The 72,089-nt window shown below is 47.9% G+C and overlaps 1 protein-coding gene across 1 annotated transcript; it reads right to left on the bottom strand.

Annotated features, from left to right (window-relative positions):
* Positions 1-15,636: 15,636 nt before the first annotated feature.
* On the bottom strand, positions 15,637-50,619 carry LOC115458969 (transformer-2 protein homolog alpha-like; the record flags this gene model as incomplete). The annotated part of the gene is made up of 3 exons (XM_030188828.1): positions 50,397-50,619; positions 28,376-28,509; positions 15,637-15,820 (listed from the first exon to the last, which is right to left on the bottom strand). Coding segments are annotated over exons 1-3 (354 nt in total), but the record flags the coding sequence as incomplete, so codon positions are not given.
* Positions 50,620-72,089: the final 21,470 nt, after the last annotated feature.

Genomic DNA, 72,089 nt, shown 5'->3' with positions numbered 1-72,089 from the left:
AAAGAATTTAAAGAAGTTATTAGGAATAAGTAAAACAAACAAGGCTGCCTATACTCCAAGTCTATTTATACATTATTTCAGTTGTTTCAGTTCCAGAAACGATTTTAGATGTTCCGGTAAAAAATATGTATATTTTGTTTGACCCAGCTTAACTATACATTTACAAGGATACGCCAAGAGTAAAAAAAAAAAAAAAAAAATCTTGAGGTCCCATGATACTGTAGGCTTGATGGAAGGCTTCAATAGAAGCAAGCCTCACATAAAATGAACTAAAGGTTTAGCAAAGATGGGTTTACCTTCCCCTTGGTAATAAAGAGGTGAACCCCTATTTAGCCCAGATAGTAGTGCTGCCAAAGCCAAAACATGATGGACAGCTAGTATCTTCCTACAGACCCATCTCTCTATTGAACTATGAGGTAAAACTGCTTGCTAAAATATTGGCTAAGAGGTTAGGGAAAGTACTACCACGCCTTGTTCATGAAGCACAAGTGGGGTTTGTACAGGGTCATTCTGCAACTAAGAACTTGCGAGGCATTCTGTTGTCTCTGGAACAGCTCAGGGGGTCTTCAGAACAAGCGTTACTGGTCAGCTTTGATGCCGAAAAGGCATTTGGACGGGTGGAGTGGCCCTTTTTATTTTCGGTTTTGGATAATTATGGATTCTCTGGCTGGTTTGTACAAGCAATTAAAGCCTTATATTCCTCACCTCGAGCAAGGGTCCTGGTAAATGGAATGCGGTCTGAAAGTTTTGAGATCTACAGGGGGACCCGACAGGGATGTCCACTCTCACCGTTACTCTTTGCGCTATATCTAGATCCTTTGATTCGAGATATAATCTCAGCTAGATCTATCAGGGGAGTAAAGGTGGGAACGATGGCATTTAAAATCGCTGCGTTTGCTGACAACTTGTTAGTGACTCACTAATCCTAGAACATCACTTGAAGATCTTTTAGAAGTATTCAAGGAGTTCGGAGATTACTCAGGATTTACATTAAATCTAGATAAGTCAGAGGCCCTGGTGATTCCCATTGAATACCAGATCCCTTTGGAGAGATGATTTCCTTCTGAGATGGACAGAGGGTTTGTTTGGTTTTTTTTTTTAGAAATCTGGGGGTCCCTTCTTATATCTCAGACAGAGGACATCTATAGACTAAATGTCAACAGGTTGCTAAGTCAAACAGAACAACAGCTGGAAACGTGGCGGATGTTACCGGTACCACTGGCTGGTCGAGTCTGTCTCATACGAATGGTGATTCTGCCCAGATGGTTATACACGTTACAGGTTTTACCGCTGAGATTACTACAGAAAAACATCAAGCATTTTTATCAATTAGTGGAGCAGTTCTGTTGGGTAAGGAAAAAAGCTAAGCTTAAACTACAGTTTTTGCTGGGGGCCTGGCGGCAGGGCGGACTGGGTTTGCCTAATTTACAATACTATAATCTAGCAAGTTTATTGAGGTTGGTGAGAGATTGGATTTTCTCTACGAACACACGCTCTCCTCTAGAGTTAGAGAAAACTACTACTACTAAACATTTCTAAAGCACTACTAGGGTTACGCAGCGCTGTACAGTTTAACAAAGAAGGACGGTCCCTGCTCAAAGGAGCTTACAATCTAAAGGACAACATGTGCAGTCAGCTTACAATCTAATGGACAACATGTGCAGACAGTCAATTGGGGCAGTCTAGATTTCCTGGATAGAGGTAAAATGATTAGGTGCCGAAGATGACATTGAAGAGATGGGCTTTGAGTAAGGATTTGAAGATGGGCAGGAAGGGGGCTCATACTTCAGTCCTTATAACCTAATTACCTTGCTGCATCTTAATAATACCTCGTTGCCAAAGTCACTTAGAAATAGTATTCTATTGATCCCTCTACAAGAAGCATGGAAAACTCTGGGGAAGAAACTGGGGGGTAAACCAAACACGTCAGAACTGCTGACCATAAGAGGGAATCCGATGTTCACACCAGGAATGGAAAATCCAGTTTTTCAGCAGTGGACAGGAAGGGGTTTCACGTGTTTAAGGACAATGTTAGATACTGAAGGAAAAATTAAACCTTTAAGACAACTCATACCTGTTGAAGAGGGGGATTGGGGGGATATTTTTGGATATGGCCAGGTAAAGAATTATGTTCAATCCTTAGATGGGGAAGCGCTTAAGTTTCAACTGGGGGAAAAAAAAGTCAAGCAATTTTATGATGAAATATCAGATGAGGCCCCCACAATTTCACAACTCCAAAAGAAACTGTGGACCTTGATATCGAGAGTGGAGTTGTCTCCGCTTCGTCAAAGATGGGAGGCAAAAACGGGGGCAGACTTAACTAACTGGGACATAGCAGCCTACATTCGGAGCATCCCCCAATTGATCAGTGGGGCAAATTATAGGGTATGTGCATTTCGGGTGGTGCACAGAGCATACTTCACACAACTTCAACTCTTTAGAATGGGAGGGATCAACACACCAACATGTCTGAAGTGCAAGCTGGTAGAGAACTCGTTTTACCATGCATTTTGGGAATGTACAAGGGTGCAGTCTTTTTGGAAAAAGATAGTGGATTTTTTTTACCTCAATCACATCACGAAAAATAGTGGGCACTCCCCTACAATTGCTATTGGATTGCCCAAGGGCATTCAGAGGCCTTACTGCAAAGGAGACATTGTTATGTCGCAAGCTTTGCCTAGTAGCAAAAAAATGCATTTTACAATCCTGGACATCGGATAACCCCCCTGAATATTGGCACTGGCGTAAGCAGGCATATCTTTTAATGACATGGGAAGCAAGAGAAGCAAAAGGTTTCTGCCGCCGCAAAAAGTGTTTTCTTAAAAAATGGGGGCCTATGTTAGACATTATCTCAGAGAGGCCGGAGTCTAATACTTAACACGCTATGATAAGATTATTAGATGCTGGTACACAACTATGGAAAGCGAATGATACATACCTGTAGCAGGTGTTCTCCGAGGACAGCAGGCTGATTGTTCTCACGACTGGGTTGACGTCCACAGCAGCCCCCACCAACCGGAAGAAAACTTCACGGGCGGTCCCACACGCAGGGCACGCCCACTGCGCGTGCGCGGCCGTCTTCCCGCCCGTGCGCGACCGTTCCCGCTCAGTTGAATGACAAGCAAAGGAATGAGTAAAACGCAACTCCAAAGGGGAGGAGGGAGGGTAGGTGAGAACAATCAGCCTGCTGTCCTCGGAGAACACCTGTTACAGGTATGTATCATTCGCTTTCTCCGAGGACAAGCAGGCTGCTTGTTCTCACGACTGGGGTATCCCTAGCTCTCAGGCTCACTCAAAACAAGAACCCAGGTCAATTTAACCTCGCAACGGCGAGGGCATAACAGAAATTGACCTACGAAGAACAACTGACTGAGAGTGCAGCCTGAACAGAACAAATCGGGTCCTGGAGGGTGGAGTTGGATTCAAACCCCAAACAGATTCTGCAGCACCGACTGCCCGAACCGACTGTCGCGTCGGGTATCCTCCAGGAGGCAGTAATGTGATGTGAATGTGTGGACAGATGACCACGTCGCAGCCTTGCAAATCTCTTCAATAGTGACTGACTTCAAGTGGGCCACTGACGTTGCCATGGCTCTAACACTATGAGCCGTGACATGACCCTCAAGAGCCAGCCCAGCCTGGGCGTAAGTGAAGGAAATGCAATCTGCTAGCCAATTGGAGATGGTGCGTTTCCCGACAGTGACCCCTTTCCTATTGGGGTCAAAAGAAATAAACAATTGGTTGGACTGTCTGTGGGGCTGTGTCCGCTCCAAATAGAAGGCCAACGCTCGCTTGCAGTCCAATGTGTGCAACTGACGTTCAACAGGGCGGGTATGTGGTCTGGGAAAGAATGTTGGCAAGACAATTGACTGGTTAAGATGGAACTCCGACACCACCTTTGGCAGGAACTTAGGGTGAGTGCAGAGTACTACTCCGTTATGATGAAATTTGGTATAAGGAGCATGAGCTACCAGGGCTTGCAGCTCACTGACTCTACGAGCTGAAGTAACTGCCACCAAGAAAATGTCCTTCCAGTAGTAGTAGGTCAAGTACTTCAGATGGCAGAAATTCAGTGGCTCAAAAGGAGGTTTCATCAGCTGGGTGAGGACGACGTTGAGATCCCATGACACTGCAGGAGGCTTGACAGGGGGCCTTGACAAAAGCAAGCCTCTCAAGAATCGAACGACTAAAGGCTCTCCAGAGATGGCTTTACCCTCTACACGATGATGGTAAGCACTAATCGCACTAAGGTGATTCCTTACTGAGTTGGTCTTGAGGCCAGACTCTGATAAGTGCAGAAGGTATTCAAGCAGGTTCTGTGCAGGACAAGAGCGAGGTTCTAGGGCCTTGCTCTCACACCAAACGACAAACCTCCTCCACTTAAAAAAAGTAACTCTTTTTAGTGGAATCCTTTCTAGAGGCAAGGAAGACACGGGAGACACCCTCAGACAGACCCAACGAAGCAAAGTCTACGCCCTCAACATCCAGGCCGTGAGAGCCAGAGACTGAAGGTTGGGGTGCAGAAGCGCTCCGTCGTTCTGCGAAATGAGAGTCGGAAAACACTCCAATCTCCACGGTTCTTCAGAGGACAACTCCAGAAATAGAGGGAACCAGATCTGACGGGGCCAAAAAGGCGCTATCAGAATCATGGTGCCGTGGTCTTGCTTGAGCTTCAGTAAGGTCTTCCCCACCAAAGGTATGGGAGGATAAGCATACAGGAGGCCGGTCCCCCAATGGAGGAGAAAGGCATCCGACGCCAGTCTGCCGTGTGCCTGTAGTCTGGAACAGAACAGAGGCAGCTTGTGGTTGGTCTGAGAGGCGAAAAGGTCCACCGAGGGAGTGCCCCACTCTCGGAAGATCTTGCGTACCACTCTGGAATGGAGCAACCACTCGTGCGGTTGCATGACTCTGCTCAGTCTGTCGGCCAGACTGTTGTTTACGCCTGCCAGGTATGTGGCTTGGAGAAGCATGCCGAATTGGCAAGCCCAACGCCACATCCCGACGGCCTCCTGACACAGGGGGCGAGATCCGGTGCCCCCCTGCTTGTTGATGTAATACATTGCAACCTGATTGTCCGAATTTGGATGATTTGGTAGGACAGCCGATCTCTGAAGGCCTTCAGCGCGTTCCAGACCGCTCGGAGCTCCAGGAGGTTGATCTGAAGATCTTGTTCCTGAAGGGACCACAGACCCTGGGTGTGGAGTCCATCGACATGAGCTCCCCACCCCAGGCGAGATGCATCTGTTGTTAGCACTTTCGTGGGCTGCGGAATTTGGAATGGACGTCCCAGGGTCAAATTGGCCCGAATGGTCCACCAGTGCAGCGAATTGCAGCAACTGATGGACAGACGGATGACATCCTCTAGATTCCCGGTAGCTTGACACCACTGGGAAGCTAGGGTCCATTGAGCAGGTCTCATGTGAAGGCGAGCCATGGGAGTCACATGAACCAGGAATCTCAACATCTGCCGAGCTGTGACCTGCTGAGACGCTTTGGTCTGAGAGGCAAGGGATAGAAGGTTCTGCGCCCTTGCTTCGGGAAGAAAGGCCTGAGTCGTCTGACAATTCAGCAGCGCTCCTATGAATTCCAGAGATTGGACTGGCTGGAGATGGGACTTCGGGTAATTTATCACAAACCCCAGCAGCTCCAGAAGGTGGATAGTACACTGCATGGACCGAAGAGCTCCTGCCTCTGAGGTGCTCTTGACCAGCCAATCGTCGAGATACGGGAACACATGCACTCCCAGCTTGCATAGATACGCCGCAACCACCACGAGACACTTCGTGAACACCCGTGGTGCAGAGGCGAGCCCAAAGGGCAGCACAAAATACTGAAAGTGCCGTGTCCCCAGACGGAATCGGAGATACTGTCTGTGAGCTGGCAGTATCGGGATGTGAGTGTAAGCGTCCTTTAAATCCAGGGAACATAGCCAATCGTCTTTCTGAATCATTGGTAGAAGGGTGCCCAAGGAAAGCATCCTGAACTTCTCTTTGACCAGATATCTGTTAAGGCCTCTCAGGTCTAGGATGGGGCGCATCCCCCCTGTTTTCTTTTCCACAAGGAAGTACCTGGAATAGAATCCCTGCCCTTCCTGCCCGGGTGGCACGGGCTCGACCGCATTGGCGCTGAGAAGGGCGGAGAGTTCCTCTGCAAGTACCTGCTTGTGATGGGAGCTGAAAGATTGGGCTCCCGATGGGCAATTTGGTGGAGTGGAGGCCAAATTCAGGGTGTATCCGCACCGCACTATTTGGAGAACCCACTGGTCGGAGGTTATCAGAGGCCACCTTTGGTGAAAAGCTTTCAACCTCCCTCTGACCGGCAGGTCGTCCGGTACGGACACTTTGATGGCGGCTATGTTCCCATGGATCCAGTCAAAAGCCCGTCCCCGGCTTTTGCTGTGGAGGCGCAGGGGCTGCTTAGGCGCACGCTGTTGACAGGAACGAGCGCGATGGGACTGTCCCTGTGCCTGACGAAGCCTTCGAGCCGGCTGGGTGTACCTACGCTTGCTGTAGGCGTAGGGAGCAGCTTGTTGGGCCCGGGAAAAACGTCCACCTGCAGAGGTGGATGCTGAAGGCGCCCGGTGGGAGAGCTTGTCGAGAGCGGTTTCCCTCTGGTGTAGTTGGTCCACTAACTGCTCGACCTTCTTGCCGAAAATGTTATCCCCCTGGCAAGGGACATCCGCCAGTCACTGCTGGGTGCGGTGGTCCAGGTCAGAGGCATGCAGCCAGGAGAGTCTGCGCATCACTATACCTTGGGCCGCAGCTCGGGATGCCACATCACAGGTGTCATAGATACCCCTGGACAGGAACTTTCTGCACGCCTTCAGCTGCCTGACCACCTCCTGAAAAGGCCTGGACTGCAACGGAGGGAGCTTGTCGACCAGGTCCGCCAGCTGCCTCACATTGTTCCGCGTATGACTGGATGTGGGTCACGAGCATGGAAGATTGGTAGGCCTTCCTCCCAAACGAGTGCAGAGTGCGAGACTCCCGCCCCGGGGGCGCCAAGGTGGTATCCCTCGAACTCCGTGCTCTCTTGAGAGCAGAGTCCATGACCGCCAAGTCATGAGGCAATTGAGGCCGCATCAACTCTGGGTCAGAGGCAAAGGAGAGGCTCTCAGGGGGCGAGAGCTTCCTCTCCGGTGAAGGAGTGGGGTCGGAGGGAAGGCCCACAGACTCCTCTGAGGAAAAATATCTGGGGTCCTCCTCCTCCCCCCCTCGAGGCCTCTTCCTCGGTGTTGGACATGAACTCTTGCAACTCAGACCTCAACTGGGCCCGTCTCGACTGCGAGGAACCACGTCCTCGGTGATGGCGTTGAGCAGTGGACTCCCGCGCCGGCGGGGATGAAGCTCCCTCCATCGACGTCGACTCCACCTGCGTGGCGGTTGACACCGGCGCCGCAAGTGGCGTCGAAGGCCTCGGCATCGGGCTAGAGCACACCGGCGCCTCCATCAATGGCGCCGGGGGTGCAAGCACCCCCGGTGCCGGCAGAGCCTGTCGCATCAGCCCTTCCAGAATCCCCGGAAGGATGGCTCGGAGGCACTCGTCCAGGCCCGCTGTCGGGAAAGGCAGGGGGGCCGGTGTGGGTGTCAGTGCCGGAAACTGCTCGGGTCCAGGAGACGGTACCGAAGAACCCGCGGACTGGCGCAGCGACACCTCTTCAACCGAGGGGGAACGCACCTCTTCAACCGAGGGGGAACGCTCCTCTTGGCACTGCCGCTTCCTCGGCGTCGAGTCCTCCCTCGAGGTGCCGGAACTGGCAGTTCCGTGCACCGTGGGCGACCGATGACTGTGCTTCTTGGCTTTCTTTCGGTGCCCGTCATCGGCGCTCGGTGGCAGAGATGAAGAGGAGGTAGAACCCACCCCCCCCCCCGGCCTCGAGGAATCGGATCCGACAGGGTTCGGTCCCGATGGCCCTGGGTAGAGGGAGTGGCCGGGGCCGACTGCCCGCGCGGCCGCTCACCCCCGCCGTCACCGGCAGGCCAACGGTACCTGTACTCCTGGGGTCGGTGCCAGTCGGCACCGATTTCGTCGACATCGGTACCGGTACCGAAGATCCGGCCGTCGACACCGATGCCGTCGAAGTCGAAGGGCCGGCGCAAGTTCCGAAAAGACGGTCCCGAAGAACTTGCCTCACCACCTGTGTCCGCTTCCTTAAGCCGAGTCACAAGATGCACGTCTTGGTATTATGCTCCGGGCCGAGGCACTGGAGGCACCAAGCGTGAGTATCGGTTTGCGAGATCTGCCAGCCGCACCGACCACACTTCTTGAATCCGCTTGGGACCTTCGAGGACATCGACGGAAAAATCGCGTCGGCGAAGTCAAAGTCGTCAATGGTGGCGGTGAAAAAGCACACCCGAAAAGAAAACGACCGCACGGCCACAAGGCCGCAACGAAGCACCCTCGTGGCTAAGAACGACGAGGACACTGTTTTTTTTTTTTTAAACAATCAAAAAAGAGATACGCGAACTCGTACACGAAGGAGAAAAAGCCGCGGCTAGGCCGCGATCCGGTTTCCGGGGCTGACAGAGAGAGAGAGACGATAACACGTCTCTCTCCAGCGCGGAATAGAAAAAAACTGAGCGGGAACGGTCACGCACGGGCGGGAAGATGGCCGCGCATGCACGGTGGGCGTGCCCTGCGTGCGGGACCGCCCGCAAAGTTTTCTTCCGGTTGGTGGGGGCTGCCGTGGATGTCAACCCAGTCGTGAGAACAAGCAGCCTGCTTGTCCTCGGAGAACAATAACTACATATATGCTTTTACTGGGATATAAGGGGTAAATGGGTGGGGGGAGGTATTGGTAGGGGAAAGAGGGGTGAGGAGTAGAGCTTATAGGGAACGTTAATTTTTTGAGAATATGAACAATGGTCAAAAGGGGAAGATATTAGACATATTTAGAGACTAGGGTAATATAAAATTGATGTAAGGTATAAATGTTCTCTTTGATGCCACTCATAAAAAAATGTTGTCAAACATAATGAAGGGGGGGGGATTAACCGTTAAAAGATTGATGAAAGAATGTAGCAAACTGAGCTTGCTGTACATTTACTAGCATTAGGATCTCTGTACAATTTGATTGTTGACTGTGTCTTTTTGAAATTTCATCAATAAAAAATGTTACTATTAAAAATATTAAAGAGGTGAACCCCGAAAGAGTTCCGTCTTGGGATACAACTCAGATGCAGAAGGTATTCAATCAGTTTTTGTTTAGGACAGGACAGATATAGCGTATTGCCCTGACACAAGACTCCAAACCTCTTCCATTTAGAGCCATAAAACCTCCTAGTGGAAACTCTTATGGAAGCTAACAGAACCTGAGACACACTATCAGGTAAGCTGAAGGAATCCAAGTCTTAAGGACTACGGACTGAAGGTCAGGATGTAGTAATCATCCCTGATCATGAGTTACTAGTACTAGAAAACATTCGTCTTTAAGATCTCTGGGAACAGAGTTCCAGAAGAGAAAGGATCCACATCTACCTTGGCTGGTAGGTGGCAATCAGAACCACAGTTAAGGACTTTTTTTTTTTTTTTACACCAAGATTGTTGAGACACTTAAAATAGCTTCTGAATTATTGTAATTTTCGGTCAGTGATTCATTACCACCCCTTGTTTTGACTAATAGTCTACTGGCAGATTATCTAAAAACGTACTAGAAGCATTACAAGTGGCGCAAAATGCTGTGGCCAGAGTTTTGGTAGGATGCTCTCATTACATGCATATCTCACCTGTGTTGAACCGACTTCACTAGCTTCCTATTGAACAAAGAATAAAGTATAAGATAATCTCTTTGGTATTTTTAAAGTTTTGAATAAAGTTTCTGTGCTCATTACTTTTATACCAACAAGCCAAACACCGCAAGGGCAACAAAAACAGTCTTGTTTGTTCTTCTCAAATTTCTTACTGGTTGGTATAAATGTAGTACACAGCAATATGACAGAAGAACAGGGACCCTCGCAGTCTCACAAACAAGCCAAACACAGTGAGGATGATTAAAAGACTGAACAGCAGACAATGTCCAATATATGGAAGCACATAAGCATTGCCACACTGGGAAAAGACCAAAGGTCCATCAAGCCCAGAACTCTGTCTCCGACAGCGGCCAATCCAGGCCCCAAGAACCTGGCAAAAAAACCAAAATTTAATAACGATCAATGGACTTTTCCTTCAGAAATCTGTCCAGACCCCTTTTAAACTCAGCAAGGCCAGATGCCGTCACTACCTTCTCCGGCAATGAGTTCCAGAGTCTAACTACACGCTGAGTAAAGAAAAACTCTCTCTGATTTGTTTTAAACCTACCACATTCTAATTTCATCTTGTGTCCCCTGGTTCTATTATTGTTAGAAAGCGTAAACAAACCCTTCACATCTGTCTGCTCTATCCCGCTCATTTTGTAAACTTCTATCATATCACCTCTCAGCCGCCTTCTCTCCAGGCTAAAGAGTCCTAGCTGTCTTAACCTCTCCTCATAGGGTAGTCGTCCCATCCCTTTTATCATTTTTCTCTCCCTTCTCTGCACCTTCTCCAATTCCTTTATATCTTTTTTGAGATGAGGCGACCAGAACTGAACACAATACTCCAGGTGCGGTCGCACCATGGAGCGATATAACGGCATTATAACATCCTCATGCTTGGTTTCCATCCCTTTTCTAATAATACTCAACATTCTGTTCGCTTTCTTAGCCGCCGCAGCATATTGAGCTGAAGATTTCAACGTCCTATCCACGATGACTCCCAGATCCCTTTCTCGGTCCGTAACTCCTAACACGGAACCTTGCATAACATAGCTGTAATTCGGGTTCCTCCTTTCCACATGCATCACTTTGCACTTGTCAACGTTGAACTTCATCTGCCATTTGGACGCCCAATCCCCCAGTCTCACGAGGTCTTCTTGTAATTTTTCACACTCCTCCCGCGACGAGACGACACTGGATAATTTTGTGTCATCTGCGAATTTAATTACCTCACTAGTTACTCCCATCTCGAGGTCATTTATAAATATGTTAAAAAGCAGCGGTCCCAGCACAGACCCCTGAGGGACCCCACTAACCACCCTTCTCCATCGAAAATAATGGCCATTTAACCCTACTCTCTGCTTCCTATCCTTTAACCAGCTCTTAATCCATAATAATACACTGCCTCCGATCCCATGACTCTCCAGTTTCCTTTGGAGTCTTTCATGCGGCACTTTGTCAAACGCCTTCTGAAAATCTAGATATACAATATCCACCCCCTTTGTCGACATGTTATTTCACCCCCTCGAAAAAATGCAGTAAATTTGTGAGGCAATACTTCCCTTCACTAAAACCGTACTTTGTCTCAGCAGCCCATGCTTTTGTATGTGCTCTGTAATTTTATTCTTAATAGCAGCCTCCACCATTTTTCCCGGCACGGACGTCAGACTCACCGGTCTATAATTTCCCGGATCGCATCTGGAACCCTTTTTAAAAATCGGCGTTACATTGGCCACCCTCCAATCTTCCGGTACCACACCTGTTTTTAGGGATAAATTGCTTATTACTAACAGTAGCTCCACAAGTTCATTTTTCAGCTCTATTAATACTCTGGGATGAATACCATCCGGTCCCGGTGATTTACTACTTTTCATTTTGCAGAACTGCCCCAGGACTTGACACAAGTCGTGTTTCGGCTAGAAATGGCCTGCCTCAGGAGTCCTCTATTGATGTATGGACTTTCTAACTAGCCTTTTGATAATACATATAATGCTGTATACTCACATGATTAGACTGTAGCGTCATTCAGATTACTGCTGATTCTTCGTGAACAGACGCCAACGCTGGAACACTCCAGAAAACAAGTTATGGCGAGTCCTGGTGTTTTAATAAAGCTTCCATATGTTGGACATCATCTACTGTTCAGTTTTTTTGTCATCCTCGCCGTGTTTGGCTTGTTTGTGAGACTGTGAGGGTCTCTGTTCTTCTGTCATATTGCTTTGTACTACATTTATACCAACCAGTAAAAAATTTGAGAAGAACAAGGCCTTCCAAAAATACTAGGACTAGGGGGGCATGCGATGAAACTACAGTGTAGTAAATTTAAAACAAATATGAGAAAATGTTTCTTCACCCAACGCATAAATTAAACTCTGGAATTCGTTGCCAGAGAACGTGAAGGCGGTTAGCTTGGCAGAGTTTAAAAAGGAGTTAGACGGTTTCCTAAAGGACAAGTCCATAAACCACTACTAAATGGACTTAGGAAAAATCCACAATTCCAGGAATAACATGTATAGAATGTTTGTATGTTTGGGAAGCTTGCCAGGTGCTCTTGGCCTAGATTGGCCGCTGTCGTGGACAGGATGCTGGGCTCAATGGACCCTTGGTCTTTTCCCAGTGTGGTATTACTTATGTACTTATGTACTTAAAAGGGGACAAAAATATTAAGGAAACTACGGGTACCTTTTGTTTTTTAAACAGTAAATTGTTAAAAGAAAAATAAGGCAAAAAAGCCACGAAACAGACGAAGACTTCCCGGGCCTGAGAGGAGTGCAGAAAAAAAAAAAAACTCTACCGCACCTCAACGCAGAGAAAAGAAAACAGACTCTGGCAAAACTTTTTTTTAGATTTTGCTTGCAAAATGCCGTCCGATTCCCGGGCCGATGCAGACATCGACCCACATGTGATAACAAGCAGCCTGCTTGTCCTCTGAGAATGCTTCTTACCCACTGGGAACTTTTTTCTGAGACATATCTGGAAAAACAGCTGCAGTGAAATCAAAACGACTTGATGAAAAAAAAAATACCCAACTGGATACCCTAGGCCGACTCAGTCCAAAATAGATGAAGTAGCTAAAGAGGCCTGCACAATGCTGACAAGATTTAAACAAGTGAAAACTAAAAAGAGAGGCAGAAAATGGTCTCAGAATTTAAAGTGAGCTGAAGGACCACCACATCAGTGCAACCTTTACAACCCGTACGACAGCAGGTGCGAGGGTGCATACATGCATTTATGATGCAATACTCGAAAACATTGTGTGAACAAACTGGACAGAGGTTCCCGCACAAGGGCTCCGTCGGGTGACATCACTCACGTACGAGACTGCACTATCCCGCTTGTCCTCATGGAATAACCCATCCACTAGCACACAGACCCATAAAGGTTTAGCGATTAAGACTATGGGCCCGATATTTAGACCACGGGGAATTAGTCCGGCTAACTCCTGCAGGCGGCGCTGAGCCCGGATAGTCAATGCCTGGCTATTTCCGGTGACTAACACTGAATATCAGGTTTATTTTGGCAGGTTCAATCTTCCTGGGTCAAACTGATATTCAGTACTGTATGGTTAAGTCTGAACCAGCCAAAGATAGGCCTGGCATTTACATGGCTAAATATGGCCACCAAGCTTACGCTAAAAATCAGTGGACAGATGTTATGGAGCATTTAACAGGCCAGGTGCTTTTGAATATCAGTATGTTATACCAGTTTTGGAGACATGCCAAGTGAGTCACATATAGAGTGGATGTTACATGACCCAACAATCAACATGCCTGAAAAACAGACATCTGAACCTGTGGTTATCCTTCCAGTAGAAGGCTCTTACCCAAGTTATGCCTAACAGAGCACCTACGAATTCCATTTGAGTTGAGGGCCTCAAATGGGACTGGATGGTTTGCAATAAGTCCTAGTGACTGCAGCACTTAGATGGTTATGCCCATGGATCTTTAGGCTCCTTCTTCGTACGGGCTCTTGGAGTAGCCTGATCATTTTAGGATAGTATTTAATTCTCTTCTTTGTGACCAGGAAATACATGAGTGAATAAACAAATTCAACTGCACTCAGAGACAGAGAAAACTCCTCGTACACATTTCTTTTATGTGTAGAATGTGACAAGGATACTCTTGGAGGACCAATTTGGAGGGATTTTTGATAGGCAAAGTCTATATCCGTGCCAGATAAATTTTAGAACCCTAACAGTTAGAGGTAATATGGGGCCAATGGCTTGCATAAAACCTTAGACTCCCTCCTACTGGAGGTAATTTGAAACAGATATTGGAACCTTGGTTATGTTCTCCCACAACCAATCAAAACCCTGCCCCAGGTTTTAGCTGAGGAGCATGTTATAGCTTTTGGCTCTGTCTGGGACAAGAATGATATTCCTGCTGTGTTTGATCGAAGAGTAGCAAGTCCTCCTTTGTATACACTCTCCTCCCCCCACACACACATATAACACCTGATGAAAGAGGAGGGCATGTCGGAGAGATCTAAACATTTCAGTGTTACCATAGAAGCAACCTTATAACCAAAGATATTTTTTTCACAAAGAAGCACATCAGCAAACTTTTCTTGCACATTATAGCAACATCTGTGGCTCACAGCCATGAGAGAGTCTGCAAGTATCAATACCTACTGTGGAGAGGGAGAGTTGCATTCAACTGAAAGAAAAAAGGTGATCCAACTATGTTTTCTGCACTCCTCACCTCTGCCCACTAGAGACTGATGAGTTAAGAAAACCTGCCTGAGAGAGGTGGTCTGCAAACTCAATCCTTTGTAGGAAGAGGCCCATGAACAGCTAGTAGGAAGCTACACACAAAATAATTATATTCTGAAATACTTTCTCACAAGAGGATCCAATCTCTCTCCAGGGGTCCAATAAGCACTATGACTTCAACTCTTAGCTCCTGACAACAGATTTGACCACCGAGTGTAAAATTTATCTGGAAGCTTTCTGGACTCTGTACATAGATCATCACCTTTTCCACTGGATGCATGATTTGGGGGGGGGGGGGGGGGGGGGGGAGATCTCCCATGTTCTTATTTGAACATCTTTCAGGATTATATGAATGGACACTGTTACAGCCTTTTGGGGGAGGGAAGAGGGTTTTGAAGAATTGGAGGATGCCCCATTGTTGCACCACCTTCACTTAAAGCCACTGGGGACTCTTTTTGGGACATATCACCAAAAACATAGAGCCACAGTGAAATCAAATGCCTTGATTGAGATTGTGAGTGGCCCAGCTCCGAGAAGATAGAAGCAAAAAGGGTAACTACAGCAATAAAGAAAACTCGAGTCCAAAAAACTTAACTGGGGACACCAAGGTGTCAAAGATATCTAAGCACAAGATGCAGAATAAATACTTCAACTTCAACAGATAAAATCTTGGGTAGAGCGTAACAGTAAATTGTATTGGATCCGTGAAAAAAAAAATGGAGACAAGTAGTGTCCTGTGTGATGATACAGGTATGCATGTCTGTTTGGTTTCTCAGAGGCTTCCAGAACTTTTCAGGCTAGAGACCCCCCCCCCCCCCCCCAATACACACACCAAAGGGCTCCATTGGATGATTTCATCCATTTATCAAGGTTTAGCATCCTGCTTACACATGGGGGGGGAGGGGGGGGGGGTAAAAAGTACTATATCCGTGACCTCTTTTCAAAGGACAGACATATGCCACATTTTACAAATATTTTTCATCCAGAAAGTTGAAAAATAGTAGCACATTAAAAACATGTTTCAACTTACAAAAATAACTCCTAAGCAACCTTCTCCATGTATGTCATCATACATATGAAGCAACCACAGCCTAGCAACTGCTATACATTAACACTGGTTGACTGAACTGTTTCAGGTAAAACCTTTACAGAAAACATAGGACAATATTAGAATCAGATACATTTTCAGCTTACATAATTAATACAACGTACTCTGCTGCCAGTGTGCCGCCTCCGATTTGACATGGGAGAGTGGCTACGACTTCTTCGGCGGCGATATTCAGGTGTGTATGATCTGCTTCGAGATCGTCTCCGATGTGAATGGGAACGGGACCTGGAGCGTGTATAATGTCTATGAGAATGCCTTCTAGATCTTGACCTAAAAAAATAAATAAATAAAACAAATACTGAGTGCAATAAAATGAACTAGTGTGGAGGAGTATGAGCACCTCACAAGCAAAGGACAAGGAAAAGGAATTACACATTTTATGTATGTTATACTCCGCTTAAGTATAAGCGGACTATAAATTAATAAACCACAACCGTAACCAATTTGGTGCATAAATATATAAATGCTGTTTTAACCATTTCTATTTCTCACATATAACAATGCTGTTTTCTGCAGATTAAAGCATAAAAATGACAAACAGTACTATTCATTACATTTTACAAATACAACCAATGCCCAGAATTTATACAGAGCATTCCAATTCTTTGAAAAAAAAAAAATGCCTTGCTCCACCAGGTGTTCTTTTATCTATTGATGACTTCCTGGTCAGTGCAGGACCCACACTGTTCTTAAAAAACCAGCGTTTCTAGGACTCCTGAAACATAAGAATCAACAATTCACACAAACCTATTTCTGAAGCCCTAATGTACTAAAGCATACCAACTTTTGGCATGTATTTTTCTTTTACTCCTGTTTAGCATTCAAAACACCAAGTTTCACACCCATATTAGCAGATGATACCAAACTCTGCAAAAGGGGAAACACCCCTGATGGTGTGGATAACATGAGGAAGGACTTAGGGAAGTTAGAGGAATGGTCTGAAATTTGGCAGCTTAGATTTAATGCTAAAAAAAAATGCAGGGTCATGCGTTTAGGCTACAAAAACTAGAGGGAATGGTACAGTTTAGGGGGTGAAAAACATTTGTGCACAAGAGAGGAGCGGGACTTGGGTGTGATCATCTTAAGGTGGCCAATTAAGTAGAAAAGCTTGAAAGATGGTGAAAGCTAGAAAGATGCTTGGGTGCACAGGGAAAGGCATGGCCAGCAGGAAAAAGGAGGTGATAAAGTGAATGATACATACCTGTAGCAGGTGTTCTCCGAGGACAGCAGGCTGATTGTTCTCACGACTGGGTGACGTCCGCGGCAGCCCCCACCAACCGGAAAAGGCTTCGCGGGACGGTCGGCACGCAGGGCACGCCCACCGCGCATGCGCGGCCGTCTTCCCGCCCGTGCGCGACCGCTCCCGCCAGTTGAATGACAAGCAATAAAATATGAAACACAACTCCAAAGGGGAGGAGGGAGGGTAGGTGAGAACAATCAGCCTGCTGTCCTCGGAGAACACCTGCTACAGGTATGTATCATTCACTTTCTCCGAGGACAAGCAGGCTGCTTGTTCTCACGACTGGGGTATCCCTAGCTCTCAGGCTCACTCAAAACAAGAACCCAGGTCAATTGAACCTCGCAACGGCGAGGGTATAACAGAAATTGACCTACGAAGAACAACTAACTGAGAGTGCAGCCTGACCCGAATAAATTCGGGTCCTGGAGGGTGGAGTTGGATTTACACCCCAAACAGATTCTGCAGCACCGACTGCCCGAACCGACTGTCGCGTCGGGTATCCTGCTGGAGGCAGTAATGAGATGTGAATGTGTGGACAGATGACCACGTCGCAGCTTTGCAAATTTCTTCAATAGTGGCTGACTTCAGGTGGGCCACTGACGCTGCCATGGCTCTAACACTATGAGCCGTGACATGACCCTCAAGAGCCAGCCCAGCCTGGGCGTAAGTGAAGGAAATGCAATCTGCTAGCCAATTGGAGATGGTGCGTTTCCCGACAGCGACCCCTAGCCTGTTAGGGTCGAAAGAAACAAACAATTGGGCGGACTGTCTGTGGGGCTGTGTCCGCTCCAAGTAGAAGGCCAATGCTCTCTTGCAGTCCAATGTGTGCAACTGACGTTCAGCAGGGCGGGTATGCGGCCTGGGGAAGAATGTTGGCAAGACAATTGACTGGTTAAGATGGAACTCCGACACCACCTTCGGCAGGAACTTTTGGTGGGTGAGGAGCACTACTCTGTTGTGATGAAATTTGGTATATGGAGCATGAGCTACTAGGGCTTGAAGCTCACTGACCCTACGAGCTGAAGTAACTGCCACCAAGAAAATGACCTTCCAGGTCAAGTACTTCAGATGGCAGGTATTCAGTGGCTCAAAAGGAGGTTTCATCAGCTGGGTGAGGACGACGTTGAGATCCCATGACACTGTAGGAGGCTTGATAGGGGGCTTTGACAAAAGCAAGCCTCTCATGAATCGAACGACTAAAGGCTCTCCAGAGATGGCTTTACCTTCCACACGATAATGGTAAGCACTAATCGCACTAAGGTGATTCCTTACTGAGTTGGTCTTGAGGCCAGACTCTGATAAGTGTAGAAGGTATTCAAGCAGGTTCTGTGCAGGGCAAGAACGAGGTTCTAGGGCCTTGCTCTCACACCAAACGACAAACCTCCTCCACTTGAAAAAGTAACTCTTTTTAGTGGAATCCTTCCTAGAGGCAAGCAGGACCCGGGAGACACCCTCCGACAGACCCAACGCAGCGAAGTCTACGCCCTCAACATCCAGGCCGTGAGAGCCAGAGACTGAAGGTTGGGGTGCAGTAACGCTCCGTCGTTCTGCGAAATGAGAGTCGGAAAACACTCCAATCTCCACGGTTCTTCTGAGGACAACTCCAGAAGAAGAGGGAACCAGATCTGACGGGGCCAAAAGGGCGCTATCAGAATCATGGTGCCGCGGTCGTGCTTGAGCTTCAGTAAGGTCTTCCCCACCAAAGGTATGGGAGGATAAGCATACAGGAGGCCGGTCCCCCAAAGGAGGAGAAAGGCGTCCGACGCTAGCCTGCCGTGTGTCTGAAGTCTGGAACAGAACAGAGGCAGCTTGTGGTTGGTCTGAGAGGCGAAAAGGTCCACCGAGGGGGTGCCCCACTCTCGGAAGATCTTGCGTACCACTCTGGAATGGAGCGACCACTCGTGCGGTTGCATGACTCTGCTCAGTCTGTCGGCCAGACTGTTGTTTACGCCTGCCAGGTATGTGGCTTGGAGGAGCATGCCAAACTGGCACGCCCAGCGCCACAGCCCGACGGCTTCCTGACACAGGGGGCGAGATCCGGTGCCCCCCTGCTTGTTGACGTAATACATTGCAACCTGATTGTCTGTCCGAATTTGGATAATTTGGCAGGACAGCCGATCTCTGAAAGCCTTCAGCGCGTTCCAGATGGCTCGGAGCTCCAGGAGGTTGATCTGCAGATCCTTTTCCTGGAGGGACCACAGACCCTGGGTGTGAAGCCCATCGACATGCGCTCCCCAACCCAGGCGAGATGCATCCGTCGTCAGCACCTTCGTGGGCTGCGGAATTTGGAATGGACGTCCCAGAGTCAAATTGGTCCGGATGGTCCACCAGAGCAGTGAAGTGCGGCAACTGGTGGAGAGGCGGATGACATCTTCTAGATTCCCGGTGGCTTGGAACCACTGGGAAGCTAGGGTCCATTGAGCAGATCTCATGTGAAGACGAGCCATGGGAGTCACATGAACTGTGGAGGCCATATGACCCAGAAGTCTCAACATCTGCCGAGCTGTGACCTGCTGAGACGCTCTGGCCTGCGAAGAGAGAGACAGGAGGTTGTTGGCCCTCGCTTCGGGAAGGAAGGCCTGAGCCGTCTGGGTATTCAGCAGAGCTCCTATGAATTCCAGAGACTGGGTTGGCTGGAGATGGGACTTTGGGTAATTTATCACAAACCCCAGCAGCTCCAGGAGTTGAATAGTGCACTGCATGGACCGGAGGGCTCCTGCCTCCGAGGTGTTCTTGACCAGCCAATCGTCGAGATATGGGAACACGTGCACTCCCAGCCTGCGTAGGTACGCCGCCACCACCACGAGGCACTTTGTAAACACTCGTGGGGCGGAGGCGAGCCCAAAGGGCAGCACACAATACTGAAAGTGCCGTGCGCCCAGGCGGAATCTGAGATACTGTCTGTGAGCTGGCAGTATCGGGATGTGAGTATATGCATCCTTTAAATCCAGGGAACATAGCCAATCGTTTTTCTGAATCATTGGCAGAAGGGTGCCCAAGGAAAGCATCCTGAACTTTTCTTTGACCAGGAATTTGTTCAGGCCTCTCAGGTCTAGGATGGGACGCATCCCCCCTGTTTTCTTTTCCACAAGGAAGTACCTGGAATAGAATCCCTGCCCTTCCTGCCCGGGTGGTACGGGCTCGACCGCATTGGCGCTGAGAAGGGCGGAGAGTTCCTCTGCAAGTACCTGCTTGTGATGGGAGCTGAAGGATTGAGCTCCCGGAGGACAATTTGGAGGCAGGGAGGCCAAATTCAGGGCGTATCCGCACCGCACTATTTGGAGAACCCACTGGTCGGAGGTTATGAGAGGCCACCTTTGGTGAAAAAATTTTAACCTCCCCCCGACCGGCAGATCGTCCGGTACGGACACTTTGAGGGCGGCTATGTTCCCGTGGATCCAGTCAAAAGCCCGTCCCTGGCTTTTGCTGTGGAGGCGCAGGGGGCTGCTTAGGCGCACGCTGTTGACGGGAACGAGCGCGCTGGGGCTGTCCCTGTGCCTGACGAGGCCTTCGGGCCGGCTGGTTGTACCTACGCTTTGCAAAAGAATAGGGTGCAGCCTGCCGGGCCCGGGAAAAACGTCCACCTGCTGAGGTGGATGCTGAAGGCGCCCGGTGGGAGAGCTTGTCGAGAGCGGTTTCCCGCTGATGCAGTTGGTCCACCATCTGCTCGACCTTCTCACCAAAAATGTTATCCCCCCGGCAAGGGACGTCGGCCAGTCTCTGCTGGGTGCGGTTGTCCAGGTCAGAGGCACGCAGCCATGAGAGCCTGCGCATCACTATACCTTGGGCCGCAGCACGAGATGCCACGTCACAGGTGTCATAGATACCCCTGGACAGGAACTTTCTGCACGCCTTCAGCTGCCTGACCACCTCCTGATAAGGCCTGGACTGCTCCGGCGGGAGCTTATCGACCAGGCCCGCCAGTTGTTGCACATTAGTCCGCATGTGGATGCTCATATAGAGCAGGTATGACTGGATGCGGGTCACGAGCATGGAGGATTGGTAGGCCTTCCTCCCAAACGAGTCCAGAGTGCGAGACTCCCGCCCCGGGGGCGCCGAGGCGGTATCCCTCGAACTCCGTGCCCTCTTGAGAGCAGAATCCACGACCGCCGAGTCATGGGGCAATTGGGGCCGCATTAACTCTGGGTCAGAGTGGATCCTGTACTGGGACTCTGCTTTCTTGGGAATGGTGGGGTTAGTTAACGGTCGCACCCAGTTCCGAAGCAGTGTCTCCTTGAGGACATTGTGCAGCGGTACCGTGGAGGACTCTCTAGGTGGTGATGGATAGCTCTTCCACAGAGACCACGGGAAAGGGAATGCTAATAAACATATCCCGCACAAAGGAGGCAAAGGAGAGACTCTCAGGAGGTGAGAGCTTCCTCTCCGGTGAAGGCGTGGGGTCCGAGGGAAGGCCCGTAGACTCCTCTGAGGAGAAATATCTAGGGTCCTCTTCTTCCCCCCACGAGGCCTCATCCTCGGTATCGGACATAAGCTCGTGGAGCTGAGTCCTGAACCGGGCCCGGCTCGACGTCGAGGCACCGAGGTCTCGGTGTCGTCGAGCGGTGGACTCCCGCGCCGGCGGGGACGGAGCTCCCTCCATCGACGTCGACGGGGACTCCACCTGCGTGGCGGTCGAGACCGGCGCCGCAAGCGGCGGCGGTGTCGACGGCCCCGGCGCCGGGCTAGAGCTCGCCGGCGCCACAGACATCGGCGCCGAGGGCGCAAGCACCCCCGGCGCCGGCACAGCCTGGCGCATCAGCCCTTCCAAGATCCCCGGAAGGATGGCTCTGAGGCACTCGTCCAGGCCCGCTGCCGGGAAAGGCGGTGGGGCCGGTAAGGGTGTCGGTGCCAGAAGCTGATGGGGGCCAGGAGACGGCACCGAGGTGCCGGAACCCTGACGCGTCGGTACCTCCACAACCGACGGGGACCTCTCCTCTCGACGATGACGCTTCGGCGTCGCCTCCTCTCCGATGTCCGGATGCACCGAGGGCGACCGGTGACGACGCTTCTTGTTTTTCTTTCGATGCGCGTCACCGGCGCCGGGAGGTATGGAGGAGGAAGAGGACGATCCCCCTCAGTCCTGAGGAGCCGGGTCAGACAGGGTGCGGTCCCGTGGGCCACGGGCTGAGGGAGTGACCGGGGCCGACTGCCCACGCGGCCGCTCACCTCTACCCTCGCCGGCGGACCGGCGGGCCGACGGGACCTGTTCTCCTGGGGTCGATGCCATCGGTGCCGATGTCTCGGGCATCGATACCGGTACCGAAGGACCGGGCGTCGATACCGATGCCGTCGAGGTCGAGGGGCCGGCGCAAGTTCCAAAAAGACGGTCCCGCAGAACTTGCCTCGCAACCTGAGTCCGTTTCCGGAGACCGAGACACAGGGAACACGACTTGATATTGTGCTCCGGCCCGAGGCACTGGAGGCACCAAGCGTGAGTGTCGGTCTGCGAGATCGGCCGGCCGCAGCGACCACACTTTTTAAATCCACTCGGGACCTTCGAGGACATCGACGGAAAAATCGCGTCGGCGAAGTCAAAGTTGTCAATGGTGGCTGAAATCACACCTCGAAAAAAGAAAACGACCGTGCGGCGTCCCCGCTGGAAACGAGGGAAAAAAGGGAGCGCGTGCTCCACACGCTCAGGTTTTTTTTTTTTTTTTGAAAAAGAAACCGGCGGTAACAAAAATGAAGAGAAAAAGCAACGATCCGCGTAAACGCGATCGAAAATCCGGCGGCTGAAAACAGAGAGAGCGGCAAAGCACAACTCTCTCCAGACGCGGAAAAAAAGGAACTGGCGGGAGCGGTCGCGCACGGGCGGGAAGACTGCCGCGCATGAACGGTGGGCGTGCCCTGCGTGCCGACCGTCCCACGAAGCCTTTTCCGGTTGGTGGGGGCTGCCGCGGATGTCACCCAGTCGTGAGAACAAGCAGCCTGCTTGTCCTCGGAGAACAAAAAGTACACTACTGGAACTTTTTTTTTTTTTAAATGACAATAATAAAATAAAGAAACAAATCACTTTCCTGGGCCTGAGAGGAGCGCAGAAAAAAAAACTACGGCACCTCAACACGCAGAAAAGAAAACCGAGAGAACGCGCTCACACGGGATATCAGTCCGCACATGCCCGCCAGAAGACTCTGGCAAAATTTTAAATATTTTGCTGGCAAAATACAGTCCGATTCCTGGGCCGACGCAGACGTCGACCCACATGTGAGAACAAGCAGCCTGCTTGTCCTTGGAGAATGCTGGATTCATCTGCTGCTACTAAAGGAAAGAAAAATTATCAGGTAAGACATAATTTTACATTTCTTAACATCAGCAGCAGATGAATCCAGAGACTTGTAGGATGTAGCAAAGTAGTCCTGAAATAGGGTGGGTATAAAGTCTTCTGCGGACAGTACAACTACTGTAGAAGAGGTAGCCACCTGAGCAGAAAACCACAAAAAAGAAGCACCTGGAGCACAAAAGAAAGAAGACCAGATCTGCCCTGGAAAAACGGACAGGAGTGTCCTAAAATTTCCCGGATCAAAGATGTCCGGTAACTCCCAATCCACTAGCAACAGGGACGAGACAGACTTTGCTCCCCCGCCAGCCAGCATAGGAGTGGAAGCCCCACGATGCTGTGAAGCCCCGAGACAAGTACCAACAAGTGAACAGACCAATGGAACAGTTGGTTGCCCGTCCCGCTTGCAAGAAGTGGCTGAGGTGAACAGCCCTTGTGCCTCGTAGAGCCAGTATGGACAAGGAAGAACTCTGCAGTTGCGAAACCCCAAGGCAAATCACCCCCTAATGAAGTAACCAATGGAACCGACTGGCTGCCCCTCCAGTGCACAGGAAGAAGCCAAGGTCAACGGAGACGAAGACCAGAAGCCCCCCTAAGCACAGAAAGGCAGCAAGGAGCACTTCTCCATCCGAGCAAAAAAAAAAAAAAACCCCAAAGAACTAAAGAGGACGAAGTCCAGAGGCCAAAGTCCTCTCAGACTGTCTCCCAGAGCGGAGACCAAAGACCAGACTGTTAATCATGAGTTACAGCAACCCAAATCAGAGGTCGAGTAGAAACCAAACAGGAAGGGTGGTCAAACACATTCCCCAGAAGATGCCTAACATGTAGCTCAGTCGGTGGTCACTCCCGATGAGGAAACACTCAGTAAGGAGAAATTAGGCCTTACCTGCTAATTTGCCTTCCTTTAGTCCCTCCGGACCGGCCCAGCAGGTGGAGACTGAGAATTCTGACTCAGGGCAAGATGCACTAAAAACTCGTTAAAGCTCTTCCTTACCAATTCCCTTAGACACGAATTGGGAAACTAGTAAAGAAACTACTCCTGTTACCCAAAGAAAGCACAAAAGGAGAACACACAGACACAAATTTGGACATATTACCATGCTCTATATTTAGAAATGGAACCATATCCTACATGCAGAGACGGAGTAGGTGAATCAGTGCTCAATATGCAGAGATACTGTATAGCTATGCTCAACATGAGAAATAAAACAGCTCTTAACGTTCAGAATAGATCCGATGTTGAGAACCTAGTCCTATGCTACCACAGAATATTTCAAGAGACAGTCTCTAAGAGGAGCAGACAATCAGCAGTTCTCTGCAAACACCAAGACTGATGTACCAATATAGAGCAAAGAGTCACTGCCACTAGAGTTTCAGAGGGAACAGCACAGCGCAATGGTGGCTCAGAGTGCTCAAACGAGATCCGCATACCACGGCCGTCCGGGCCCACTAGAACGACCGGCCCCCGATGCCGCCCTATGCGGCAAAGAACTCTCCCTATCAGAGGCCACGGAGGAAAAACATACAGTAGCGGTTGCTCCGGCCATGGCTGGAGAAGAGCGTCCAATCCTGCGGATCCTGGCTGCCATTTGCGGCTGAAGAACTGGGGAACTTTGGCATTGCAAGCCATGGCGATGAGATCCATTACTGGTCTTCCCCGACGTTGACAGATCAGCCGAAAATCCGAGTCCAACAGCGTCCATTCCACTGCGTCCAAATGAGTCCGGCTGAGAAAATCCGCTTGAACATTGTCTTCACCCGCAATGTGCGCTGCAGACAGACTCTAAACATGCGCTTCCGCCCATACGAGAAGACGAGACGAGACACTTCCACTGCCAAGGGAAGACTGCGAGTGCCCCCCTGCCGATTGATGTAGGCCACCGTCATGGTGTTGTCCAAGAATACATGAACCGCCTGCCCCTGCAGAAGGTCCTGAAAACTCCCCAGCGCATTCACGACTGCTCATAACTCGACCAAGGGAGGTGTCGTTGATAATAAGCGACATCGGTGACCATCTGCTCAAAAGGAAATTCTGAATAGGCCGCATGTGAGCCCTTGCCCATGGAATGACCTCCAAGGTCGCCATCATGGAACCGAGGAGCTGAACATAGTCCCACACTCAGGGAGCGTGACGACTCAATAAGGTACGTACCTGAGAAAGCAATTTGATCCTTCGCCCCTCGGGGAGAAACACCTTCCCTCACTTCATATCGAACTGCACTCCAAATTATTCAAGACTCTGAGTAGGAACCAGATGACTCTTGTCCAGATTGACCACCCAACCTAAGGATTGCAACACCGCAATCACTGTCAGTGACCACTCGACTCTCCTCTGCTGTAGTCGCCCGAATCAGCCAGGCGTCGAGATATGGATGCACCCGAATCCCCTCCTTCCGCAGGAACGCCGCCACCACAACCTTTACTTTGGAAAAAGTACATGGGGCAGTGGCCATCCAGAAAGGAAGGGCCCGAAACCGGAAGTGCTGACCGAGCACTGCAAATCGGAGAAATCGCTGATGGGGCTGCCAAATGGGAATGTATAGGTACGCTTCCCTCAAATCGAGAGCCGTCAAAAACTCACCTGGTTCAACAGCAGCAGCAACTGCCCTCAATGTCTCCATGCAGAAGTGACGAACCCGCAAAAACTGGTTTACCTTTCTGAGATCGAGAATAGGCCGAAAAGCCCCTCCTTTCTTTGGCAGCAGATGGAGTACCAACCTGTGCGCCTCTCAAGAGGAGGAACAGGCACAATAGCACCTATCCTTAGCAGGTCTCACAAACACTACAGAACCGCTGTCCTTTTGGCCCGCGATAAACAGCGGGACTCCATAAAAAAGAATTCTAAATTGTAGCCTTCTCGCACTACATCGAGGACTCACTGGTCCGAAGTAATTCTGGCCCACTCTGGAAGAAAGAGAGAAAGTCGATCTGCTCTCTTCCTGAGTGGACCTGCGCCCCATCATTGGGAGGATCGAGCCGGAGCCCCCTGACGAGAGGGGGGTCCAGCCGGACGCTTCTCGTTGCGAAAGGAAGAACACTGCCCAAAACGAGAATGCTGGAAGGCTGCGTTGGAGCGGCAATACCGTCGCAACTCCCTAAACCATGACCTCAAAGCTCCCTGCCTGGGCGTAGACTTGGTTCTATCCTCTGGGAGACAGCGAGATTTGGAATCCACTAAATCTTTAACAATCTTTTCTAGGTCTTCCCCAAAAAGCAATTTCACTTGGAAAGGCAATTTAATAAGCCACTGCTTAGAGGCCATATCCGTGGCCCAATGACGGAGCCACAGAAGACGTCGAGAGGAAACGGTCAAGGCCATGAGTTTGGCCGAAGCACGGACCAAATCATACAAGGCATCCGCCAAGTACGCCAGCCCAATGTCAATCAGGGGCAATTGAGGAGTGTCCGACATATCTGACTCCGAAAACTAATCCATGACAGAATGTAGGCAACTGAGACAAGCTGTAGCCACATAAGAACTACAAACAGAAGCTTGAAGTGTCAAAGCAGCCACCTCAAAGGCACGTTTCAAAGAGGCCTCCAGCCGTCTGTCTTGCAGATCCTTGAGTGCCACACCACCTTCCACTGGAAGAGTAGTCTTCTTAGTGACCGCCCTCACCACAGCATTCACCCTAGGTAAAGCAAACTTCTCTAAATGATCCGCTGAAACCGGATACAGCCTGGCCATAGCCCCGGCTACTTTCAGTCCCCCATCCAGATCCGCCCACTGAGCCGAAATCAACACTTCAATAGCTTCATGTACCGGAAAGGCCTTAGAAGGTCGTCTGGTACTAGCCATCTTGGGGTTGACCGCCTGAGAAGCCGCAACCTCAGGGTCCTCTATATTCAGGGCTTCCGGCGATAAAGGAGGACAACTCCTCCTTATGGAAAATCCTCACGGCGGAAGAGTCCTCCGGTTGGTCAGTGAGGACACCGTCCTCTACCCGTCTGCTCCGAGAGAGCCACCACAGAGGGAGATGCAGGCGACTGTATGCAGGACCCCTCCTCCGACCCCCCCCCCCCCAAAAAAAAAAACCTAGGCTTTTTAAGGGAGGAGAAACCTTCTGGGGAAAACCCCAAAATCTCTTGGTTACCCCCAGAGAGGATCAAAGGCCAAAGCTTCGCAGCCGCGTGAGGGGGGGGAGGGCAAGAACCTTTTCAACAAAAACGTCTGATGGAGTAGCAAAATAAACTCTGGTGAAAACCCCTCCCCCGCAATGGAGGAGGTCGCAGCCATGGCACCTGCACCAGTGCCCACAGTGCCTGATGCCCCCCCCCCCCCCGACTCCCCTACCAGCAGAGAAGCATCTGTGCCCAAAACCGCAAAAACTGGCTCTGCGACCGATCACAAAATGGCGCGAGAATCGCCAGGCTCCGGGTGGGTAAGCACACTCTCGGGGGGCCGGCGGGGGGCACCGCTCCGTCGAGTCCCGCAAAATCAGCATACCCCACACTGCAAAGGCCTTCCACCGAACGCCATTTCCCGCATCGGGAACAGCGTTTTACCGCCTGCACTGCCATCGCCCGCCCCCGAACAGGAACCCAGCAAGACTTACCCCGGACTGGGAAAGCGCAGGAACTGACAGCTGAGCCGAAGAAAAAAAAAAGAAACTCTCCGACTCCACTTCGAGGCAGGCAGGCAACAGAAAACAGGACTCGGACAGCAGTAACACAAACCTGCTCTCAGCAAAAACAAACTTCCCTGTGCTTCTCTGTTTCTCTTTTAAATAAATTCTATGTTGTTTTTTTTAGTGAGGATGCAGAAACAAACAGGGAAGGAAAGGAACAGCAAAAGCCTGTTCAGAGGGAATTTGAGGTGCAGCAGGGACCCAGCAACTGAGTATGCTGCCAAAGGGGACACCACCAGTCCGCCACCCCCGGCTCAAACTAGCCACCGGCCCAGGAGCATCCTCAGAGGCCTTGGGCACAGGAGCTGGAGAAAAAGCCGTCCACCACCTGCTGAGATAGAGACATACTAACTGAAGAAGGAGCTGACCGTCTGGCATCACTGCCTTTAGTTTATCTCTATCTCCACCTGCTGGTAGGCGGACTTAACCCACTAGTTCCTGGATTCATCTGCTGCAAGTGACAAGGAAAGTAAGTTACCACTGAAAAGCAAGAATACCAGAGTGAAAATGCACACAGTTTTGTACATAGCAGGGCTTTTTCTTTCAGGATTGGAGCAAATTTTAGATAAGTCTTAAATGTTTGCACAAAGGAAATTGAGAAGACAATAAGGGAAGAATTCCCAAACAGATACAAAATAGTAAACAGCCAGCACTCCAGAGCTTGATTTTATTATTCATACCTGGATTTTGATCTTGATCGGGAATGTGATTCAGAACCTTTTGAAGCCCGTGACTGACTGCGAGATCCTGACCTGCTCTCAGATTTTACACGAGCAGGGCTCCCAGATGGGGATTTGGACTGGGAGCGGGATGCCTAACGAAGAAAACAGTATTACAAATAGTACTTGTCATATAAATGCCTAACACCTAATATTTTAAAAAAACTTTCTATTTTACTGATTGCTCCTGAAAAATAAATGGTTAGAAACACATCTTTTTTAATACCCTCCTTAAATGTCTATTAATGGATTTAATTAACACTGTATATGCTCCTCATTAACAACCTACTTGAACCAAATCACCAAGTCTATTATTAACTTAATAATCATGCAAATTCATCTCTAACTTGATCATACAGACACTGGAACATAAACCATACATTTACTTAACCTAGGACCCATTCATTCTTCCAGATTCTTTTAATTCTAGTTCACTCTTGCTTTTTACTTTTCTTCATTCTTCATTGTTTTTCATTTTTCATCGTGAATTCTTCCCCAATTCAAACAATTCATTAAAGCCTTAAAAAAAAATTCAAGTGCTTCTATCTGACCAATCTTCTGTTCAATTTTTCCCCCATTCAATTTAATTTTCTGATCTTTAATACTTTTCATTAGCCTTCTTTTATCTTGATTTATCTTCCACATTCTTGGAAAAAACTCTTCAATTTCTTCATGAACATTAACCTTAATGGAAAAAGAACATTTAGTATATTTAAGCACGTGGGGATAATAATACTCTGCTGGTGTTCAGAATGTCATCTATCAAAATAGGAACAACCAGCAGGTGAAGTGCAAACAACTACTTTAAAACATGTATCAATGTTTACATTTCCACCTACTAAAACAACTTTGCCTATCTGTTAAATATAAAATCGCATAACATACAAAAGCTCTCTCATACTTTCATAACATTCTACTTAAAATAAATGTGCAAAAAGTGGGCTACGCCATATTGCTTAGAAGAAAGCATATGTCCTTTGAACTACTTTACTTACAAAGCTAAAATTACCCCTGCCAAACATTTCATACAGCCAGCCACAAAAGCAAAAACACTTAAAGAAACCCATCTTTAAAAAGACCACATGCATATATGTCAATACACAACATATGCAAGCCCATCCAAAAGTGTTATTAAAATATCCTGAAAGGAAACCAAACCCATTCAGAATTCCCTACTTGACTGTTAGCTCTAAAGGGGCAGAGCTGCCACATAGACTCTGAGGTTCAAATCCAACATAAGTATCCATTCAGTGAAAGAACACTTCAGCTATATGGAAACTATGATAATTAATCCAAAAGGCCAACTGGAGATTTTCAAACAAAACCCTCTGCATGGCCAATATTTAATTTCATTGCTAAGTCAAGGCTATTGATAAAAATTCTAAACACAAAAGTTAACTTGCGAAAATACCTTTCCAACTTACTATTACCAGTGAAATTATGTTTTTGATATTCTTTTTAGAAATTGCATCTGGTAACACAAATCTCAGTGACATTCCTTGTGACCTTGGGCAGGTCACTTTACCCTCTGCTGTCTCGGGTACAAAACTAACTTGTATTAACATGTGTTGATGCAATTTAACATGTTTAGTGGCAGCCCCATTATCTCAGTGGGGACTATTCAGGAAGTACATAATGCATTAAGTAAATCAAGCTCATAGATTTGAAGTCCTCTAGGGACAGAAAAATTGCTATTCTACGTGCACTTACAGTAGCTCACCTTGTGTTACTAATGAAAGGCACGAGTTAAACACAAATTAAATTTCTAAGACTCATAAATTAAGAAGCTTTTAAGTTATATCATCTTCAAGCATTACACTTATCAAAAATGAGTGGGGGGGGGGGGGGGAGCACACCAGCATGGCTTTTTATACTGTCAAAAATAGTACTCCTGTGGGAATATTGCACAGGCATCAGCACCTCTTCAGGACTGGGAAGGAAATTATCACATAGCAAGAGGCAATGGTACACAATGGGGCTACATCCTCCTCTTCTGTCACTGGGCAAGTCACTTAACCCTCCATTGCCCCAGGTACAAATAAGTACTACTACTACTACTTAACTCTACTAGGGTAACCTGTATATAATACGTAAGCCGCATTGAACCTGCTATGGAGTGGGAAAGCGCAAGGTACAAATATAGGAAAAATAAAATTAAAAAAATATATAGCCCAGCTACTCATTTGAAACGTGTGGGCTACCACAGAGTGGTTTAGATAAGCAGTCTGGTCTAGGCCAGCAGGATGACAATGTGGCAAGATCGTTCCCTCTTGCTGTGCAATCAATGCACGGAGGAAAAGTGCTTTGGAGAGGGGGAAGAGTATAGTGATAGTATGTAGAAGGAGAGTTGGGGTTTATACATCATGGGTCGGAAGAGGCACAGTGGGAGTTATGTGTATAGGGGGGGAGGAGACCTTAGAAACAGATAAATTTAGAAGTCTTACTAAAAGTTAGAGGGGTGGTAGTGAAGAGACCTTGATTGACCATCGTTGGGAACAGGAAACTGGGCCATTGGCGACAGAAAGATTCTTGAGGTTAGATTGAGAACAGAAAATGGCATGACAAACAGTTGAAGCCAATTAATTTAGTATCCCTTTCCCTCTTCTGCACAGCTGTCACCATTCACCCAAAACAAAGTTAGCAAACCTATGAGCTGCTCTATCTAGCTTTTTGTTCTTTGTTAGTAGCACTTTTATCTCACTATTATTTTCAAACATGCCCGCTAGTGCATGATATGGATGTACACAGAGGAAGTACTTGTATTATCTGTTAGAGTAGCAACAATGGAAGCGACCCCGCTGCTGTCCTCCCGAGGTCCGAATTTCCTCGCCCCGAAGGAGAGTCTCCCTATCCCGACAACGCTCGAGGACATGCATCGCAGGCTCCAGAAGCTGCTCTCCGGTTCCCACACTAGGAGCAGCGTTTAACCGATTCAGAAGGAGCTGCCAAATGCCCTGTCTGAACAACTCACGGAGCACTCCTCCCCCCCCCCCACTAGCTCCTTAGACCAAATCCCTGGTACTGTGAGAGCCTTTTGAGAACACCAAACTTGTTCTTCCTTCTTCTCCCTTTTTTAATTAGGATAATACCACTCATATGCTCCTGACATGGAAGGAAACAGCGGGAGGGGGGAGAAAGGGAGGAACCTAGGAGAACGAGGTATGCCTGCTCAGCACCTTAGCAATCTCTCAACCCCATGGGGAACCTCATCTCATCCCGAGGGAACGGGCGAGGAGTCCCAAATCCAGAGCTGCACAGCTATGACCATCTGCCTGCTAGACAGAGAGAATACTGAGTTTTGGATGTCTGCACATGAGAGCCTCAGAAGTTCTCTCTATCTCCGCCTGCTGGCAGAGGGACATAACCCACCAGTCTCTGGATTGATCTGTGGGACGCTATGGAACATCTTTTTTTCCTGTGCCTACATCAAAAGAAAAAAAAAGATGGCATGTGGGAACTTGCTCCTTTTGTTTTGTGGAATGCAGTGGTATATTATAAAAATGTACTTGACTTCTTTTATTACTACGATTTCACACAGAGGTATTGAATAATGAGGGAAGGGCTTCCTTCATGTATAAGTTCTGTCCAGAAGCAGTCTAAAGGGAAAATTAGGTTATTTCCTTGGTAATTTTCTTTCCTTTAGTCATAGCAGATGAATCCATTACGAGTGGGTTGTGTCCCAACCAGCAGGAAGAGATAGAGAGCACTGAAAAAACATAGTGCCTCATGGCCAGCTAGCTCCATCTGCCTCTTCAGTATTTGAAGCTTCCAAAGCAGTGTTACACCACAAAGCATAATAACATGAACTTTCCTCACAGCAGATGAACGCCCCAAAACTGGAGCTATAAGTCAAAGGAGGGAATGGACTCATCCTCCTGGAGAGAATGAACTCATCCTCCTGTAACTGAACAGAAATCCTGAAGACTGTTTTCCAACTTCTCCCAATGAGGGAACATATCTACAGGAAAAACTGAACAAAAAGTAACATAAATCGCATAATGAACCACTGAGGGAGGGCTCATGGATTCATCTGCTATGACTAAAGGAAAGAAGGCTACAGAATAGAATTAAATGCCCTAATAAGAGACGTGTTTGTGGAGTCCCGATGCTGTTCTGCCGCCAAACGGGCGGCGGTAGAGGAGACCTTGCAAGGCTTGATTCACATTGGGGTGGTTTCCCCCGTGGCTCCGGCCGTTACTCCATTTACTTCGTGGTGCCGTGAAAAGGAGGGTCTTTTCGGCCTATCCTGGACTTAAAACAAGTCAACAAGTCTCTGAATGTGCAGCATTTTCTCATGCAAACCCTGCACTCCGTCATAGCGGCGGTACAGCCAGGAGAGTTTCTCACGTCTCTGGACCTGAAAGAAGCTTACTTTCACATACCAATTTGGCCCCCGCACCAGAGGTTTCTGCGTTTTGCGATGATGGGAAAACATTTCCAGTTTCGGGCCTTGCCTTTTGGCCTCGCCACAGCTCCCCGAACCTTTTCCAAGGTAATGGTGGTAGTAGCTGCTTTTCTCAGGCGAGAGGGTATCCGGGTTCACCTGTACCTTGATGACTGGCTCATCAAAGCAGACTCTGCAGAAGAGAGTCATCAGGTTACAGCCAGAGTGGTCTCAGTACTGCAATATCTGGGCTGGGTCGTCAATATAGCCAAAAGTCACCTGACCCCCTCTCAATCTCTAGAGTATTTGGGGGTCCGGTTCGACACAGCCTCGGGGATGGTCTTCCTTCCCGAGCAAAGGCGGCGCAAGCTTCAGAACCAGGTCCGTCTGCTCCTCAGGATGCCTCGCCCGCGAGCTTGGGACATAGTCCAGCTGTTGGGGTCGATGACGGTCACTTTGGGAGTGGTGCCTTGGGCGAGAGCGCATCCGAGACCTCTGCAGTGCTCCCTGCTTCAAAGGTGGTCTCCAATGCAGACTCACGTGGCTCCATGCGGCCCGGCTTAGTATGGAGTGGTGGCTCTCAGACAGCATGCTGTGGCGAGGAATGCCGCTAGCGCTCCCTGATTGGTGCCTGGTGGTCACAGATGCCAGCCTGAAGGGCTGGGGTGCACATTGTCGGGGAAGGCATGCCCAGGGTCTTTGGACACCCGAGGAGTCGGAGTGGTCCATCAATCGCTTGGAGTTGAAAGTGATTTTCCAGGCGCTTCTGGCCTTTCAATTGACCCTGGAAGGATTGGCTGTCAGAGTTCTGTCGGACATGACAGCAGTGGCCTACATAAATCGCCAAGGAGGCACTCAGTGCGTAGCACTAGCAGTGCCGGCTGCGCAGATTTGCCACTGGGCCTGTGAGATGCCAAACCCCAGTGCTTACCCGAGGATAGGCGCGGCCTTCCAAGGGTCAGGCGGTTCCCTCCTCTTACAGACCTCGCTTCTGTGAAGCTAGAAGGTACCGCCCGGTGCGTTCTGCTGGGTTCACTTCGCATGCCCGTTTTCAGCAGAGGAACGCCTTTCGCTCGGACAGGCGTTCCGCAGCAGCAGGCTCAAGACCTGGAGTTCAAGGGCGACCCTCTCAATGATGGTGCGCCGGCACCCTCCTCGATTCCTGTGATAGGACGACTTTCCCTCTTTTTCGAGGAGTGGGCCAAGATTACCTCAGATCAGTGGGTCTTGGACCTGATCGGAGAAGGCCCCTCGGGGTCAGCCCATTGAGCCGTGATAAGCTCTTGGATGGAGTCATGCAAAGGAAAGGCTTGAGGCTTCTTAGTACTTGCCATCCTCGGATTACCGGAGGAGCTCTCAGTACTCCCAGGGTCTTCTATAGAGAGGACCTGCAAGGCATCAGTAATAAGCGCTGGCAGCTCATCGCGGTGGAAATCCTCACCGCGGAAGGACCATCTGGATCCGGTGGCAATCCTGCACCTTTTTCTGGCTCTCCAGACCACAAAGGCCTGCCAGACCCCTCAGAGTTCTCACATCCCGACCACAGCGGGGGGGGGGGGGGGGGGGGGGGGGGGGGGGGGGGGGAGAAAAAAGGGGGTGTGCCTATCTCTGAAGGAGAATCCACCCTTCTGCGCTTGTCTTGCAGCCATCTGTCAGGGGAAAACGCGCCTGACGATAATCCAAGGCCAGACTCTACTGAAGGGGATACAGAAAGCGGGGCCACAGAGGACCCCTGCGAAAGAGCTCTTTTTAACATGTATGCATTATGCAGCAATAAAACAAAATCAGGGGAAAATGGCTCACCCTGGCCTCCCGGTTCCAGTCCGGGGGAAACAGCTCTTTTATTTGCCTCTACACGAGGCACCCTCCAGGCTCAAACCCTCCGCCTCAGCGGGGGTCGTTCCACGCTGTTACAAAATGGCGCCCGCTGCCAGCTCCACGGAGCGGGAAGGAACATCGCTCGCCATGCTCAGGCCGGCTCTACCGCCTGAAAAGCATGCCTTACAGAGCCCCGCTGCAGATTTGCGCTTTGCCACAAATGTAACAGCGCTTTACGTTCTCAGCAGCCATCGCCGGAAACAGCGGGAAATTCAAAATGGCGGATTCGCGCCAAAATCGTCCCAAACACGGGCCCTCCCCAGAGGAGCTACAAAATGCTCTTACCTCACCAGACCGAGTCTCCGCGCTCCGGTCACGCTGCACAATCAGAAGAAAACTTCTTTTCTGGGATCGCAGCACCAAAGCGCGACACGACTTTTTTTTTTTTATGCTGTGAGGAAAGTTTGAGGCAACAGCGAAAAAGGCAAATTTCCAACTCCGGAGGATCAGTAGCGTGGGGAAGGCAGGGAAAGGGCGAATCTATGTGCCTGCATCCACAGCATGGGCAAAGACAGGGATAGGGCTTGCCTATTTGTCTACTTCCACATCGGGGGCCGGGTTAAGGCAGGAAAGGGCTAACCTATTTGCCTTTAAAGTGGGTACCACCAGCCACAACAACCCTGCTACAACTGGCAAAAGCACAGGAGCCACCCCAGGCAGATTTTCTGAAGGAGCTTGAACAAGCTGCAACCACCCTGCTGGGGAGATAGGGAATACTGAAGAGGCAGATGGAGCTAGCTGGCCATGAGGCACTATGCTTTTTCAGTGCTCTCTATCTCCCCCTGCTGGTTGATGGCCACAACCCACTCGTTAATTATGTTCAGTGGAAAATAAATCTATTGGCTCAGGCTGCTTCCTATGTGAATATTTCATCATTGTTTCATTATTTCTACCAAGTATTACATATTAAAGGCATATGCTTTAAACTTTGTTTTAAAATTTGTTTATCCAGTCCTTACATGCACATGGTTTTCCTTTTTGGATCCAATGGGTGGTTGAACAATTAATATAAAAACTGTATTGTTTGACTGCTTTGGGTCCTACTAATCTGTACATCTGCTGTCTAGGATTTTGTAAGATGAAAATGAGAAAAAACGTTTTTGAAAGTTGTTTACTTTTGCAATGTGTGTATGGATGCCTGTTCTGGTATGTGCATGTGATAATATTTGAACGTTTATACATATAGCTATGATTTCTGAACATGTGGCGTCATTAAAAGACTTAAATGTCCAGTTGGGTATATATGCTAATCTCAACTTTTTAAAATGTTTTAGACATATCCATCTAATTGCTCCCATGATATAACTGAATTCTATTATGTCTCACCGAATTTAATTGGAATAATGTGGGATATAAGCTCCCAATGCAGTCCATTGATTTTTTTTATATTTCATTCTTGTGACGACTGTGCCAAAACTGAAAAAACTCTTCTCTACTATCTGGTCAATAATAAAAAGGAACTCACTGAGAACACTATCCACCCTAAAAGGTTGTTTTGTGGCTGAACATGAGGTACTGTAATATGGTGTATATGTGTGTATTTATCGTTCCTAGTCATGCATCCAAAGGTATATAATACTTTCAAGAAAGCTATGTTAATCTTTTAACTTATTAGTGGAAATAACCACAAAGGCATGGCTATGGTCACATTTTCAATATGGTGATACTAGAGCCCAGCCAAGGAATAGATTCTGAGTTAGACTTCACTAGACCAAACTCACAGCATCATCATCCAGTTGGATATGCAGCACCTTAAAAGTTGGGATAAAGGATTTTAAAAAATTGATATTTAGTTTGTTTAAAACAAAATATTTTTTATTTTGGCTTATAAAATACTTGCATGTTCACAACAGAATCTATTTGTGTATCTAAAATGTCAAATTTCTACAAAACAGATGAAGTGAAGTTATGATTCCTTGTGCCCCAATGAAAGAAGACTTTAATTTTACTTCCATTTCATTTCAATAAATTCAATTTTCATAATACCAGGCTTCCCAGGGCAGATTAAAACAGTTAACATGAACCCATCAGGAAACAGGTATACCCTCACTGAAATTTGGTCATCTGTATTGTATAGAACAGTTGAAGAAAATTAGAACAAAATACAGAATTTATAACTGCTGTTTTCTACCAGCTACAATAATTTAAGCTGTTTACTGAAATCATTTTATTTCATGATATTTATATCTACATACAGGAAGCTTTCAAATTAAAAAGCTATCAAGTTAAAATCTTTTTGCCCCCCCGCATTTAAAGCCACTGCCTACCCAACTGGAACAGCTTTTGACTTTTTTACAGATGGGCATGCATACATAGTCTTATTTCTAATAATCTTTGCTATCATTTTGGGTGAGCAAAAATAGTGGCAAACTCCGCCTACTGGCTTCAGTCCATATAATGGACTAGAGAGGCTCATGCAGTCTCATGTTCTCAATCTAACCTCCCCTGACTAATGTTATGTTCTCATGAGAGAGAGATGGATGAGGGGAAGAGGAGGATTTCAGACCTTGAAAGGAGGTCTAGTCTCAAGATGGGGGAATTTCTGTGCAATTAGTGACACAGCACTTTGCAGTATTTTACTTAGATAACATAACATTTTGCTCAGAATTTTACATTTTTTGCACAGAATTCTCCTAGAAATAAACAGCCCTGGAAACAGCTCAGACACAATCTGCTGAAAAGAGATAGTCATTGAAAATTTCTTACTGTACTAGTTTCGTTTGCCTACTGTAAAGCTTGCGATTTGGTATCTTGTCTCTCAACTCAATTTAAGACGTTTTCCTTCAAACTCAAGTCAAGGCATAAAATGCACTCATCTAACCAACTGTAAAGTCAAAACTGAGAAAAGAGCATAGGTACTCAGGCAAAAGAAAGGGGTCAGATGTAGAGGAGATCAGCAGTGCCTTTTATGACTAAGCCGTTTCTTCTGTACTTTTAGGTACCCAGCTCAACTGCAATCTGTCCCCTTGTTGCTATAAGCCACAAGCTTTACTCACAACTGTGTGTCAATTTGTCCCATTTTATTGACCAACGACCCCAGGTTCTCTCTCCAGAACATGAAGACATGCACTTCAAGTGCCAGTACGCAACATTATAAATTAGGGATGGCTAAAAGCTCTACCCTGCAGCATTCCTAGACACAGGGTTTTTGAAAATCCACTTGCAGCAAGATAGCCTATGAAACTTAAGTTTACCCATATTTGCTTTTGTTTTTAAATATTTCGTTTTTTAGGGGTTTTTTTCACCTCCCACTATAAGTCTCACCATTTATTTCTCAGCTTCCAGGATTTTTGCAAACATGATATTTACATTAGCTGCCTTTAAGATATGGATTGGAGACATTTATTCATATCTGTTACATTTCTTTTCCTGGAATCTTACTATACCAGTCGAATCAATGTGTTGTGTCCCTTCCTGACCAGCAAAGGATGTGTTGTGTCCCTTCCTGACCAGCAAAGGAAGAGATGTAGACTTTTCCACCAATGCCAAAGCAGGATATGAACTAGGAATATTTTTGTATGTTTAACCTTAGTAAATCATAGTATAGCCATACCAAGAGTTAGGTTTTTTTTTTTTTCATTTTAACCCTTAACATGAATCCTCAGAAACTTAGCAGAGATTGGGTGGCAGCACCAGTGGTTGGGAGGCGGGACTAATACTGGGCATACTTCTACGGTCTGTGCCCTGAAAATAGTAGATACAAATCAAGGTCAGGTATACATATAAAGTAGCGCATATGAGTTTATCTTGTTGGGCAGACTGGATGGACCATACAAGTCTTTTTCTGCCTTCACCTACTATGTTACTATGTAACATCTGCAGAGAATCTATAACATTTATGCAAAAACCTAGTTTCCACTGTAACCTCCAGGGGGACAGTCCAAAAGCCACTAACAGTTAACAGATATACCAGTCTTTACAGTGAGGGAGGGAAACATGGTCCCCTGCATAACCACAGCCTAGACAGGCTATCCAGTTTGTAATATTTCACAAAGGGACAACCATGTTGCTGCCCTACAGATGTCTCCTGGGGTTACTGCCTGGGCCTCTGCCCAAATAAGTTTCCTGAGAATGCATGGAATGAGCTCATACGTCCTTAGGAATTGCCTTGTACCACATAATATAAGACACCTCAATGGCTGACCTCATCCGCTGCTCTGAAATTTAGAGGCTATCTCCCCTTACAAAGTTCCTGAAAGGACAAAATCTATAGTTTTGCAAAAACAGAACAGAAGGGCCCTCCTAACATACAACCTCTGTACCTTCATCTACATCTCTGAAAGGGCTGGGAGGACCCCCGATTGATTGGTCATTCCATTTCAAGTGGTCTGATTTCAGAGAAGTGCCCTGCTCGACCATCACGGATTTCAATGAAATTTTCTGGGAACATTCATACATGTCCCCATTGAACATTGGTAAAGTTTTACGTTCACCGATGCAATACTTGCTGAGATATAGTAATCTGTTTGACCCCATACTGCAGCCTTCTATGGTATGACTCCAAGATTTCGGCAACTTTGAGACAATGTATCCCCGGCAATATTTTGCTGAAACAAAATTTGGCCATCTTGTACAACTTGTTGCGCTCTATTAAACAAACTAATAAAAAAAAATCTTCATAAGCGATTTCCATGAAGAAAACTTGGAGCAAACTTGGTCTGAAAAATTTGCAGCATGAAAAAATTGTAAGTTTGGCTTTTTTATATCTCTGGAATTAAAGGTGTGATAAACGTGAAACTTTGCACACAACTTATCAACACAAGGTTTTCGAATATAAAATTTCATTTTCCTAATATTTTCCATTAGTTCGCAAATTGAGTGTAAAGTTGATGATTTTTGCAAAAACGCCAAAAATAGGGTATTTTTAGCCCACTTTTACAAAAGATCTTCTGGAAACTCTTTTTAATCCTTTTCATTAGAAAGAGCATGTTTCAAATCCCTTAAAAAAGTAGGGTTGGTTTTTCATCGCTGGCATATAAGGCCCTAGAAATAGGGACAAAGTTGAGGATGTTGCTATCGCAACGTCATATACTTCAACATGCATTTTTCTATATTGTGTCATTTTCTTTCCATTTCTGCTGAAGTTTAAAGTGTATAATTCATTTTTTGTATGCTATATGAATCTGTTAGTCTACTAGCGGTGCTTCTACACTAATGACATTGGTTAAATATTCTTTAAGTACCTTATTGATGCAGCGCATTAGCATGTTTCGGCTATAGGATTCTGTACTGTGCAGGTGTAGTTTCTGTCATAACAATCTTTATAACTTCTCTTTTTCAGATTCACATTAATTTATATTTAAACGGTTTTTATTGATGATCAGGCATTTTTAAACAAAATTATAGAAAGCAAACAGAATAAAGTCATAACAATACATCATATGTATTTATACACAGCTTAATTGTTCCATCAGTGACCATCAATTTTTATATAACAATAACTCCCCTTCAACCATCTCCCTCCCCTCCCCCCTCTCCCCCCCCCCCCATAGCCTCCACTCTGGGCTCCTTGCTTCGTGGTATCATCTTTCAAAATCCAACGTCAATCTGTACCTAATTACACAAGGAGTATATTTCGACCAAGTTCTTCTCAAATTAGGGTTTGTCTAAATTATTGAGTACTGCGCTTCTTGCTTTATGAGAGATATTTTGTAAGTATGGATTCCATATAGTTATAAAATGCTTCCTTCTCTTTGGGCTGTTAAAGGCTGATCTGGCCTCCCAAAGCATTAGCTCATGTAATCTATTCCTCCAGAGCCATACTGAGGGTGGCTCCGCCTGTGTCCAGTACCTGAGTATACATTTCTTCCCCACTGCGTATGCTTTACTAAAAAGTAACTCCAAATTTTTATTTGAAATTCCATATGCATTATTTTTATTCAAAAGTACCCCTCTCCAAGAGGGGAACATCCTTTGCCCCGATATTTTTTCAAGATAGTTTTGTATTGCTTTCCAATATGATTTAATTTTATTACATCTCCAAAATGTGTGCATAAAAGTGTTCCTCTCTTTACTGCATTTAGGACATTGGGCATCAGATATCCATCCGGCCCTTGCTGCTTGTGTTATGTAACCTCGGTGTATAATCCTATATTGACTCTCCTGCAGCTCCGCCCCACTTACTTGTTTGGGTATGTCTTTGATCAGTTTATCAAAATTTATACCTTTCAGCTCATATCCCAAATCTTTACTCCATGAGTCTTTAAGCTTGTCATATACTCGAGGTGGATTGAGCATCATTAAAGCTCTGTGCAAACTTGATATTGACACCTGTCCATTTGCATCTCCCCTCATAAAATCACGCAGCCTTTGACCCACCCTCATATCCAAGGCTGCTGGGTCCAAACTAAACCAATAATGATGTAATTGTCTATATGTATAGTAATCTTTATTAGTAAGTGAAAACCTCTGCTGCATGTCCTGAAATCCATACAATCCCCCTTCTTCATTCCTCAAATGTTCAAGCAAAGTGATTCCTGATGTCAACCATCTTTCAAATATCCCTTTCTCTAATCCCGGGGGGAAATCCCTGTTCCCTTTTAACGGAAGTTGATCACTTATATTGGGGTCTTGTCTCCAGGATCGCATGAGATGTTGCCAAATACGTCGCAATGGTTGCAGTAATACACTTTTCCTGCATTCAGGTGGCAGATTCACATTAATACATTTACTTCATATTAATTATTGCGATTTTGCTTAATATGCGAAAAATGAATGTCAAACTGTCAACTGACAATCCCACTTTGCCCATTTGCGTTGCTGGAAAAAAACTGTCATCAACTTGCCACCATGGTTCATTTTATTCTAAAGAAATTGGGCTGCACTATGTGCATAGCTGGTCCGCCAATGAAGAAATGCTCATTACTCGGCGATCAGAGGTTGAGTTCACAGACGACGACCAAATCTGCCTGCATCACAAAGCGATGTATTTTGAAAAAGTACGAAATTAAGCAAAAGTCGTGCTGCAACCCATTCGACAAACAAAATCACAGAGTTAAACATGGACTGTTCAAAGTCGATCTAGCCATGTCCGATGATTTGAAAAAATTGAAAACAAATGTGAAAACGGGCAAAAAATGTGTTCCAAGTGTAAAGCCAAATATGTTTCCATGGTCGAAAGCAAGGCAGAGTCATCGTCATCAGAAAATTACGATATGGACATTTCAGACACTCTTGATCAAAGTTTGACTGATTTGGGGACTTCTCCATTAAAAATTCAGAGGGATAAAACTGGATATGTGAAACGAAAAATTGAACGCGTGCAGAAAGTGGTAGCAGAAAAAATAATGGTAGCCGCTGCAGTATCAGCCGAAGATATTGGACAAACTAGCAAGTCGGCTGCTAAGGAATGCCTGTCATGCCAAGATTACACTAACCTAATCGAAGATGTGAAAACAAAAATTAAATATCCAATAGATCCATGAAAATTCAATTATTGACTTTGGCCCCAAAGAGTTGGTCAATACCAGTGACAGCAAAAACATTAGCGTTTCAGAATGTATGGTTAGAACAGCGTGAAAATTAAACAGAGGCATTTGTGCACTACCGGATGCATAAGTTGGCAAACTGCTACCAAAGTTCAAGATTTCTACGAGCATGATGAATTTAGCAGGACGTGCCCTGGTAAAAATGATTTTGGTTTTGTTTGGCTTGATGTCATCAAGGTTCAAAAACAAAAGTGGTTGCTACTGTGCAATCTGAAAGAACTGTAAGTAGCATATCGAAACAAATATGGTGCTGAAACTGGTTTTTCCAAATTCTGTGAGCTCAGACCAAAGTGGTGTGTTACTGTCGGTGCCTCAGGCACACATTCCGTCTGTGTCTGCACCATCCATCAGAATGTTAAGCTTATGTTATAAGGTGCCAACATTAAAGAAAACTACAAGATGCTCATGGGAAAAGCAGTTTGCGATCTGGACGCCAAAGATTGTACGTTGCAGGGATGCCAAAACTGTCAAGGTAAAGAGGCACTGATAGCATATTTGGAAGAAATATTTGAGGACTGGGACTCAGAAGAATCAATAGAATTCAAATAATGGGTTCATACTGACCATGAAACGCTCGAAACATGTTCTCACTGTTGACAACTTTATTGAAAAACTCGCTAGCAAAATTTGGAAACTGACTGGCCACCACTTCATTTCAAAACATCAAAGCAAATATTTGAAGTCATTAAAAGCTGGCCTAAAAGAAACCGAACTTATCGTACTGATGGATTTTGCGCAGAATGACTCATTTGTTGTCCAAGACGCTGCTCAAGGCTTTCACTGGGAGAATTCACAATGCATCCATTCATCACTTATCAATAAAGATGGCGTGCTGCAAACTGTCAACTGCTGCATAATTTCTGATCAACATGAAACGGTTTCCGTGCACATGTTCATTTGGAAGTTGATTGAGTTTTTGACGAATAAAATGAAGATTACAAGAATATACTACTTTAGTGACGGTTCAGCAGCACAATACAAAAATTACAAAAATTTTGTCATCTGTGCAATCACAAGAATGATTTTGAAATTGAGGCCGAATGGAACTTTTTTTGGCACGAGTCATGGCAAGTCACCACCATGTGATGGAGTTGGTGGCACAACTAAACGTTTGGCTGCTCGAGCAAGCCTCCAGCGACCATTAACCGACACAAATACTGACGCCAATAGATCTGTTTAACTTTTGTGACAAAACATTCATGGAATTAAATATATCTATGTTCTGACTGAAGAAATCCAAGAAAACAGGATGCTGCAAGAAGAAAGATGGAAAGCTAGCTGCACAATAGCTGGCACAAAAGATCATCACCAGTTTGTGCCAGTTGATTCGAATTCAATTTCTGTCAGCAAAGTTTCAAATGACACGATTAACTTTGTGGCCAAAATTTCCGATATCGTCGATTCTAATTTACAACTGGCCAAACTATGCCTGGTTGTTATGTTGCTTGCATTTATGACAATAAGTGGAGGGTAGGCAACGTTGTAGAAATTTCCATCGAACAAAATGATGCACTGGTAACATTTATGCATTCATTTTATTGGCCTGAAAGAAAAGATGTTTGTTGGGTTCTAGTACAACATCTTACTTGTGTGCTTCCAGCGCCATCAGTTACGTTGTCAGGCCGCTAGTATCAATTCCCAGAAGTGACACTAAAGAAAGTGGCTCGTAAATTCAATAATAAATAAGCAATCGTTTGAGTTGGCAGTTCATACAAACATTACGGACCTTCAGCTTGGGAACCATTTAAGATACCCCACTTTAGGCTTAGAACCCTAGGATAAGCCGCCCAATCGTCGGCTTGGGAACTGGACAGATACCCACACAAGGCTTTGGAACCTGATAAGAAACCAAAACTAGAGGGCTTGGGATGCTCATACAAGAAAACCCACCCTTGGTTGGTATTGCACAGCTATCGGGCGTGACCGCTATGGCGATGGGGTTACTGGTTCAAGTTCCTGAACTGGTAGTGACAATGTCACCATGGACCAATGCAATTTAGGTACTAACAATGTCTGTATAGAACAAAAATAATAGAATGCATGTGATGCTGCGATAGCAACATCCTCAACTTTGTTCCTATTTCTAGGGCCTTATATGCCAGCGATGAAAAACCAACCCTACTTTTTAAGGGGTTTGAAACATGCTCTAATGAAAATGATTAAAAAGAGTTTCCAGAAGGTCTTTTTGTGTAAAAGTGCGCTAAAAATACCCTATTTTTGGCATTTTTGCAAAAATCATCAACTTTACACTATTTGTGAACTAATGGAAAATATTAGATGAAATTTTATATTCGAAACCTTGTGTTGATAAGTTGTTGTGTGCAAAGCTTCATGTGTATCACACCTTTAATTCCAGAGATATATAAAGCCAAACGTTACAATTTTTTCGGACCAAGTTTGCTTCATGGAAATCGCTCAAGAAGATTTTTTTATTATTTTGTTTACCCCCTCCGAAGGGACACCACCTTGTAGTGGTGGAGGAGCTTCTGTGTTTCAATGACTCAGAGGGCTATGCTGAAAGGTTACCCTATCAGACAGGCCTCTGAGGAGAACCAGACAAAGTGTCCCAAACTGGGAGAGTGGTAAGATGGCGACCTGAAGTTCGTATGCCCAATGGCCCAGCTGCCCTCTGAAGTTTCATCTTCTTTACGTAAATTTCCTCTCTGCAATTGCAGTTACCTTAATTGAGAGGAAGGGGACAACTGGCGGTCAGCTGTCGATGGCCAGCGTTTTGTCCCCTGAGCAGCAAGAGCGGGACCGCTGCACGACGAACTGCCCACAGATGAAAGGGTTGGCGAGTCCTTTGATTAATGCCAGTGAAGGAGCGTCAACGCTCTTGGACCTGGAAAAAACAACTCCATCGCTCCCGAATTATTCAACCACCATGTCCAAAGGAGTGGAGGAGTGAGTTAGAGGCATATGCTGAACGGAGGATGTTTACAGCAGAACCCGAATCGGCGGAACCACTCCTAAACACCTAAGAGAAATCAACTTGGAGTTTTTGGCTCCCGTGGAGGTTACATTGAATACCATCTGGAAGGCACTTCGGGACCTAACAGTTGCCAGTAAATAATTTTGTTTCAGATTATATTTTATCAGAGTTACATGAACAATTTAACTGAACCCTTTGAGAGTGAAAACTTGATATAACAAATGATTCTACACGAGCAAGAAGTGGTTATGATCTTGAAAATGATAATAGACCAGAAACTTTGAATAATAAACTTATTATAGATGATTAATATCGAGATTATTGTTTTTTCCCCAGAGTTCCAGGTATGACTTCTAAAGTTTTCCTCAGAAATATTTCCTCAATTATTACTTTAAAAGGAGTGAAGCCTGTGTGAAAAGGGATTTATTTAATCATGGGATCTGAATTAGCGACTTAAGTACATGTATTGTTAAATAAGTTCTGGTTTTTAAAAAGAGAAAGAATGTAATCAGATATATTATTCTAATATTGGGACAATAAGTATGTTTTCAATTAAATGATTTGACTGTACACCGTATTGGCCTTGAAGAAGCCAACCAGATGATTAATGTGGAATAATGAATTAGACGGAGTAATATCTGGGGATAATCAGGTTAATACCACTTTTTTTTTCTGTTTACTGTTTAACTGATCTCCTTGTCTTGTTTCACTCTCCTTATTTAGTGGTCTAAGGAAGAGAATAGAATTACCTGACTGAAATAATTCCTATATATACTTTCTCTGTATTTCTGTCAAGTTGTTTTATCGCTTGTAAAAATTTAAATGGTTATAAATAAAAATTAAAAAAAAATATTTTAATAGAGCGCAAAAAGTTGTACAAGATGGCCAAGTTTTGTTTCTCTCAACAAAATATTGCCAGAGATACAGTGTCTCAAAGTTGCCGAAATCTCGGAGTCATACCATAGAAGGCTGCAGTATGGGGTCAAACAGATTATTATATCTCAGCAAGTACTATATCGGCGAACGTAAAATTTTGCCAATGTTCACTGGGGACATGTATGAATGTTCACAGAAAATTTCATCGAAATCCGTGATGGTCGAGCAGGGGCATTGCTCTGAAATCAGACCACTTGACATGGAATGACCCTATAATGCCGTTGTATAGCTCCATGGTGCGACTGCACCTCAAATATTGTGTCCAATTCTGGTCGTCGCATCTCAAAAAAAAGATATAAAGGAATTGGAGAAGGTGCAAAGAAGGGCTACGAAAATGATAAAAGGGATGGAACGACTTCCCTATGAGAAAAGGCTGAGAAGGTTAGGGCTCTTCAGCTTGGAGAAAAGGTGGCTGAGGGGTGATATGATAGAAGACTACAAGATAATGAGCGGAGTAGAGCGGACAGATGTGAAGCGTTTGTTTACACTTTCAAACAATAGAACCAGGGGACACAAGAAGCTAGAATATGGTAGATTTAAAACAAACAGGAGAAAGTTTTTTTACTCAGCATGTAGTTGGACTCTGGAACTCGTTGCCGGAAAATGTAGTGACAGCAGCTGGCCTTACGGAGTTTAAGGGGGATTGGACAGATTCCTGAGGGAAAAGTCCATTGAACATTATTAAAATTAATTTTTTTTCTTTTTTGGGGTTTGTCGGGTTCTTGAAGCCTGGATTGGCCGCTGTCAGAGACAGGATGCTGGGCTTGATAGACCATTGGTCTTTTCCCAGTATGGTGGTGCTTATGTTCTTGCAGAAGTTGATTATCCAATCGATGGACTGAAGAACTTCCACCCCTCACTGAGTAGCCAGGTGGCTCTCCGACTCCGAAGACGCTCGAATGAGCCAGTCACCCAGATAGGAATAAACTTCCCTCCTTTCATAGAAGACTGCCACCACTACCATAACCTTAGAAAAGGTGCAGGGAGCTGTGGCCAATCCGAAAGGCAACGCTATGAACTGGAAATGGTGCCCCAATACTGCGAACTGCAAGAATCTCTGATATGGAGGTCAAATCGGAATATGAAGATAGGCCTCTCTGAGGAGCAGTGCACTACCTGAACCACTCAGTCTCTCTGGGTTTTTGTTTTAATGGGAGGAAGTTAGAAATCTAAGGCACAGCGAGAGAGGGACATTTGCAGGGTGAAGCAGGGACAGGCAGGCAAGCCAGTGTGTCCAAAGGGGGTCAGAGACCACACAGCCACCCCCCCGGTCTCAACTGGCTACAAGCCCAGGAGACTGCACAGGTCCGTCCACCACCTGCTGGAGATAGAGATATACTAAATAGCATAGAGGCTGGCCAGCTGGTGTAGCTCCCTTCAGTTTAGTTCTCTATCCCAGCCTGCTGGTAGACGGACACAACCTACTGGTTTCTGGATTCATCTGCTGATGACGCTATGGAATCCAAGTTAAAAAAAAAATAAAAAAGCTTATATTTAGGCCACAGAAAACAAAACACCAACGTGTGTTTCATGTCCGGGTTTTACCAGGTGCATACGCACAGGAGCCAAGCCTACTGCGGAACTCTTCTGCGCATGTGTCAGCACAATCCTTCCAAACTCCCTAATGCTCAATGCTATGTGCGCACTTATATTTGCATCTCACTAATGTTAAGAACTAGGGCATTGTTCTGTGCTGTTCCAGCGGTATTTACACAACGCCATTTGGAACAGCGTTGAAGTTTTGAGCATTGGGGTCTTTGTTAGCCTCCAGTTACACCATACTGTTAAGCGTTCCTCAACCTGATCCTTGGTGATGCTCTCATTTTCACAATATTCCTCCTTCAGTCCACCCCCCACTTCTCTGCCTCCCCCCTAATCCCCAAACTTCCAAAAACCACCTTCTCCTTCCATGGACTTCTGCTGCTGACACTGTCTCTACACAGAGATTCTGTTTATTACACAACCTCACTCAGGTTCAAATGATCAGAAGCCCCACACTGTTCCAAACAGCCCTCTAAAAATAGCACTGGAACAGGGCGGGACTGTAACGTCCTTATGATCAAAGCTAAAAATACAAATTTTTGCACACTATTAGCTCTGATCATAGGGGTACCTCTGCGGGAGGATTGTGTCTGGGCATGCGCCTAAGACACAATCCTCCAGCAGAAGTTGTTTGACAGGTCAGGGATTTTCTCCCGACCTGTTAAACCTAAGCCTGCCCCTGCACCAAAGCGTTCCCACTGACCACCAGGGCATTTTTGTTCAATGTGGGGGGTTTGGAGGAAAGGAAGCTAACAGTCCCACTGGACCACCAGGATTTTTGTGTTTTGGGGGTGGGGGGCCTGGAAGTCCATCAGTCCTCCAGGTCTTTTTGTTTGGTTGTTTTTTGTTTTGTTTTGTTTTTTTTTGGGGGGGGGGGGGGGGGGCAAGTTAAGGTTTGACAGATCCGGGAGAAAACCTCTTCAGTGGGTCTAACGATTCTTCCCTCACTGATAAATCCTAATGCCAGCTCCAAGCTGGCATATGGTTTGCAGCAAGAGCAGCACCCTCACTGATCATGAAGGAGGCACGTAGGAGACCCTTGTTTGCATGAAGTTAGCTTTCAGAACCGGCTAGTGTGTTATTACACGTGCTCACCGGCTCTGACCATCAGGTGGGAACAAACGTGGGCACTAGTACAGCACTATGGCCTCTAGCGCCCGCATTTGCTTCTGATCATCAGCCCATCAGAACAGTAGTGGAGGAAAGCAGAGTAACTATTCTGAACCAGTGCTGATATTAAGTCTTCATGGGAATACTTGGGGTGGGAGGAGCCAGAGAGCTTCCACTAGCTTCTGGACCTTACAATGAAAGCACTACCCTAAAATCTCGTTTGAGATTCATTGCAATATATGTTTTAAATCTAATTCTTAAATGTGAAGATTTGCCTAAGATATCAGTCAGGTGGTTCATATTACAAAATTTAGATATGGATGAAAACACTACAGTTCTTGCAGAGCCTGGTAAGGAATTAAAGCTGCAATCGTACCATCCCAAAACAGTGCAATTAGCTCTAATGGCTGAAACAGAAGGACCCTGACCTGCACACTCCACCCCTACCTACTTTACAGGCATAATACAGTTTGCATTTTAAAAATGTGAGCAAAATACCTAATACTATGTGATGAATATCAGCCCACAACGAAAAAGGAACTGTTTGCTCTAAATTTCTAGATGCTATATATTTTAAAACCCATTAGTGTCCAATGTTCCCGTAATAAGCCATATGGGAACAGATTAATGGGAAAGAACATTGGACACTAAAGGGTTAAGTAAACTTCAGAAAAAGCATGCCCACCTCCATGGTCAATACCATTTGTAGTACAAACTGAATGTTTCCAATAACATGTTTCTTTTCCCCAAGCTTATCAAGTACCACTTTTTTTTTTTTTTTGGGGGGGGGGGGGGGGGGACTGGTGTGGGAAGGTGTTACTCCTCTCGAAGCACAAAAAAGCTCAGCACTGAGCAGCTGCAATCAAAATAATTTAATGCATCCGACCTCCTTAGTTGTAGCCTAGCGGTTAAAGCACCAGCCTCGACAGCCAATAAGCCAAGTTCAAATCCTGTTGCCCCGCCTCGTGATCGGGACGAGTCGCTTAACCCTCTCCACTGTATCAGGTACAACCTTTGGGGCACCTGAATATAACGTTAGCAAACTGAAATAACTTTTAACAGGATAACGTGAAGCTGCTCCCTAAACAGAAACATCAATGTTATATCGGTAGCCTTGCGAGGCTTTTGTTTAGCAACCCTTCCAGCCACGTTAGAACAAACTGCACACTTTTCTTTTTCCTCACTTTTTTTACATCCTATCAACTCCTGAGATCATTTCAACCTTGCTCTACTGTACCTGACGGTAACTCGCTTTGAACTTGGAAAAGGCTAACAAGTCAAACTAAAATTCAACCCGATTAGAAATTCCCAACCCCAAGTTACACTATCTACTTTAATCGCCTTCACCCAACTACCCACGATTCGATCAAGGGCGGAAGCGCCCCACATGAAGTACAGACATAACAGGGCCGAGCCAGATGCCGTTCTCCTTTGTCGGGCCTCTGCACAAGACCGACCACCCCTCCCCCTCCTTCCCGCTCTCTCAAGGGCGGTTGTGAATACCCGCCACCCTACCTATATCCTCTCCGCCTCCCTCCCTCATCACTTCCTTCCACTGCACCAGTCAGTAGAAAAAAGATGCCCATTTAGTGCGAGACAAACAAGAGCTTCGCCGGAGAGCCGGAAAGCGTCCGTTAGTCCCCAGTTTGTTTACTGCGTCACTATCCTCGTGTTGCCGCCATAGCCCCGGTAGGCGGCTGGCTTTGTACTCACCTTGCCCTCAAAGTTTCTATCCCCCACATCGCTCATGGCGGCGGAAACTCCTCGGTAGGCAACCGCAGACGAGAAGCGGCCAAGCGCAATACGCTTCGTAAGAGACTAACGATGAAAGGGGAACAATAAAGAGTCAGCTTCAACTGCTAACCCAAAGCCCCCTGACTCTGGCTTTCCTGGTCTTGCACCACAAAATGGCGGCGAGGCGACTCTTCAGAACTAGAGCGGCAGCGCGAGGAGGCGTAACTGCGATTCGTGATCTCACAAAGGGGTGGGGGAGGGACGCTAGCAACGGGTTTGTTTTTAGAAACTGGCAGCTGATTTCGGGAAGATGGTGGGCAGGACTCAAGGAGGTTAGATTGAGACCAGGAGACGACGTAAGCCTATCTAGCCCATTATGGAAGCTGAAGCCACTAGGCGGAGCTTCCGCCGTTTTAGTTCACCCAAAACAATGGCAAACACTATTGGAAATAATAGCAAAAGCTTGTTAAAAAAAAAATAACGGACTGTCTATGCGTGAGTGGTCCATTTGTAGAAAATCCAGGGCTTTTTTTGAGGGGGTACTCGGGGGTACTGAGTACCGGCACCTTTTCCACTGTCTGCTAAAATTGACCTATGGTCCATGGACCACAAGTTTTAATGAAAGAGCTCAGGCTCAACACACCAATTCTGCCTTTGTCATAGATTCTGTGACTGGTTGCAGGGGGCCTGGCTATTGTGGGGTGAGTCCCTCAGTGATCACCCCACCCCTGAAGGGTGGCCTGGCATTTGAGTACCAGCACCTTTTTTGCTAGAAAAATTGCACTGAGAAAATCTAAAGCTATTCCAGCTGGATATGCAGTGCTTTTTTATTTATTGAATGCTTCCCATATCTAGGTATAAATATCATGAAATAAAATTTAATATCACTAAAATTTAAAAATTTATTGTAGCTGGTGGAAACTTATCAAGTCTCTTGAGGCTTGATAACTTGAGGCCTCAATATCTTGGAGTATAACCTTGGCACACCAATCACCCGAAGTCTCTATTATTTTTATGAAAGTCTCTTTTATTGAATAAATCACAGATAATTTTCTCACAGACAGATGTTCAGAGGTGTTGCTCCAGTACACAGAGACTCCTTAATCTGAGAGCTGTTGGGGGGGTGGAGATCTGAGGAGAAGTAGCTCTAATGCAGGGGGGGGGGGAAGGATAGTTGAACAGGTAGAAATGGTTCAAAGCTGGGTGACTGTAATGTGCGATATCTCATTAGGGAAGAGATATTTTCAAGGAAAAAAAAAACAGGTTCGTTACAGGGAGTTTCAGCAGGACAGAGCTGTCTAGAATAAGATGATGCATGCTCCATGTCTCTGGCTAGATGGTGGTGGAATGCCTCATGGCTGAAGGGACAAAGAGGTGTTGAGGCTTCACATAGGCTCAGGGAGGAGCAGATAGAGACCAACGGTCAGAGCCTGCCATCGGGTAGCAAGGGGTGGTCCTAGAGGACGGCTCTCGATTGGAGGGAAAGGTCATACCTGGCTGACCTCTCAGGACAGAGATAGTGAGAATGACCAGGAAATGATAGCAGGAATACAAAAGAGCCAAGCTTGGCAGAGAGAGAGAGAGGAGGTCTGGGCAGCCTCACAACCAGTGGTAACAGTTCTTACACAGCCAAACAAGGGTGGTTGCTTTGCCTGTGAACTACATTACTCACAGTGCATTGCTCATGTATCTCTGCAGTGAGAAACTGCAGCAATGATAGTCCTTAGAACTGAGAATAACAGTAAAGGCATTACACACATTTTAGGATCACGTTATAAACTAGTGCGAGGCTGTCGGAGGACAGAACACTCCCTGCCTGGTATCGGTAGATACCACTATCCTTATAACAATTTATCAAATTAATCGCATACAAGGTCCATTATTGACATTCAGGCTGTCCACCGGCTGTCACGATCCCAGGCTTCAAACAAACAGTCATATACTCTGGAACAACGTGAGTCCTTGGCCTATTGTCGAACGGCAGCAGGAGGCAAAACCTCCCAAGCAGAACTGGACTAACAAGCTTGGCTTGGCTGCAACCAGATGCTGGGACAGACTTGGCTTAGCAGGAACAGGATTCAGGATGCTGGAATAGGGTTCAGGATACTCGAACAAGCTGAACGGGAACATGATCCAGGATGCTGGCACAAGGTTCAGGATACTCGAACAAGCTGGACGGGAACAGGATTCAGGATGCTGGAACAAACTTGGCAGTAACAGGAGCTGAAAGCAAACAGAGCAGAGATGAGCAGGCAGGAGACTGGAGCTGAAGACAACCAGGACAGGCACAAGCAGGATACAAAGCTGGCCCTCATAGACAAACAACAGGACTAAGGCTGAAGCTAAGATAGAGGGGACTAGAACAAGCAAGGCAGACTAGGCAGGACACAAAGCCGACCCAGACAAAGAACAGAACTACAGCTGAAGCTAAGGTAGAGGGGGACTAGAACAAGCAAGGCTGACTAGGCAGGACACAAATCTGACCTACACAGACAAACAGCAGAACTAAGGCTGAGGCTAAGGTAGAGGGGACTAGAACAAGCAAGGCAGACTAGGTAGGACACAAAGCTGACCCACACAGACAAACAACAGAACTACGGCTGAAGGCTAAACCTAGCACACAAACAGACCGGGAAGAACAGAAGCAGAAGTGCCCACAGGCACACAGAGTATGAACAAGGTAGAAGTGCTACACTTCTAAACAAGACAGAGGCAGGAAATACACAGAACCCAAAGTGAGGTTTGAAACACACAGGAAAGAAACAATGCAGACAGCAGCCAGCACAGCAACTGACCCTCGGGACAAAGGGTGAGTCAGAGAGGGATCACGAACACAGTCGTGACACTGGCTATAGGGTAATCTTTTTCATCACACAGGAGCTGAAACAAGAGACAGGCAACAACAACACTAGACAACACAAAAGAGCGAGAAAGTCTTTGAGTCTTTGGTTTTCATGGGAGGATTGTGACTCTCTATGCTTATGCTTCTTCGGGTGATCCAGGAAGCGAAATCTTGGTGGTGGATCATACAGGCCATTCACTGTAGACAGGATGCTTCGTTGGGTGTGCTGTTGCAGCTGGGTGGAGACTCAAAAGGTGAATTCCCAGCTTAGGCCAAGGCGGCGTTGAAATGAGGGAGTGTCCACACCCAAGTCTAGGTCCTTCAGGTCTCTGGCACGGTCTACTGAAGGGAATGACTCATCTTTACTGAACTCTTTGTTCATCATGCTCAGGAACTCTTTATCTCCTATGGAGAAGGCAGGTTTGTCTCCATCTTCGGTGGGCTGGAGTACTGAGCTTCCCAGGTGTTCTAAGTCTGGGCCCTTCAGGTCTCTAGTATGGTCTACTGAAGGAGATGACTCATCTGTACTGAACTCTGTACTCATTATGTTCAGTAGCTCTTTATCTTTTATCGTCTCCATCTTTGGTGTTCTGGAACACTGAGCTTCCCAGGTGCTCTCCTAAGTCTGGTGGAGAGACTGTTTTGTAGAGCGTTGGGACAATGCTCTGTTCCTTCTGGGCGGGAGCTTCTTTGGTGGTTAGGTGGTTGGTACATGGCTCGAACAAGAAGGAGCACCCGCTTTCTAGGACATTGGTGTAAAGTACCTTGACATTTTACTTTCTTGTTCACTTGAGGCAGGCATCGCCTACTGTTGTCCAACCCAAGTTGAGTGGGTGTGCATAGGGAGTACTGCACAAGCTATTGCATGATTCACAGATGTCCAGGGGTTCTGGTGCATCTCTGTCCGGCAAGAGCAAGATCTAAGCATCTGGATTAAAGTGTGCAAGCTGGTCGGTTGTGGGCCTCAGGTAAGGGTGATTCCGGGCAGCCTGTAGCGTGGGGCTCTCACCCTTGTCATCTGGTGTCTGGTCACGTTCAGCTCATGTGGGTGACCATGGTGTGGTGTCGCCATTCATAGCCTCTATCGCTTGCTGCTTGCCCTGCTGTCTGTACGGCCCTTGCACAAGTTTTGATGCTTTCTGGGGAGTAGTTTTGATGGATGTCGAACAGGTCATGGTGCTCTGATCTTGTGAGGGACCTGTTGCTTTGCCCATCTATGACGACGTACATTTTGGCTGCTCTGTCATGCCGTCCTTCAAGGTACACTTCGGTCAAGCATGTCTTGGTGCAACATCGCCCTTCGCAGTTTCCTTCACACACCTTCGTGCATCTCGGAGTGGCTTGGAATGTTGGTGCCTTCTCTTCCTCTGTCTCCCCACCATGATTCGACTCGGGGTTAGAGTTCAGTCCGGCGCCATCTGGGTGCACGGCATAGACGCTCTGGTCGTTGCCATGTTCTGTACGCTTGATAGGTACTTCGCCATCTTTGGCGGGATGATATGAATTCATTTCTTCTACACGTGCGGCTGTTTCCTTTCCCAGCCCATATGGTCTCGTGTACATCTCTTGCTTAGGAGTAAGCTTCATACTCGCTATGGCATCCTTGGGGAGGAATGCTGGCTTCGGCCTAACCCCTGGTAAGCCTTTCCTCAGCTGAGAGATGCCCAGCTCTACCACCGGCTGCCTTTCAGGTGCTGTGGAGGACTTGCAGCTCATCTGCATATCCTTACAGCCTTCACCGGGGTGACACCCAGGTCCACTCCGATCCACTCAGGGCCTCCGCTCTAGGTGCCCAGCGCTCCCACCAGGTGCTGCGGAGGACTTGCAGCCCTTCTGCATTTCCTCACAGCTGTATCCGGGGTGACTCCAGGTCCACCCCGATCTTCCCAGGGCCCTCGCTCCAAGTGCACAGAGTTTCCAGGTGCTTTTTGGCTAGGATCAGGCGACCCTCAGGGGGAGGAATGCTGGCTTTGGTCTAACCCCTGGTAAGCCTTTCCTTGCAGCTCATCTGCATATCCTTACAGCCTTCTCCAGGGTGACACCCAGGTCCACTCCGATCCACTCAGGGCCTCCGCTCTAGATGCCGTGCGCCGGGCATTTTTCTCTTTACATCTAATCTTCTTCCCAGTTGCTGTAGGGGTATTTCCCTGTGATCTAGCCTGAGCTGGTCTTGGCCTATACAAGCATATGACATCTTGGTGCAATAAGATGGCTGCTGCAACCCTCTGACCTGAACATCTCTGTGTCAGCAAGATCCAGCTTCAGCTTGTGAAAAATCACTGACAGGCTTGCTGAAGCCAAGGACATTCTGTGTTCCAACCATCCCCCTTCTATCTCTGAGAAGCTGAGAAGGGAGGCAGAGCCATGGCACCAGACATTACCATTTCCAAGGTCACAAACAAAGAACTCTTCTTGCCCATGCACTGGACTGTACGAGAGGAATTGGTCCAGGCTATCACCTGACAGAGAGGTCTGGAAGAACGCGGGGAGAATGGGAGAAGAAAGTTAGTCAGAGACCCTCGGAGGAGGAGTACCTGTGAAGGAACTGAGAAATCCAGCAAGGCTCGGGGTGAGCTAGAGACTGTATGATACCAACCTTGTGACCTGCATAACTGGTGCAAATACCTGTGGCAGAGATTTTGGCTCTGATAACCAATAGAGAGACGGGAACCTGCTTGTTTGCTGAGAAAGACCTGCACTACATAAGACACAGACAGCTGAGATAGCGTCTGGGGAGATTCTCAGGGCCTCCGCTCTAGATGCTAAAGTACCTCAGTTGTTTATGGCCCCTATTCACATTCTCTTCCTAGCCCTGTCCCTTTCTAATCTTTCCCTCACCCCCTACCTCTCTCCACTACAGGAACTCACTGCCCATCCATCGACTTCATCACCTCACCTTCTCTCCTACCCTCTTCCTCCCTCTTGGCTTTTAATCTCCGTCTCTTTCTTCCCTACATTTTGCCTTCCCCATTTCACCTAAATACCTCTCACCTTCGATGCCTTCGTGGCCACACCTCTCCTACTCTCCTCCGCTCTCTTTTACTCCTTCTCTTACTCTCAGCCGGTGACATCAATCCCAATCTTGGCCCTCCTCACCAACTATTATCCCAACTCTACAGATCTCACCGCGACCTCTCTAACCTCATCTCTATTCCTCTACTCCCCTCCTCTTCTCTGCCGTTCTCTTGCGCCCTATGGAATGCCCGCTCTATCTGTAACAAACTCGCCTATATCTCGCGTCACCTCCATCTGCTCGCCATAACAGAAACCTGGCTCTGCCCAGATGACTCTGCTTCAGTCACAGCCCTCTGCCATGTCGGTTATCTTTTTTCACATACTCCTCGCCCTGCTGGTCGCGGGGGCAGTGTTGGACTACTTCTCTCTCCCTCCTCCAGATTTCAACTCCTTCTTCCACCTCAATCTCACTGTTTTTCCTCCTTTGAAGTCCACTCTATCCGCCTTTTCTCTCCTCTGCCTCTTCAAATAGCGGTCATTTATCGTCCCCCTGATAAGTCCCTTTCATCCTTTCTCATTGACTTTGATGCCTGGCTTGCCTTCTTCCATGATCCTTCCTCCCCCTCTCTCATCCTTGGTGACTTTAATATTTCTGCTAATGATCCTTCCAACTCTTATATTTCCAAGTTACTCGCTTTAACATCCTCCTTTAATCTCCAACTATGCTGCACCTCCCCTACTCATCAAAATGGTCACTGTCTTGATCCCATCTTCTCCACCAACTGTTCACCCTCTAGTTTCCTTGCCTCTGATCTTCCCCTCTCTGATCACCATCTTATAACTTTCACACTTAAATCTCCTCCCTCCCAGTCCTGTCCTATCTTATCTAATTTATCTAGGAATCTTCACGATATTGACCCTTCATTTTTTTTTTTTTTTGTTACATTTGTACCCCACACTTTTTCCCACTTATGGCAGGCTCAATGCGGCAGACAGTGGAGGGTTAAGTGCTTTGCCCAGAGTCACAAGGAGCTGCCTGTGCCGGGAATCGAACTCAGTTCCTCAGTTCCCCATGACCAAAGTCCACCACCCTAACCACTAGGCCACTCCTCCACTCCACTCTATCCTCCCATGTTTCAAACCTCCTCTCTACTGTGGCACCATCCACATCTGTCAACGAGGCTGTTTCTTCTTACAACAATACTCTATCCTCTGCCATAGACACACTTGCGCCTTTGATTACCTGCCCTATAAGGCGTACAAAACCCCAACCTTGGCTGACATCTAATATCTGCTACCTACGTTCCTGTACCCGCTCCGCCGAACGCCTCTGGCAGAAATCTCAGGTCCTTGCTGATTTCTTACACTTTAAGTTCATGCTGACCTCCTTCCAATCTGCTCTTTTACGCGCCAAACAGGATTATTATATCCAACTGACCAACTCTCTTGGCTCTAACCCTCAACTTCTCTTCACCACATTGAACTCTTTCCTCATGGTGCCCCCTCCCCCAACTCCCCCTTCATTATCTCCTCAGACCCTTGCTGAATTATTTCACGACAAGGTAAAAAAGATAAACTTTGAATTCTCTACCTCACCACCTCTCCCTCCACTAGTCCGTTCCCCTCTCTCTCCTTCCCCTCATTCCTTTTCTGAAGTTACTGTAGAGGAAACTACACTTCTCCTTTCTTCCTCAAAATGTACCACCTGTTCCTCTGATCCCATTCCCACCCACCTTCTTAATGCCATCTCACCTGCTCTTATTCCTTTTATCTGTCACATTCTCATCCTCTCACTATCCACTGCAACTGTCCCTACTGCCTTTAAACATGCTGTGGTCACACCTCTCCTTAAGAAGCCTTCACTCGACCCTACTTGTCCCTCTAATTACCGACCCATCTCCCTCCTCCCTTTTCTCTCCAAATTACTTGAGCGTGCTGTTCACCACCGCTGCCTTGATTTTCTCTCCTCACATGCAATTCTTGACCCACTACAATCTGGTTTTTGCCCTCTCCACTCAACCGAAACTGCGCTTACTAAAGTCTCCAATTACCTATTACTGGCTAAATCCAGAGGTCAATATTCCATCCTCATTCTTCTTGATCTTTCCGCTGCTTTTGACACTGTCGGTCACAACATACTTCTCGATACCCTGTCCTCACTTGGATTCCAGGGCTCTGTCCTTTCCTGGTTCTCTTCCTACCTCTCCCTCCGCACCTTTAGTGTTCACTCTGGTGGATCCTCTTCTACTTCTATCCCTCTGCCTGTTGGCGTACCTCAGGGTTCTGTTCTTGGTCCCCTCCTCTTTTCTATCTACACTTCTTCCCTTGGTTTATTAATCTCATCCCATGGCTTTTCCTACCACCTCTATGCTGATGACTCCCAAATCTACCTTTCTACCCCTGATATCTCACCTTGCATCCAAACCAAAGTTTCAGCGTGCTTGTCTGACATTGCTGTCTGGATGTCTCTGTTACAAGAAATTATTTATTTTTGGGAAAATAGCTCGAGAGCACTCGCTACTGTTTATAATTTAAGAGCAGATGCTGTATTTATAAGTTTTAGGATATTAATTTCTCCACCAATCACCAAAGGTGATAATTGCAATAAATTAAATAGATTAAGTATATATAAAAGATACCATATACTCAGAACACAAAGAGACCGTATTTTTAGCTTCAAAAAGGTTGATTTAATATACAATTGCACACAAGAGGTAGGTTTTAAGAGATCTTTACAGATAATCTGTGCTTACAGTAAGTAAGGTAAAGTAGCAGGTCTAGATCAAAAGTTATAACTTACAAAGCAGTCTGTTGCAAAAGCATTTTGTGGTCCATTGAAGAGCCATGAGGCAGGTGAACTGCAGATCAGGAGCAAGGCATCTGGATTGGTGCTGAAGAGAGAATCTCCTGGAGGGAGAGTCTTGAAGAGAGAAGAGAGAGAGCTTCTGCAGTGAGTTGATCTGAGTTGCTTGCAGTTGAAGAGAATCTGACTCTTGGGAAACAGCTTGTCCTTTTATACCTTGCAAGCTGCAGGAGGATATGCCATGTGGATCTTTGTCCTGGTTTCCTGGTTTTCCACACGACCCTTGGGCATTTGCAAAGCATTGTGGTATCTTGGTCTCATGTCTGCACACGACCCCTGAGTCTTGGTCTCATGTCTTATGACATCACCAGACTTGCTGTCTGGATTTTGCTGGTGTCCTGTTTTGGTGTTGGTGAGCCCTTAGGTTCTCTGAGGTCCTGCAAGGCCTCAGAGGACAGCCGCGCACCCCGAATCTTCACCCGCGGCGACCGCCGTTCACCGAGGGTTGAGCCCCCAGCTGCAGGCGGCCAGCGGGACTGCTGGAACCGCGGGGTGACGGCCGGCCTGGCTGGTAGTCAGCAACACAGTCTCTGAAGGGCAGCTAGCAAGGGCGGCTAGCTGGGAGAAAACACAGTCCCTGAGGTGGCTAGCAAGGACGGCTAGCAGGGAGAAGAACACAGTCTCTGAGGTGGCTAGCAAGGACGGCTAGCAGGAAGAAGAACACAGTCTCTGAGGTGGCTAGCAAGGACGGCTAGCAGGAAGAAGAACACAGTCTCTGAGGTGGCTAGCAAGGACGGCTAGCAGGAAGAAGAGCGCAGTCTCTGAGGTGGCTAGCAAGGACGGCTAGCAGGAAGAAGAACCCAGTCTCTGAGGTGGCTAGCAAGGACGGCTAGCGGGAAGAAGAACACAGTCTCTGAGGTGGCTAGCAAGGACGGCTAGCGGGAAGAAGAACACAGTCTCTGAGGTGGCTCCGAAGTCCACTGTGTCGGCTTCTGACATCTGAAACGGAAGCGCTGGACTCTTCCTGCTTCGGGGTTTAAATCCCCCGCTCGTCCATCTCCTGGAAGCAGCTGGAGCCAATCCCCCCGGCCTAGGCAGGCAAGGGAGGTCTGGATTGGCCCGCGTGCCCGGCGGGCGGAGTCTCCTTATCCACGCGCCAATCCGGTGCGAGTAGGCGTGGCTGGCTCGCTGTTCTGCCCCTCGCGAGGGAGACGACGACGCCGGCGCCGCCTTCTTGACCGGTGAATCCCCTTCTCCGAGGCCGGCGCTCGCTCCAGCGGATCGCCGGCCTCGGAGCGGCCTGCGGCAGCGCCGGCCTCGTCGGTGGCTTGTCTTCGCCGCCCCGGATCCCGCGGCCTCCGTTGGTCTTCGTCCCCCGCTGGGGGCCCCCAGGTACGGACCCGGAACGGGACAGTATCCTCCCTGGATGCCCCCTTCTCCCTGGGCCCGGGCTTGGACGGATACCGGGCGTGGAAGGCTTTGACCAATTGCGGAGCATGTACATTCGCAGCGGGCTCCCAGGAGTTATCTTCGGGGCCAAAATTCTTCCAGGACAATAAGTAATATAGCTTTCCTCGCTGTCTTTTTGCATCCAGGACTTCGTCCACCTCAAACTCTGGATCGGGATCTGCTTCTAGATCCTCAGTCTCCTGTCGTTGAGGATGCCATTGAGACCCTCGGAATCTCTTCAATAAGGAAACATGAAAGGCGTTATGCACCCGCAAGGTACTAGGTAATCGCAATCGATATGTCACAGCTCCAAGTCGGGATTGGACTGCAAAGGGTCCAATGTACCGAGGTCCCAACCTCCGGGAGGGTACCCGAAGCCGGAGGTATTTCGTGCTTAACCATACCTTCTGCCCTGGTTGCAAGACGGGGGCGGTTCTCCGATGACGATCTGCGAAGACCTTGTATTTGGTGGCTGCCTTCTGCAGTTGTTCTCGGGCCATTTCCCAGACTCTTTGCAGATCGGCCAGGGTCACCTTGACCATGGGGGTCGGAGATCCAGACGGGAAAGGGGCTGGAAGTCGAGGATGTCGTCCGTACACCAAGGAGAATGGAGAGTCCCCCGAGGCCGAGTGGACACTGTAATTATATGCAAACTCGGCCCAAGGAAGTAGGGAGGCCCAGTTATCTTGGCGTTTGTTGACGAATGCTCGTAGGAACCCTTTTAACGTTTGGTTCGCCCTCTCGACCATGCCATTGGTTTGGGGATGGTATGCTGATGAAAACTCGGTCCTCACCCCCAACGCTGTACACAAGGCCCTCCAGAAACATGAGGTGAATTGAGGCCCTCGGTCACTAATAATCCGAAGAGGCAGCCCATGGAGTCGAAAAATGTGTTGGATGAAGTGTTGGGCCAATGCGCCCGCCGAAGGAAGTCCCGGCAAGGGAACGAAATGGGCCATTCGAGAAAAACGGTCAATTACCACCCAAATCACCGTATGTCCCCGGGAACTGGGGAGGTCGGTGATAAAATCCATGGAAAGCTCCGTCCAGGGACCTGTCAGTACGGAAGGCCATTGATATTGTCTGGAAATGAGACGCAGAGTCTTTTGATACCCAAAATGTCCCGCCCATTTAGACGAGTGCCCCCATTGCATTACCTTCACTCGCTCGGCGGCCGGCACTAGTTCTTTAGTAGGAGTAATCTCCCCCACGGCAGCGCTGAGGCATGCTGGATCCAACATGGAATGGGTCTCCTTAGTCTCCTCTGGAGCCTGGAATGCTCTGGAGAGGGAGTCCGCCGGGGTATTTTGAGCAGCTGCTCGAAACACCAGCTGAAACTGAAATCTGGCGAAAAACAACGACCACCGGGCTTGTCGGGGATTGAGTCGTTGAGCCTCTTGCAGATACAGTAGATTCTTGTGGTCAGTGATCACCGTGAATCGATGTTCCGCTCCCTCCAGCAGGTGTCTCCATTCCTGCAGAGCTAATTTTAATGCTAGTAACTCTCGGTCCCCTACTGTATAGTTACACTCCGCCGGGGAGAATCTACGAGAAAAGAAAGAGCACGGCTGGCGCCGGCCCTTGGAATTCACTTGTGAGAGGACCGCCCCGGCTCCCAGCGTGGACGCGTCCACCTCCACAATAAAGGGTTTTTCTGGATCCGGGGCTAACAAAATGGACGCCGAGTTGAAGGCCTTCTTTACCTGGCGAAAGGCCTCCTGCTCCTCGGGCGGCCAGTCCCGGACTTTTGCATTATTTCTAGTGAGCGCTGTCAAAGGCGCCGTCAGTTGTGAATACTGGGGAATAAACTGGCGATAGTAGTTCGCAAACCCCAAGAAACGTTGCAGTGCTTTCAATCCCAGTGGCTGTGGCCATTCTCGAATCGCCCAGAGTTTGTCTGGCTCCATCTGTAGCCCTCCGGGTAGCAGAATATGTCCCAAAAAGGGTAATGACCTCTGGTGAAAAGCGCACTTGCTGAGCTTAGCAAACAAGCGGTGTTGTCGCAACCGCTGCAGTACTGCACGAACATGACCCACATGCTCCGCGGAGTTTTGTGAAAACACCAAGATGTCGTCCAGATAAACAATCACCGTGGAGTTCAGCAAATCCTCGAGCACAAAATTAATAAGTCGCTGAAACACCGCAGGGGCATTACATAGGCCAAATGGCATCACCCGATACTCGAAATGTCCCTCGTAGGTGTTAAAAGCCTTCTTCCATTCGTCCCCTTGCCGGATTCGCACCAAATTGTAGGCCCCCCGTAAGTCCAACTTGGTAAACAGCTGGGCTCCTTGCAGTCTGTCAAAGAGTTCGGGAATAAGTGGTAGAGGAAAACGATCCTTTACCGTGATGGCATTTAACCCCCGATAATCAATGCAAGGCCTCAAGGAGCCATCCTTCTTCGTAACAAAAAAGAAGCCGGCCCCGGCCGGGGACGTGGAGGGCCGGATAAAGCCTCTTCGCAAATTCGCCCGGATGTACTCCTGCATAGCTTTGGACTCCCCTCGGGACAGGGCATACAGTCGGCCCCGCGGGGGCATGGTATCTGTCATCAAGTTAATGGCACAGTCGAACGATCGATGAGGCGGTAGAACTTCCGCCTCCACTGGACAAAACACATCTGCAAAGTCCCTATAGTCCATGGGCAAAGAACCCAGCTCTATCCGCGCCCTCCCGGGCATACTATTTAGTGCCGGGCAGCTGCCCGACCGGCCCTTACAACAGTACTCCCGACAGGAACTGCCCCAAGCTTGGATACCTCCCTCGATCCAATCAATGACAGGGCTATGCCTCCGTAGCCAGGGCAATCCCAGAACCACCGGATGAATGGTGCGGGATAGTACCAGGAATTGGACTTCTTCCCGGTGATCCTCCCCTACTTGCAATTCCAAAAAGGAGGAGATCTCCGTGACCGGATGCGGTAATGTAGTTCCTTGGATGGAGGTTATTTGCAGCGCCGGCCGCCGCGGGAGCGTGGGCCAGCCCATTTGTTGTAGCAGTTCGTGCCCGATGAAATTGCCCCCCGACCCCGAGTCCACTAGGGCCTGGGTCTGGATCGCGGTCCCGTGCCACCGTAGTATAACTGGCAGGGTGATCAGGGAATCCGGTAGGGGAGCGGAATGTCCCAAGACCCCTCCCCTCAAGGTGCCTTGGGGGAGACGTTTCCCGCCCGGGAGGGACAGGCTCGAATAAAATGTCCGGCCTCACCACAATAGAGGCACAGTCCGTCCCACAAGCGTTTTTTCCTGTTGGAGGAGGCCAACCGTTGGCGACCCATCACCATCGGCTCCTCCTCATTCTCCTTGGGGTCCCGGTTCCCAGGGCGCAGAGACGGCCCCTTAGTAGTCCGGGACGTTCCCCGTACCCACTTCTGCCGTTCCGCCCGGGCTCTCGCTCGCTCCTGGAAGCGGGTATCTACTCGGATACAGAGTGAAATCAGGGCATCCAATTGGCTAGGGACCTCTCGCCTCGCCAATTTGTCCTTGATTCGTTCTTGTAACCCTTCCGTAAAGATGGCCATCAAGGACTCCGGGTTCCAACGGAGCTCCGTGGCTAAGGTCCGGAAGCGAATGGCATAATCGGCCACCGTTCCCTCACCCTGATGGATTCGCAGCAGCTCCGACGCCACGGAAGAGGGTCTCCCAGGAAGATCGAACACCATACGGAACCGGCGCTGAAATTCATTATAGTCATCCAAAATGGGATCCTGTTGCTCGTTAAGTGGGGCCACCCAGGCTAGGGCCTTCCCTTCACATAGGCCCATGATATACCCCACTTTACTTTGGTCCGTAGCAAATGTCTCCGGTTGCATCCGGAAGGCCAAATTGCACTGGTTGAGGAACCCCCGGCAACCTCCGGGGGCCCCATTATATCGTGTCGGCTCAGGGAACCGAGGTCCCGTGCGGAACCCTCCCGAACGGGGAGCCGCTGCGGCCCCCTGGACCGCAGCGGCCTGGTTCTGTACCTGAAGCGTTGAAAGTTGCGAGCATACGTTCTGGAGCGCCCCCGACAGGGCGTTCAGCTGCTCCTGCTGTTGCTGAAGAACCTTGGCCAGGTCCCGTAGATCAGGCTGCGTAGGCGAGCTCATGGCTTCCGTTTCCTGTCCTGTTTTGGTGTTGGTGAGCCCTTAGGTTCTCTGAGGTCCTGCAAGGCCTCAGAGGACAGCCGCGCACCCCGAATCTTCACCCGCGGCGACCGCCGTTCACCGAGGGTTGAGCCCCCAGCTGCAGGCGGCCAGCGGGACTGCTGGAACCGCGGGGTGACGGCCGGCCTGGCTGGTAGTCAGCAACACAGTCTCTGAAGGGCAGCTAGCAAGGGCGGCTAGCTGGGAGAAAACACAGTCCCTGAGGTGGCTAGCAAGGACGGCTAGCAGGGAGAAGAACACAGTCTCTGAGGTGGCTAGCAAGGACGGCTAGCAGGAAGAAGAACACAGTCTCTGAGGTGGCTAGCAAGGACGGCTAGCAGGAAGAAGAACACAGTCTCTGAGGTGGCTAGCAAGGACGGCTAGCAGGAAGAAGAGCGCAGTCTCTGAGGTGGCTAGCAAGGACGGCTAGCAGGAAGAAGAACCCAGTCTCTGAGGTGGCTAGCAAGGACGGCTAGCGGGAAGAAGAACACAGTCTCTGAGGTGGCTAGCAAGGACGGCTAGCGGGAAGAAGAACACAGTCTCTGAGGTGGCTAGCAAGGACGGCTAGCGGGAAGAAGAACACAGTCTCTGAGGTGGCTAGCAAGGACGGCTAGCGGGAAGAAGAACCCAGTCTCTGAGGTGGCTAGCAAGGACGGCTAGCAGGAAGAAGAACACAGTCTCTGAGGTGGCTCCGAAGTCCACTGTGTTGGCTTCTGACATCTGAAACGGAAGCGCTGGACTCTTCCTGCTTCGGGGTTTAAATCCCCCGCTCGTCCATCTCCTGGAAGCAGCTGGAGCCAATCCCCCCGGCCTAGGCAGGCAAGGGAGGTCTGGATTGGCCCGCGTGCCCGGCGGGCGGAGTCTCCTTATCCACGCGCCAATCCGGCGTGAGTAGGCGGGGCTGGCTCGCTGTTCTGCCCCTCGCGAGGGAGACGACGACGCCGCCATCTTGACCGGTGAATCCCCTTCTCCGAGGCCGGCGCTCGCTCCAGCGGATTGCCGGCCTCGGAGCGGCCTGCGGCAGCGCCGGCCTCGGCGGCGGCTTGTCTTCGCCGCCCCGGATCCCGCGGCCTCCGTTGGTCTTCGTCCCCCGCTGGGGGCCCCCAGGTACGGACCCGGAATGGGACAGCTGGCAAATGGTCTTTTGATGTACAAGGCTTCCTGCTCAGTCTCTGGAGCAGATACACATTACAAGTCCTTCCTTTCTGCACATGTCTGAAAGCTGATGGGAGGGGCAGGTATACCTTTGACAAGCAAATGTCCTGTTTATGGTTTCCCTCTGAGTTCTTTGTTTTCAATGGGGTATTCAGGTCTTTCCCACCTGCTTGTCTCCTTGCCTCTACTGGTTAGATCCAATCTTTGTAGTGTTGATCAGAGGAATAGAGTCAATTTAAAACTTTAAAGCAGTCTTAAGTCTTTTGTTTAAGGAGTGGGATTCCCCAAAGGGAGAGGGAAGAGGGCTTTTGGAATGAAACTATTTTCTCTGCTGCAGTGTCAAATATATATATATTTAAAAGCTGCACAAATATATTGGTGTATATATAATCCAGCAAAATATCATGCTACACATTTAATTCTGATGATTGGCTTATACCATAACATCTCAACGCCACCTGAAATTAAACATGACCAAAACCGAGCTTCTCATTTTCCCCCCCAAACCCACCTCCCCACTCCCCCTGTTTTCTATTTCTGTTGATGGCTCTCTCATTCTCCCTGTCTCCTCAGCTCGAAACCTTGGGGTCATCTTTGACTCTTCTCTCTCCTTCTCTGCTCATATCCAGCAGATCGCCAAGACCTGTCGTTTCTTTCTTTACAACATCCGTAAAATCCGCCCCTTTCTTTCCGAGCACTCTACCAAAACCCTCATCCACACCCTTGTCACCTCTCGTTTAGACTACTGCAATCTGCTTCTTGCTGGCCTCCCACTTAGTCACCTCTCCCCTCTCCAATCGATTCAAAACTCTGCTGCCCGTCTCGTCTTCTGCCAGGGTCGCTTTACTCATACTACCCCTCTCCTCAAGTCGCTTCACTGGCTCCCTATCTGTTTTCGCATCCTGTTCAAACTTCTTCTACTAACCTATAAATGTACTCAGTCTGCTGCTCCCCAGTATCTCTCCACACTCATCCTTCCCTACACCCATTCCCGTGCACTCCGCTCCATGGATAAATCCTTCTTATCTGTTCCCTTCTCCACTACTGCCAACTCCAGACTTCGCGCCTTCTATCTCGCTGCACCCTACGCCTGGAATAAACTTCCTGAGCCCCTACGACTGGCCCCATCCTTGGCCACCTTTAAATCTAGACTGAAAGCCCACCTCTTTAACATTGCTTTTTACTCATAACCACTTGTAACCACTCGCCTCCACCTACCCTCCTCTCCTCCTTCCTGTACACATTAATTGATTTGATTTGCTTACTTTATTTTTTGTCTATTAGATTGTAAGCTCTTTGAGCAGGGACTGTCTTTCTTCTATGTTTGTGCAGCGCTGCATACGCCTTGTAGCGCTATAGAAATGCTAAATAGTAGTAGTACTGTAGCACTCAGGGCAGTCATTGGACTGGGTAAGTTCTGTGCTCCCCAGATCTTTGCTGGCCAGATGCTCTGCTGGCTTACCTCTTGCTGTGGTTTCAAGTCGAGCAGCTGACGTTGCTGCTGGTTGGTTGGCTTGTGCCTGACGCCTGATGAGGAGTGTGACTGTCCAGCTTCCTCTGGTTTAGACCAAGGGAGTTCAGCCAATATACTGGTTGAGAGCGACTGCTCCGGCTCTTGTGCCCTCACCCTGTGTGAAGGCTCAGACTCTGTGATGAGCATTCTTGCTCGTGTCCTTTTTGCCTCCACCCTGTGTGAAGACTCAGACTCTGCGATGAGCATTCTAGCTCGGATCTCTTTTGCCTCCACCCTGTGTGAAGGCTCGGGCTCTGCGATGAGCGTTCTTGCTCGTGTCTCTTTTGCCTCCACCCTGTGTGAAAGCTCAGACTCTGCGATGAGCATTCTTGCTCAGATCTCTTTTGCCCTCGCCTTGTGTGAAGGCTCAGACTCTGCGATGAGCGTTCTTGCTCGTGTTTCTTTTGCCTCCACCCTGTGTGAAGGCTCAGACTCTGCAGCTGAGATGGGGCATCTCAGTTAATGCATCTTTCTGGAGTGAGTGCCAGTGGTAGTGCATCCCTGTGCGTGTCTACGTGTGGATCACTGTCGTCTGGGCTTGCCTCCGTGGCACGTTCTGTCTTGGGCTTGCTCATTTCAGGTGCATTAAACTCTGACGAAAGTAGATCAGGTTCCTCCGGATATGTGGGTTCTTCTGACTCGAATTGCTTCAATGCGCTGGTAGGTGATGGGATGTGTGCCGTAGCATAAGTTTTGGTTCGTGGAGCGTAGTCTTCAGAGGCGAAGTGGCTGAGTCGGTTCTTTCCGTGGTTTTGACCTACAGCAGCTTCTAAGACCTTGGCTTTTGCCTCAAGCGCTGCTATCTCTTCCTCTTGCTGGAGCGCTTCTATCATAATGTCCAGCTCAGCAATTTTACGTGCAGCCTCAGCCTTCCGGCACACAGCCTCAGCCTTCCGGCTCGCAGCCTCAGCCTCCACGTCGGCCCTTTTACGTGCTTCCTCATCCTCCATCTCGGCCCTTCTGCATGCTTCTTCAGCTTCCAGCGCAGCTCGTTTTAACTTCAGGATGGTTTCTTGTTCACTGATGCAGTGGTGAGCTTTGGCCATCTCTGCCAAGGCCCTCGCCTCAAGAGCCGCCTCTCTAGCTTTTGAATGGCTGGAGCAGTTTGTTGTACGTGACTTGGAGGACCTTGAGCTTTTGGGTGAATGCTTAGAAGAGTGAGTGCGTATGGAGATACTGTCTAGTGGATCTACAGTTGCATTTGCTGTTGTCTCTTCAGCCTTGACTACTTCCACACTACGCTTCTGATCCGTGGCCTCTTGGAGTTCTTTTTCCAAAAGACTCTGCTCCATGTTCATCTCCTCTAAGAACTGGCAATACTCTTCTGCCTTTTGCTGATAGCGTGCGTAGCTGGTCTCCATTGATGCCAGACAGGCGTCATTGTCTGCCCCTGCCTTTGCAGCGATACACATATTTTCTTCCACTTCTCCCCAGAGCCTGTTTAGTTTCTCGGTATACCTTTCCTGTTTTGCTTGATACCTTTCCAGAGCCTTTTGGGTTAACTTGCAAGTTCTTCTACCCTTGAACCCTTGTTGGGACTGGAGGGAGAGGGTGTCTATCAAATCTGCATTGGCCTCTGGCTGCTCTTGTGTGTCTGGTGTGGGGGACACTTCATCTGGTGCTGTCAGTGAGGCATTAAATTCTGCTATCCTGTACTGGTCTGCGTGTCTGGCTTTATTAAATGAGAAGTCAGTTCTTGTGTGCAGGGGGGCTGGGGATGCAGAAATTACTCAGTATTTAGCTGCGCTGAAACTGTTTCAGTGGCTTTTTTCTTTGTGCTGGGTCACGAAGCAGTCTGCCTTTGAAGCTGCTGAATTCAACTGGCTTGGGTTTCAATGCTACGTTAATGAGCAGAGGAGGGGGAGGGGGGAGAGTAGCTCTGAGTCAGGATGTTAATTGATCTGGTCCTCCCTCAATCAGTCTCTTAGCAACTGATTGCTTCAGCTCGTTTGCCGAGAGATCTTTAGGGCTCAGAGATCTGGCTTAGGCTGGGTGCAGAGGGAAGGGGGAACTTCAAAGCATCTGAACGGCGATATCACATAGAGGTATGAAACTCAAGCTGAAAAACTCTGTCTCACTGTTTCAAAGTTCCTGATCAATCTGCGGCAGCCACTTTAATTCCTTTTATCTCTTAAACTTCTTATGCTTGCTTAAAGGTTAAAATGTGTACAGGTTTACCAATACAAACAGTTTTCTTCTCTTTCTGACTCTTTAGCTGTTGGCTTTATCTACTGATGACCCAGAAGGTGGGGGGGGGGGGGGGTAGGTCTTCGGGCAGGGAAGAGTACTTAAAAGGAACAATAGGAAGGCAATTAACTGATCACTCTAGGAATGCAGTCAGAGCTGGCTAGCATAGCCTCTTAAACGCTGGTTTGAGTTTAAACCTCCACAATCTTCTGCTGCTTTTTCACAATGTAGTTCTTCTAACAAATGCATTTTAAACATTAAACTTTAGTTACAGTTTCACTCAAATGCAGATCAATTAACATCCAGACAATGCAAGCAGAGTTACTGATTTCCTTTTCCTTCCCTGGTCTGATTAAGTTACACGTTTCACCCTTCTGCTGTCTTTCTTTAAACACAGTGCAGATGGCTGTTTCAAAGGCATGTCCTGCTGAAGCTTTCTTCAATAGCTATTTAACTTTGCTTTTTGTTTTTTTACTATCAAGACTCTTGAGGCTTGATAACTTGAGGCCTCAATAACTTGGAGTATAACCTTGACACACCAATCACCCGAAGTCTCTTTTATTGAATAAATCACAGATAATTTACTCACAGATAGATGTTCAAAGGTGCTGCTCCAGGACACAGAGACTCCTTAATCTGAGAGCTGTTGGGGGTGGAGATCTGAGGAGAGGTAGCTATATTGCAGGGGGGGAAGGATAGTGGACAGGTAGAAATGGTTCAAACCTGGGTGACTGGAATGTGCGATATCTCATTAGGGAGGAGATATTTTCAAGGTAAAAAAACAGGTTCGTTACAGGGAGTTTCAGCAGGACAGAGCTGTCTGGAATAAGATGATGCATGCTCCATGTCTCTGGCTAGATGGTGGTGGAATGCCTCATGGCTGAAGAGACAAAGAGGTGTTGAGGCTTCACACAGGCTCAGGGAGGAGCAGATAGAGACCAATGGGGACAGAGCCTGCCATCAGGTAGCAAGGGGTGGTCCAAGCTTGGCAGAGAGAGAGGAGGTCTGGGCAGCCTCACAACCAGTGGTAACAGTTCTTACACAGCCAAACAAGTGTGGTTGTACTGCCTGTGAACTACATTACTCACAGTGCATTGCTCATGTATCTTTGCAGTGAGAAACTGCAACAATTATAGTCCTTAGAACTGAGAATAACCGTAAAGGCATTACACACATTTTAGGATCACGTTGTAAACTAGTGTGAGGCTGTTGGAGGACAGAACAGAAACAGCAGTAATAAACTTTGTATTATGTGCTCATTTTTCTAAGCTGTTCTAAAAAATGCAGTAATATAAAATCCAGTATTTAATTTCTACCTAGTTTATCTTTCCATTTCCACATGGACAGACATTTTATACTGGATAATGTCAGACTACTTTTGTACAAAATGACTCATTGGTGCAAAGCTCTGCTGTATTTCACATTAGCGTGAGATTACCTTTCATAGTTTTCGACACAATACCAACTATTACTGTCAATGGGCACCAGTTTGTTATGCAGAAATATCAGCAGAACTTTATAAAATCAGGACAAATTTATGGACTTGATAATCCTACTGCTCTATGAAAGTAATGCAAACCTAATGCAGATTTTTATTTTAATAATGTTCTTCAAGTTCACATTCCAGCTTATAATCGAAAGTGCTCGCCGGCTATCTTCCAACACAAATCGGGAGATGGCCGGCGATTTCTTAAAAGCGGCGAAATCGGTATAATCGAAAGCGGCATTTTAGACAGCATCACCGCTTTCCCGGCGAAAGTTCAAGGGGGCGTGTCGGTAGATTAGCGAAGGCAGGGCGTGGGTGTGGCTACCAGATGGCCGGCTTTCGCCGATAATGGGAAAAAAACGGCGTTAAGCAGTATTTTGCCGGGTTTACTTGGTCCTTTTATTTTCACGACCAAGCCTCAAAAAGGTGCCCCAACTAACCACTGGAGGGAATGGGGGATGACCTCCCCATACTCCCCCAGTGGTCACCAACCCCTTTCCACACTAAAAAAATAAAACTAAAAACCTTTTTTGCCAGCCTGTATGCCAGCCTCAAATGCCGTACCCACCTCCATGACAGCAGAATGTGTTGTATCCTCTGACAGCCTTTCCCTGGTTGCGATGTGGCTCTCGGGTGAGTGTGACACCTTTTCTGTTAGGTGCCTTGCAGAGTCACATTAGCAATGCATTGTGGTGGGTGTAGGGTACTGGGCTCTACTCCCATGGTGCTTTTCCCCCCCTGCCAACTGGGTCAGAGTGTGCCCTGTTTTGTGTCCTGTTGTAGTCCATGCGGTAGTGGCCATTTTTGTAAGCCAGTTTTAGTTCCCTTTCCTGTGTTACCCACTTTAGAGAACGTAGTTCTTACCTTGAATGGTGCTGAAAGAGGGCATTGTACACCATTGTGCCAGCTCTGACCTACTGCTAATCTTAGTACCAGGGGACTGTTTGCCAGTGGGGCACAACTTCTGATCTGCAGTTAACTGTGAGTAAACGTGGTTATTTCAAGAAAGGACTTTTTCAGAGAGATTAGTCTTCAGGTGTGAACTGGTGTGCCAAAGTTATACAGCAGTTATACAGCAGCTGAGCCCCCAACCCCCCCCCCCCAACCCACTACCCACAAATGTACTGCACTCACTAAAATTGCTCCAGGGACCTGCATA

Source organism: Microcaecilia unicolor, unplaced genomic scaffold (genome assembly GCF_901765095.1).
Source record: "Microcaecilia unicolor unplaced genomic scaffold, aMicUni1.1, whole genome shotgun sequence".
NCBI classification, from domain to species: Eukaryota; Metazoa; Chordata; class Amphibia; order Gymnophiona; family Siphonopidae; genus Microcaecilia; species Microcaecilia unicolor.
The sequence above is the reverse complement of the archived record's forward strand: the minus strand, read 5'-3'. Positions and strand labels throughout refer to the sequence as shown.